Raw genomic sequence first — 72,089 nt, 5'->3', positions numbered from 1 at the left:
CTAATAAGAAAAACTTTAAGCGAAGCTGGAAGTTTAAGACTTTAGAAAGACTAAAGGGTCTCTATGTGAAGGAAGTAACCTCTTGCCTTGCTTCTTATATGGAAGGCAAGTTTGGTGGCATTTAATCCATACAGATTTCCAAGAAGAGCTGTAAATGAGATAATATCCACTCAACTCCCCAGCGCCGTATATAACCGTCGAATTTGAGTGGCCTCGTAAAGGGAATTTATTAAAGACGTGCCTCGAACACTGAAACGGCAAGAGCGCATCGTGAGTAAATCTAGAAGAATGTCTCGTAACCTGGTGCATTTCCTAGGCAGATGAAGAGACACTGACATTAATGAAGGGCAGACCTAAGCAGACTGTAATAAAGGCTTGGCATCACCAAAACCATCCTCTCCGACTAAGAGGTCGGACAGCAGGATTTTGAGGGGCTATTGTGGGGTCAGAGAATTTATGACCCCGGTCATTTTGTATTAAGGCCCAAGGCCTGGGCCGAGGAGAGATATTGCTGAGGACGCACCATGGAAGTCCAGAACGGCCTAAGGAAATGGCCGAGGACGACCTTGTGCTTGGCATCCCATAGTGCCCCTAAAAGGAAAGGCGAGCACAGTGCAGAAGCAGCCCAAGTAAAAGGCTGTCAGTACTGTAATAAAGCATTCTGCACCTGACAGGACCATGCTCTTCAGCTTTTGCAACCACCCCCACCACTCTAGGTATGAGCTGACAGGACAAGTCTTAAACCCTAGAAAATTAAGCTTACACGTGAACGCTGGAGAAAGAGTAAATGCCAGTATAAAAAGTAAAAAGAGGCAATACAGGAGGGGGGATAACCCGTCTCCCAAACCATGGAGTCTTAGAAAAAAGGAGGATAATAAGAGCACAAAGCTCCCCAAACTCCTCGGACGAGATTCACTGACCGGAGCCACTCAAACCACTGTCCGGTGACCAAAACCTAGCCTTTCAAACCCACGCTTTACAAATTATATTGTTTGGGCCCTTTACGTACGAGCCCAATATCATCTTGGGGTCGTTACGAATCGAGTCCCTACAAATATAAATATATATATATATATATATATTTTAATTTAGTTTTATCAATATAGTTGGCTATTGTAAATTGTAATTCTATCTCTAATTTTTTTTGTAGGGTCACAATTTGGGGCCCAAGTCCAAAATGTATGGACTCTTGGTCTAATGAGCCTAATACAATGAATTTGTAGAGAATGGGTCAAAGAACTAGGTCCTAATGAGTTGGGCAACGACTGGTATTGAATTGCATGACGATCAAACACAAATAAATGATGCTGATATCAATAAACTTTCAGTCTGAGGAGGTTAAATCTGTATATAATGATCACTCTTGGATATCAAAATGATTTAGATTGCTATACTATTTTTTCTCTCTATTTTTCGATCCCTTTCTCATGGAGGGTCTCTCACATTATATAGCTCTTTTTGGGTCATCTTGATCCTACACTTGTTGATCATCTGAGTCTCTACTTGAGTGCCCGTCCCATCAAATACCCCTTTCAGCCTTCTGTGAGTTGTGATAGCCAAAGCAGTACTATTCAAAGGTCTTCTCCATATAAATGCGGCCAGAAAAGGAGCTGCAATGCATTTAATGCGGTGGTAGCAACTTTTCCTTAGATATTTTGAATTTTCTTATTTCTCGTATGTTCATGAGGCACATTCCTATCGCTAGAGCCTTTTGGAGGGTCACTTTAACTGCTAGAGTACACACTTGAGTTACATTTGTCGTATCCGATGAGGTATTTCTCCTTAGATCATTTTCCATTCATTCCCTGCTTATGAGACTTTAACTGGGAATCCCTCAATAACTATTTACCCCTCCTCGAACTTGTAAATGTCCTAGATGAAGACCAAAGCCCAATATATGATCTTGGGCCCTTACCCTAACAGTTTTGTTTGTTGTTTCATTTTTCTTAATTAGCTTGTTATTTGAATAATATATATGAATATAAAAAATATTGTCGTGTGGAAGAGATAATTTTGTATTTGGTTTTTTGTTCATGTTTTAGTGGTACTATTGTAAAGATGAGAGAATTTTAAGATTTACTCTGTTGCAAAATTGGTTATATTTCTATTTGGTGAGTGAAATTAAATATGATCTATTGTATTCTTAAAGATATGTTCCCATTTTTCAACTCTTAAGAGCATTCCCATCAAGTGTGTGAAATGCCAAATATTTGGCATTTGACACACCAAACTCTAAAAAACCCTCTTTATCAAGTGTTTTAAATGCTATAATATTTGGCATTGATGAACAGTGCAATCACAAATTTGAGACCACACTGTTCACCAATGGTAAAACTTATATTATTTTTTTTATTCAAGTGGGGCCCGCTTTTTCTTTTCTTTTCTTTTCTTTCTTTCCTTTTCACCCTCTCTCTCTCTCGTGCTTTTCGTCCCATCTCTCTTTCACTCTCTCGCCTCCCCGTTTGCTTTTCTCTTTGCATCTCGAGTTCATGGGTCTTGGGTGTGGCCTAGTTGAGTCGGTATTCTTGAGGCAGACCCTAATGTCGGCATGGAAGAAGATTTACAGTGCCGGGTCTTGGGTGTGGTTGGGTCTTGATTTGATTTACAATGCGAAGGAGGACATCAAGCCCCACCGTGGAAGAAGATGACAATGGGGAGAAAGTGGTGTTTGTGTCCGTCAGATCGAGTCTAGATCGGCAATTGATGGTGCCGTCAAATCGGGTCTTCCATGGGAGGACCAAGGAGTTAGAATCTGATGGTTTGTATTTGTGTGTGTGGGTGTCTGCTACAAAGTTGAAGAAGGGATGAACTTTTTTTTTTTTTTTTTTATTTTGGTGGTAGGGGGTTGAGGTTGTTGTTGGTGGTGGTGTCTGTGACTGTGGCCGGTGGTGGCAGTGGGTGTTGGCAATGGCAGTGAGTTTGTTGGTAGTGAAAGAGATGAGGATGAGAATAAAAATTAATATTTGTGGCTATTGGTATTGGGGTGAGGCTGGGTTGCGATGGTGGCTGGCAGTGGCTAGCCTTGGGTGTGGGTTGTGCCGTGGGTTGAGAAAGATGGAGAGACAGTGGGAGAGAGAGACAAAGGGAGAGTGAGAAATAATTTTAAAAAATGAATAAAAATATTAAAGAAAGAATATTTAAATGAAGTTGTAAAAAAAAAAAAAAGAATGTTTGATGTCTGGTATATTGTAAAATGAGTGTTAAAATTGTAAAAGTAGTGTTTTGAGATTGTAAATGCTAAAATTTTTACAATTGTTGATGAGAATGCTCTAATATAACAAGTAGCCTTTTTATTTTTTATTTTTTTTAGGCATGTAAAGAATGTTTACAAAACTCTTTTTGCACCGCATCTTTAGTATCCTTTATTATTTTTTGCTTTTTGCAATTTTTACTTTGTTCAACTTTTCATCTTCTTCAACTATTATCTTCTTAATTCAAGCTTTCATCTACTCTGATCATTATTTTATTTTTTTTTTCATTTGATTCCCTCTATAGATTTTTAAATTTTCTCATTTATATCTTCTTAAATTCTACAATGTTTTCACTTTGTTCAACATTTCATCTACTCCACCATTCCTCTTCCATTTTAATTTTCAGATAAATTTCTTATTGTTTCATTTCCACCCTCCTCTATTCCTTCCAAGTTGTCCACAACAAAAGAGGTCAATACTCTCTCTCTCTCTCTCTCTCTCATTTTGTTTCTCTTTCGGTAGATTTTTTTATTATTTCAACCACTTATTTTTTCCGCTAATGGTTCTTTTTGTTATTGTTGATTTAATTGCCATATGACATTTGTTTCTCTTTTTGGTAAATTTATATAGACTTTTATGTATATGTAGGTATTTTGGTATTCTAATTCTAATTCTTGATCAAAGTTCTTTTTCTTTATCCCATTGGTTTGTTTTACAATGATGCATATATAGAAATTTAATTCTAAGATTTTGCTAATAATTGTTTATTTGATAATCTTTGTTGGTGGACAAATTTGTAATTTCTGCAAAGATAATAACCTCGATAGATTATCAACAACAAATTATTTTCCTAATTGGTCTAGTTAATCATTGTTAAGTTTTATTAATTTTTTAGATACGTTTTCTAGTGTTTTGGATTAAAGGGTAGAAAAAATAGGGTTTAAGAAAGTTCGTTTAAAACTAAAAGAATAATTTCCAAATTTTATATAGTACATTTTAAAGATAACAAAAAATTATAAATAAATTTTTTTTAGAAAGAAATAAATTTTATTACAAATGAATATTTTCACTAACTTGTCTTTTGAATTCCTACTCAAAATTGTATTGCTTTTCATTTTAGTATGACATAAATTATATGTATGATATATGATAGAGATATATATATTACATTTTTTATTGTTTCAAAATAAATGAAAATATGATTATGAAATACACTACTCTTTATTAAATTAGTCCAAATTGCAAAAAAATAAATTTAATAAGATCACCATTAAAAAAAAAAAAATTATCACGCGCAATGGGCGGGTTTGCGACTAACTACATCATAAAAATCCAAGTTTGTATCTATACATCAATCCATTCAAAACTAGGAAAAATAAATAAAACCAAACCAAAACAAAAACACTAGCAGTCAAGCTTTCATATTTGTGTGTTTGCTACTCGAGAGACAACCTCCTATCCTCCTGTTTGATGCAAAAAAAATTCAACCTACTGCTGATGCTTCTAATGAACAATAACAATAGAGTCCAACCAATAAATGTCAATACAGCTGTGCCATTTGCTCACTAGCACCCTCTCTGTATCACATTTGAAAAGGCCTCCTTAATGGAAAGCCTAATAGCAATAGTAATAAGCCAATGCTAACAACCAACAAGTACCTTGCACCAATCTCTAGATTTACAAATAAAACAAGCGTCATGCCACTTAGATTTTCTTTTTTTGGTGGAAAGGAAATTATCACTAACAACTAGGCAACCTCCAAAAGGATTAAACCTGATTGTCATACATAGTGCCAACAGAATCAAAACTAAGGAGCAGAGCAACATCCGATGGGGGCTCTACAAAAACAACAGAATCTTAAGATAGAAGGGCACAACTTTTAGCTAGTGCATCAGCACATCTGTTGGCTTCCTGATAGCAATGTTGAACACAAACTAGAGGAATTTCCTTCAATCCTTCTCTACAGTCAGCCACAAAAGCATCATTACTATTTGGGTTCCAAACTTCCTTTTTCAAGAGATCAACAACCAGCTTCGCATCCAGCTCAATTTCTGTTGCCGGCTGTGGGCACTACATTTTGTACCATTAATAAATTTTGGTCTCTCGCTCCAATGATGAGCTTGAAAAATGTCAACCAAGGGTAATTAAAGAGTTCACAATAGTTTAGAAGTAATCACGACTCAAAAGTTCTCAAATCGCTTTGAAATCAATACTGAAAAATGACTTTTGCTCACTGTTTTGACCATAACTTTTTATCTACAAAAAAATTTTGAGTAAAATTTATTTCATTGGAAAGTAGACATCATGGGCTTCAATTTGAACAAAAATTTTGCATAATTTGAACTTATATTGAGTAAGTTATGATCATTTGAAGCTAGAACAACTGAGTAGTCCAATTTTCTGGGTTTTAAAACTTCATTTTAAGAGTCCAAAACATCATACTTTGATGTGAGCCGGCCCCTAGACCCCTTAGGAACTTTCGAAGACCACCAAAAAGCCCCGAAAACCCTAATTTTAACTTATCAATACTCATCTTATGTCTTCAATCAAAACCCTAGCAAGAGAGTATTTTTTGGCCTCCATCTTCTCTAAAACCTTATTTTCTCTTTTCAAAACCCTAACACAACACCTAAACACCTTTTTTACAAAGAAAAAAGCTCTCTTTAGTTAGTTCTAAGGCAGAAAGTTTGTTTTCTAAATTGTTTTCTAAAACCTTTTCAAATTTTTTTGTTCTTAAGTTGTGATTACTAACTATTGTTGTATTTTTCAATTATTTATGTTCCCTCAATCTAATATTTGTGTTGTAAGCACCGAGGGGTCAGTTAAACTATCTCAAATCTATGATTCTAAAGCAAGGTGAGTCTCTTTTCCATGATTTCTCAATTTGCTACATAGGATTCACATGGTTCTTTGTTCGATGTTATCATAAGTGTTCTTATCATGTTGGATTGATGTTATGATCTTTTTGATATGTTCTAATCTAATTTTAGATTGTTTATAATCTATTCTTGTAGTTCTTGGTTTGTTATTTTAGTTTTATGTAAAGTTTAATGTGTTTATTTATTAAATGTAGTTTAGTTTAATTGTTTGACTTTGTTTCTTAATTATTTGTTTATGTTGATGTTTGTTTCATTTGCTTCATGTTAGTTTAGTGTTTAGAGTTCTAACATGCTTATTTGATCTCACATGTTATATCTTTGTTTGATTAATCTCTAAAAATGTAATTTTCGGATATGTTGTAATACCCCGCATACTTTTATTTGAGGTTATTATTAAGTTTTCTTTTAAATATAATTGGTGGGCCATAGGTATTCTTTTTATTAGTAACTGCGGCCCGCTACCCCACTAAGCCCACATCTTTAATACAAACTACAGGGTAGAAGAAGAGACAGTCAGGGTTTTCATAAAAAGGGTTTTATCAAAGAGGCTAAGAGGTTTTTCTTTGGAGTTTATAGCACATACAAGTGAAAGGGCAATCAGATTGTTAAAGGTATGATTTCTCACCGTTAGAAACAAGAATTAAGGAGTTAGAATTTTATTATAAAAGAAACTTTAGTGATGTGTAGATTATTAATTGGTAATTTCTTAGATTATGGTTTTACGTGGTTTCAATTATTCAGAAATCTTGATTGCCACTGTTCGGACCTTTGAGCAAAAGCCGAAATTGTTAAATCCATGTATAAGGCTAGCGTCACTTTTGTAGGGCCATATGAATTTTTGGGCTGCCGTAACTTTAATTCTAACTTGCTGGAAATTTGCACCCGACCCCACCCTTATGTCACTAGTTATCTCTCATTTTTGTCAGGGTCCTATTCTTCTTATTGTAGCTTTAATGGTCTATTGCCTAGGTGTTGACTAATTCCAATCAGAATGATACCTTAAGGTCCAGCACGTCTACTATTCTTTAAAAGGTTAATGACAGATTTGTTTCTTTTATCCGAATTGTAATTTCATCCCAAAATATTGGGGTATTAAATCCATTAGGGTCAATGAAATTAAGTCCTTGAGCAAAGTCATAATAGATTTGGCCCATAGTTTTCTTTGGGGTTATATATTTAAATCTTATAGTATTAGCTGCTACCTATGGGTTTTGATAAATTCAAGGAAACACATTTTTGGGTAGAGATGCTTGGCATTAGTGTTATCCTTTAGTTCAGCAAAGTATTTTACTCGTGAGTCAGTTTGTATAGGTTAGTAAGATTTATATTTTATGGAGGATATTAAGTAATTTCCATGATTGATTTTAGGTCTCATCTAAGAGTATTTTGAGACTATTTGGAGGGTGTTTTAGCTGGACTTTCAGAGTGACTCAAGTGCTGTAAGTAATTATGCATAATATGCACAAGTTTTGTCCATTAGGTTCTTAGAAGTTTTCAAAAGTTTTGTATTTCAAACATATATTTTCTAAAGTTTGTCAAAAGTATTTTTGTATCTTTGAAAGAGAAATTTCGACTGTTAAATAATGTTTTAAAGAGATACTTTGAATTTTAAATAAGTTTTGAATGTCCAAATCTCATTTAAAAGATGATTTCTAAACTAAACTATTTTTCCGTAAATAATCGAGTTTCAATGTAAGCTTTCTAAAAAGGTTCTTGTCCTTTAAATTTGTTTAAACCAAGTAATTTTAAAGTCATATTCCTATTCTCCAAATGATATTTGAAATGTTTCTTTTAGCAAATTGAATTTTCAGATTTACTCAAGAATTGTAATATATTTATATAAACTCTTTAGTTCTTATTCATTCCCTAAAAGGGTCAAGCATCCTTGATTTATGTTCTATTCGATATTGTGATCTTTGATATGCCTCTGTATTTGAAAAGAAATTGTTAATATCAAGTGAATTATTATATTTTGTATAAATTTTGCTTTGTGATATGTGACTCAAAATAAGTGTTTTTAGAATTGATCAGATATATCAGATATATGTGTAAATCCGCTCTCAGGATCGTATGTGAGAATATGTGTTGATCCCTCACCAGCAGGGGTTAGATGTTGGTATCCGCTCACAGGATTGTATGTGAGAATATGTGATGTGTATATGTGACACTGTGCTCTGATCAATTATATGTATGTGTTTTCTAATGATTTTAAGATGTGATTACCATTATATTAAGTGATTCATTATATGTTTTGGAATAATTATTTTTGATATCATTGAATGAGTTTGTGAAAAAAATCAAAATACTCGTGCTTGGCTTGACTCTATTCTGTTGTGTATTCTGTATAATTACTTACTAGATGTGTGGCTCACCCCATCAATTACTATTTTTCAGATTAAAGTATAGTTGGAAACATAGAACCGTTGGGTCGCTTTGTAAGGTGCAAGGTAGAGCATGGAAGTTGTAGGCGACTTCAGTATGCATTGAAGACTTATAGAATTTTAGCTACCTTATTTTGTAATTCATGTTTTTATGGAGATTATTTCCCATTTGTGGAGTTTAGACTTTTTTTGTAAGAGGTTTTTAAGAGTATTATTTCTTTGGAGTATTGATTTATTTTGGACTAATTATGTTTATGGAATTATATAAGTTTAGCAGGTTAGTCATGCATCTAAATTCATGTTCCATGGATTTGGGTCGTGACATCTGTGCTTAAAGATGTGTACGCATCCATCGAGTGTGCGTGCGCACCCTATATCCAGATTAGGGCAAAATTCTTATTTTTGTTTATTTAGTTATTTTTCACATGATATTTGATTCTGTTTTACTATGTTTAGGTTAATTAATTTTGTTTAATTACTTTCCATGTTTGTTTGAATCTTTTTGCAATGTTTGGTTTATTTTATAATCTTTCCTTATGTGTGTGATTCAATTGTTATCTTTTCTTTTTTAGTATATGTTTAATTGTGTTTTATTTGTTTCTTTTTATATTGTGATGTGATCTTTAATATGTTGTGTGTGTTATTTCCTTAAGTGCATGATGTATGTTTAGGTTAAGGATTATGACTCTCTTAATAAACTCTTTAATTAATTATGGCCTAGCAACACATAATGGAGGCCGGCCCACAAGCCGGGCGGTCTTAGGTGTCTAACACATTTCCAAGTCGTACCCAAACTTCGGACTCATAATCCGGTATGCTTACCCATGCATGTAAGTGACTGGCCCAAAAAGCCCAATATGGTTCCCATACCTAATCTAGGTGGTAACTCCATTTTTCTCCGCCACAGTCCACTCGGCCGAGGCATACTCCTATGTGCCCACACTGGCAATTTAAGGGAAATACATAAGTGAATCCCATCCCACATCGGAAGTTTTTTTTTTTTGCCCCTCCCCCCGCTCGGCCCCCCCTAAAATTCTATATGTATCTTTTTGTTCTTTTTTATTTTTATTCTTTACGTTGTTTCATTTGTTTTTATTTTATTTTATTAATTATTAATTATGTCTAAGTCAATATTGGAGGACTAAGATTCAAAAAAATATATATATATTGGAGGACTAAACAAACTAGCCTAAGAACCGGTGTGCAATGAGGCCCGTGTTAGGAAATACTAGAGCTTAATTAGTCCAATATTAACAGATTATGAAAAAAAAAAAAAAAGAATGAAATGATTTATTCAAATTTTTATATATATCTATACTATTATTTAAGGGAATTCTCCTGTTTGGATTCCTCATTTTTTGTCCCTACACTCTTATGTTTAAGTAGAGATAAAACTAAAGGCCAATTCGGTAAAAAAGCAACTCTAACTCCCACTAAAACACTGCCTAAAAAATAGGACCACTTTTCTGTTATTTTTCAAATTGATTTATTCACTCACTTATAAATTAGATTTTTATAATATAAATTATATTCTATACTATTATTTGAGGGGCTTCCCTTGTTTAGATTCCTCATTTTTTAGTTCAAAAATGCCCTTACACCCCTATGTTTAAGTAGAGATAAAACTAAAGGACAATTTGGTAAAAATGCAACTCTAACTCCCACTAAAACATTGTCTAAAAAATAGGACCACTTTTCTGTTATTTTTCAAATTGATTTATTCACTCACTTATAAATTAGATTTTTATAATATAAATTATATATATAGTAAAAAAAACACAATTTTTGTTTTACAAAATAGGACTACTAAAAAAAAAAAAAGCCTTATCGCACGTGTGAAGCGCGTGTGATGAGGCTAGTATATATATCTATACTACTATTTAAGGGGCTTCCCCCGTTTGGATTCCATATTTTTCATGCCTAAAATACCCTCATCATACCCCTTTACAAGTTTTCAATTATCAGGGATAGATATGTAAATTAAAACTCCTACATTTTAAAACCACAAACTCATGTACGCTTTGCAGTTTCTATCTCACTTTCTCTCTCTCATTTTTCTTCAGATTGCAGACATTTAGCTTAGCTCTACATCCTCCTTTCTTTTTCTTCAGATTAAAGACATTTACTATCAGAAGCTTCAACAAATTTTCAGGTTCTATTTTTTGCAAGTTCCTCTTTATTTTCTTTTCTTTTGTTTATGATTGACTTTCTTTGAGTTCTACTTTTTTTTTTCTTATATGTATCACATTAACTTTTTTTTTAAATGTAATTTTGAAATAAATGGTTTCTTCATATACTCTACCATTGTACTTCTTAATGATTGTCATTTCATGATGTAGGTATTGTGATCCAAAGACAGGGCTGCCTTATGCTACAAAAGAAGCATTCAAAATCTTTCGTAAACAGTTAAACAGTATGGCTTCCCTTACCTCCTTTAATAGCCTTTGTTTACATTTTATTTAAAAATTTTGAATTGAAATAAAAATAGTTTCATATAAATGATCAATTACTATTTCCTTCTCCTTCCTCACTTCACTTCCTTTTTTTTTTCCTTCTTCATATATATATATATATATATATTTACCATCATTGTATATGTTTTTGGCATTAAATTTCTTTATTTAGGTATGTAGCAACCTTGAGTTCTACTTTTTTTTTTTTTTTTAATATATATGTATCACGTTAACTCTTTTTTTTTTTTCTTCTTTTTTTAAATTTAATTTTGAAATGTTGGTGGTGACTGCAAACAAAAAAAGCCACGTTGTATCAAAAAAAATTATCTACCACGTTTCTATTTTGAAAAAAAAAAAAAAAAAACTACGTTTTGTAAAAAAAAAAAAACTCTGGCCGACCCTTTTTTTTTTCAAATTCAAAAATATAAAAAATAAAACCTTAACACGTTTGAATTCCACTCCCACATTTTACTCCTAACAAATTGTTTGAATTCCACTCTCCCATGTTTTACTCCTAAGAAACTACTTTACTGTCAAATTTAAAAATTTTAACTTCTCTTTAATAACATGCATGCTAATGTTGGTTTGTTAATTAAAGTTTTTTAAAAAAAAAAATAAAAATACTTGGTTCCCTAATTCTTTTATCTCTCTTAGGTTCATGTATGCACAAACTTTTTGGATTGCATTGAGGAGTCATTGGAATGGACATGTAAAATAGTAGGGTTAGACATGTAAAATCATCAATTTAAAGAGTCCTAAATTTTAGATAAATTTGACAAAACATTACCTACAAAATAAGAACACTTCTACTAACCCACTTATTCTAACACATGTTTCTAATATTATATTCTTAAAAAAAAACCTCACGTTGAGTAAAAAAAAAAAACACAACTAAATAGTAAAATTTCTAATATTTTATTCTTAGAAAAAACCTCATGTTCAGTAAAAAAAAAAAAAAAAAACCTAATGAAATACCCTTAATTTAATAAACTTATCTTTATCTCTAAATTATAAGAAATGGTTTAAAATCTTAAATTGAGAAAAATTGAAAACAAAAAACCTAATGAAAAATGCTACTTTGTATCAAAAAAATTATCTACCACGTTTCTATTTTGAAAAAAAAAAAAAACCTTAACACGTTTGAATTCCACTCCCACATTTTACTCCTAACAAATTGTTTGAATTCCACTCTCCCATGTTTTACTCCTAAGAAACTGCTTTACTATCAAATTTAAAAATTTTAACTTCTCTTTAATAACATGCACTAACGTTGGTTTGTTAATTAAGTTTTAAAAAAAAAAAAAAAAAATACTTGGTTCCCTAATTCTTTTATCTCTCTTAGGTTCATGTATGCACAAACTTTTTGGATTGCATTGAGGAGTCATTGGAATGGACATGTAAAATAGTAGGGTTAGATATGTAAAATTATCAATTTAAAGAGTCCTAAATTTTAGATAAATTTGACAAAACATTATCTACAAAATAAGAACACTTCTACTAACCCACTTATTCTAACACATGTTTCTAATATTATATTCTTAAAAAAAACCTCACGTTCAGTAAAAAAAAAAAATACAACTAAATAGTAAAATTTCTAATATTTTATTCTTAGAAAAAACCTCACGTTTAGTAAAAAAAAAAAAACACCTAATGAAATACCCTTAATTTAATAAACTTATCTTTATCTCTAAATCATAAGAAATGGTTTAAAATCTTAAATTGATAAAAATTGAAAACAAAAAACCTAATGAAAAAAGCCACGTTGTATAAAAAAAAAATATCTACCACGTTTCTATTTTGGAAAAAAAAAAAACCTTAACACGTTTGAATTCCACTCCCACATTTTACTCCTAACAAATTGTTTTAATTCCACTCTCCCATGTTTTACTCCTAAGAAACTGCTTTACTATCAAATTTAAAAATTTTAACTTCTCTTTAACTTCTTTTGCTTATCCAGTTTTTATTTTATTTTTTTAAGTTTCATGTTATATCCTCCTTCCTTTTCATCTTCTTCTTCTTCTGGATATATCAAAAAAAAAAAAAAAAAAAAACCGAATAGAATATTACTGCACTGGAATAACAAAAGACTTCATTACTTAAATTCCAAGATTATCCGGATATGTATATAAGAAAATATTCTTCTTTTACTTATCATGTTTTTTAGTTTTCTATTTCTTACATTCAATTGGTGCTTTAAAATATTGTATCTGTTTTTGCTCTCATTGTGTCTTCTCTTGAGTTCCATTCATTGTTATCCAATTTTTAATGCCTCGGGTTGCAACCATTGTCATACAGAATATATGGTGAGTAGGGTTTCTTTTTTATTTATGTTGTAATAAATTTATTTTAGAATTTTTTTGAACAAAAATTTAAATGGATTTAATCTCAATTGCAAGCTAGGCAAGACTACGTGTGGTGCTGTTAGCAAACTGTGGAACCCAATATGCAGAGCATTCCTCAAAATCCCATTAATTCTTTGATTTCATAAGAAAATCAATGGAACTCAATGGATGGTTGTGCCACTTGATCATTCCTTTGCTTGCACAATTTATTTGGTTTTATTTCGGATTGAACATTTGCATCTTTGGCCTCTATTCTACAACACCATTTTATGCTTTGTGTGGAGCCCAGGTCTTACCATTTTTTTTTTCTTGCAGATGTTATGTACATGTGCAAAGAACATGAGGATATTAGCAAGATGGGAGAACAATTGACTGCCTTGACTTTTGATCTAAGAGAGATGTATTTTTTTTTAAAGTAAATATTATGTATTGTAAGTAGCTGACTTTTTTTTACCATTTATTCATTTTATTGAGAAACTACCTTTTGATTGTGGACTTAGTAGAGGGCACAAACAAATTTTTGAAATCATTTTGTTTACATTTTACTAACTGAATGGCTTATACCATTTTGTTTGATTATTTTCTTTCTTTCATTTTAGAATTCTTTTCATTTTTTAGGTTGCATTATATTCTTCATTTTTTATTTTTTATATTAGTCCCTATTTATTTTTTTTTATTTTTTGTCATTTGATAGTGCAAGTTAGCTAAGAGTGATATAGATAATTCTGAGTATATTTTAGTAACCATCAAATTTGATTATCCAAACATTTTAGTAGGGAGATTGTGAAAAAGAAAAATATAAGGTGGATCAAAATTTTAGTAACAAATAAATTTTATGAAGCTTTTAAAAAAAAATTCCAAACAAAATGACTACAAACATATCAAAAGGAAAAACATTTTAGGTGGGTTTGTGGGAGACATGTAACAACAGTATAGGAAACGCACACATAATGTAGGAGAGAGGTTTCATGAGAATCTCTCATAAGATAATTTTCCTCTTTTCTTATTTAATCATTACATATAACCTTACAAAATTTATTAGCAAAAAACTAGCGCGCGTGCTCAGAGGCTCTTCTATTTTTTGGGTAAGGGTTAATTTAGAGCATTTATTATAATTTGGGATTATTACATTTTCCAATCACAAAAAATACCTAGGAGTGTGATGAGTGTCATGTGTGAAGAAATAATTTTCCAATCACAATAATTTTTCATCACAAAAAAATCTAAGGGTGTGATTGGAAAATTATTTCTTCACACATGACACTCATCACACCCCTAGGTTTTTTTTTGTGATTGGAAAATGTAATAATCCCAAATTAAAATAAATGTTCTAAATTAACCCTTACCCAAAAAATAGAAGAGCCTCTGAGCACGTGCGTGAGCGCGTGCTCAGAGGCTAGTATATATATATATATATATATATCTATATCTATACCATTATTTAAGGGGCTTCCCCTGTTTGGATTCCTCATTTTTTTAGTTCAAAAATGCCCCTACACCCCTATGTTTAAGTAGAGATAAAACTAAATGACAATTTGATAAAAATGCAACTCTCACTCCCACTAAAAAATTGCCTTAAAAATAGGACAACTTTTCTGTTATTTTTCAAATTGATCTATTCACTCACTTATAAATTAGATTTTTATAATATAAATTATATATATAATAAAAAAACACAATTTTTGTTTTACAAAATAGGACTACTAAAAAAAAAGCCTCATCGCACGTGCGAAGCGCGTGATGAGGCTAGTATATATATATATATATATCTATATCTATACTATTATTTAAGGGGCTTCCCTTGTTTGGATTATTTATTTTTTAGTTTAAAAATGCCTTTATATCCCTATTTTTAAGTAAAGACAAAACTAAAAGACAATCCGGTAAAAATGCAACTCTAACTCCTACTAAAACCTAGCCTAAAAAATAGGGCTACTCTCATTTTTATTTTTAAATTGATTTATACACTTATAAATTACATTTTCAAAATAAAAATTATATATAAAATAAAAAAACACAATTTTTTTTCTACAAAATAAGACCACTAACAAAAAAAAAAAAAAAGCTCATTTTTTTTTTTTGGTTAAACTAAGAGAATAAAACAGAAAAAGCTAGCCAACATCAAACAGATCAGCACCACGTCTGACCAAGTACATACCAGAACCATCAAAATCTATCCTACTTTTGATGTCCTCAGGCGGACAAGAAAAACAAGAAAAACTACTTTCCTGCTCAGCACCCAGCTTAGCAAGGCCATCTGCACAGCCATTAGCTTGGCGGTAAATATGGTGAACTTGAACCTGATCAAACCTGGTCATGAGAAGGCGACAGTCATCAAGAATGGGAGAGAGGATAGTATTCTTATAGTTAACCTTCTGAAGAATGTCAACAACCACTTTAGCATCTAATTCAACTATTAGAAAGGAGATATTTAAATTGCAGCACAACGAAAGTCCATCCCGCAGACCCCATAACTCTGCTTCAAAGCCGCTAGCTAGCCCGATCTTCCTTGCAAAACCAGCCACCCAATTACCTCTTTCATCCCGCACAATACCACCACAGCCTGCTACACCCGGATTGTCCATAGCAGCCCCATCCGTGTTCAGTTTAGTCCAGCCGCTTGATGGTTTCTCCCAACGAACCAGCATGCTTGTTCTGGCTTTAGAAGCTTTAGAAGGCAAATAGCAATATAGAAATTCCGTTGCTTGGTTAATTATCTCAGTAGCCAGCCCTGGATTTGCCAGTTTCCCATTGAAAATGTAATTGTTCCTGCTCTTCCATATATGCCAAACAGCAAAAGAAAAGAGCAGCTTCCAGGGAGGTTGCCCATCAGAGAAACTCCTACACAACTTCCCATTTAAATTCATCCAGTCCGTTAACTCTGACCTCCAAAAGCCATGGTTACTGTCCTGCACTCCTAGCTGTCTCCAAATACTCTGAACCCGAGGGCAGTTCCTTAATGCATGGAGAATGGATTCAGCACCCCCGTGACATATATCACACTGATTGTCGCTGCCCATCCCTCGCCCTACAAGGCAATCCTTCACACCAATACTGTTATGTGCACATTTCCAAAGAAAAAACTGAATACGAGGAAGCGTCTTTAGCTTCCAAATCCAATCTGCATTGAAGGCCATACTTGTATCATCTCCCATTGCTATCCCATACGCGATTTTCAAATCAAAAATACCCTTAGGATTATCCGCCCATGCTATGCTATCACAACCTCTTCCTAGATGGGAAATTGGTATAGCTTGGAGCATTAACTTGCAGTCCAAAGGAAAATCAAAAGGCAGCTTGCTCCAATTCCACCCCGAATCTTGGATCACATCCTTGATTTCAATCGCCGAAGCTTCTTGAGTTAAAGGACCTTGGATCAATTGTCGAATGGGACCTTTTTTTGTCCAATTTCCATTCCAAAAGCTAATCTTGCTATCCCTACCAACCGTCCATCTACTACCCTTCATAAAGACCTCCCTTCCCTTTTTAATGGCTGCCCAAATCGTTGAGCTAGGAAGACCATCAGCATTTCTCGAAATCTGCCTTCTCCTATTACAGTACTTCGCTTCAAGCACTTTTGCCCATAAAGCGTCTTTTTCATTATGCATTCTCCAATTCAATTTGGCAAGGAGGGCAGTGTTCTTCCCCCTAGCTGTTTGCAGCCCAAGACCCCCTCTATCCTTTGGTTTGGTCACTTTGTGCCACCCAACCCAATGGACCTTTCTAGTTGCCTCAGAAGTACCCCACAAAAAAATTCCTGCTCACTCTATCCAACCCATCCAGCACCTTTCCCGGAAGGTGGGCACACTGCATGACATAAGCTGGAATTGTTGCTGATGGTGTCTAAAAAAAGCCTAAAAAAGCTAACTCCTTACTCGTCCATAAACATCGTCCATGAGAAGGTTACACAAGCCACATTACTGTCGTCCAGAGAGACCTCTGGATGACATGTGCTAACTGGTGTACTATCTCTTGTCCAGGAAGCACTTAGGACGAGGGCAAGGCAGTTTTGACAAAGATAACCGCTATAACGGTTATCAAATTGTACGCTCCGGACTCCGTAAAATTGGGGGAGGTTATCCAACAGATAATCGCTCCCTAAACCTATAAAAAGAGATGAGTCTCCGACAAAGAAAGGCAGAGTATTTCTTCTTTACAAACAATATTTTTCCATTAAGAGGAGAGTTACTAACTTCATCATCGGAGGAGGTTTGACCGGCCAACCCCGGTCTCCTCTGACCTTCCATTTCTTATCTTTCAGGCCCTCAACATCATCGTGGTCCGTGCTGTTCAACAAACTGATTCCTTGATCGCTATCAGTTGCTAAAGAGGCTTGAATGAGGACATTTCGACCAGCCATAGAGAGCAAATTTGCCTTCCAGCCAGTTAACTTTTGCTTAACTCTATCAAGAACAAAGTTGTAGTCTTGAGAAGAAGATCCGAGATGCTTGATAGGAATACCCAGATATTTGCCTAGATTCGAGGTAGAGACAAACCCCAAAACATCACAAAGAGTCCCCTTGGTAACATCATCCACATTTGGAGAAAAGAACACTCTAGACTTAGCTTCACTTATAGTTTGCCCCGACACACTACAGAAGACATCAAGAACTTCTCTAATGGCTGCACCATTAGCATAGTCCACTTTAGCAAACAACACTAAGTCATCGGCAAAGAGTAAATGGGAAAAAGCTGGACCGCCTTGAGAGGCTCTAACTGGCTGCCACTCCTTCAAGCTACACTTTTCTTCAATTAATTGGCCAAGAAAATCCATACAGAGGATAAAAAGATACGGGGATAAGGGGTCCCCTTGCCTAATCCCTCTCGAAGGATAAATTGGGTCTAAAGCTTCTCCATTCACCATAATGGAAGTTGACACAGATGAGACATAGCTCATTATGATGCCAATGAGATCTTCCGGAATATTTGCTCTAGTTAACATTACTCTAATAAAGTTCCACTCGAGCTTGTCATACGCCTTCTCCAAGTCAATTTTTAGAGCCATGTACCCCACACTCCCTCTCTTTCTACCAATGGTGTGAATGACTTCCTGAGCTATAATTGCATTATCAATACCCTTCCTCCCCGGCACAAAAGCTGTTTGCAGAGGGGAAATCAGCTTCTCAAGATAAGGTCTTAGTCTAGTCACTATGATTTTTGTCACTAACTTGTACACTGAATTGCATAGGCTAATGGGTCTATAGTTTCCCAGAGTTTCTGGGCCTTGGATTTTAGGAATGAGAGCTATAAGAGTTTGATTCAAGTAACTTGGCATTCTTCTTTCTGTAAAAAATTTTTTAACCTCATCCGTCACTGATCTTCCCACTGTCAACCAAAATCTTTGATAAAAACCCGCATGAAGCCCATCCGGCCCAGGGGCTTTAAAGGCCTTTAAGGACCACAGAGCTGATTTAACCTCTGCATCCGATACCCCCCCACTAATACTGGCCTTTTCCTCCTCTATAAGACTAGCTTGCCATTGGGTGGAATAGGCCTCTGACCGAGAAACACTAGATAGAGAGGTTGTGTAAATATCATTGAATCCATTCCTAATAAAAGCCTTAACTTCTTCCTCCTCATAAATCCACTCCCCCATTGCATCTTTGATGGCCAAAATCTGATTTCGCTTCCTACGAATCAGCGTTGAGGCATGATAAAAACCTGTATTTCGCTCCCCTTGAATCATCCAGTTGACCCACGACTTCATCGCCCATAGCTCCTCCTCTTGCCTCAAAATCAAATCCAGCTCCTTTAGTAAATCTTTCTCGAGATTAAGAAGAAAAGATGACGGCTTATTTGACACAGCCCGTTGAATACCGTTCAATCTAGCCTTTATATTCTTCTTTTTAGCAAAAATGTTTCCAAAATGGACCTTATTCCAAAGGCCAGCATCTTTGGTGAACTTTTCTACAGCTTCAGCAAGGCTATGAGTTTGCTCCCAAGCCTGGGAGACGACCTTCGGAAAAGTGAGGTCTGTCAACCAGCAAGTTTGAAACTTAAAAAGCCTCTTCCTTGCTCCCCGGGATGCAGGGGTTAATTCAAGGAGAACCGGACAGTGGTCAGAATGACATCTTGTGAGGTGGACAACTTTAGCTTCAGGAAATAATAGACACCAACTCGGATTGACAAAGAACCTGTCTATCCTCTCTTGGATAAGGGCTTGCACTTCCCTTTTGTTAGTCCAAGTAAAACGAGGCCCAGAAAAGCCAATATCCATCATGTTACAGTTATCTAGACAATCTTTGAAATGAAGGGATCTATTAATACTAACAGCCCTACCCCCAAATTTGTCATCGTCTAACAAGGGTTCATTAAAATCACCCGCCAAAACCCAAGGCATATTATGCAATTCTGCTACTTTATTTAAATTATCCCACAATATGTGTCTTTTTGCCCTCAACAACTTCTCTTCCTTCACCACAATCCCATCTGAGTTTGGGCAGCTTGTGAGGTTGACCCATCTTAATCTCTCTCGTTCCTTCTTACATGGCCGAATCCCGTCCGAAATTTCATGGCTCTCCAATTTGGTTTCACTTGATCTCTCTTTCAATTATTTTTATTACTCTGATGCTGCTAATTATCATTATAAATATTTGAAGCTCAGAAGAATTGATCTTGAAGCACTTGTCCAGAACATGACATATTTGAGAGAACTTCATTTGGATGAAGTGAATATTTCATCGTCGCTACCTCAATCCTTAACAAATTTGTCTTCCTTGACATCTCTTTCTCTGCCTGACTGCAGATTGAAAGGTGAATTTCCCTCAAATATTTTCCTACTGCCCAACATACAAGTCATTGATGTGTCAGATAACGACAATCTCGCTGGTTTTCTTCCAGAATTTAATTCTGGCAATTCGTTAGAGCTATTGGATCTTTCCTAGACAAATTTTTCTGGGGAATTACCCGATTCAATCAACAACCTGAAATCCTTAAAATATTTGTATCTTCGCTCAACAAACTTTTTTGGGGAAATACCAAATTCAATCGGCAACCTTGAGTCTTTGATTTGGTTGGATCTTCCTACGACAAATTTTTCTGAGCAATTTCCCAATGCAATCAGCAACCTCAAGTCTTTGAATGGTTTGGTTCTATCCGGAAATTTGTCAATGGAAATTTTCCATTCTATCTTGAATCTATCTCAGCTTGTTCATCTTTCCATCTCATCCAACAATTTCCATGGTCAACTTCCATCTACGTTGGGAAACCTTACAAAGCTCATTTCTCTAGATTTTAGCAATAACCTTTTTCATGGTCAACTTCCATCTACATTGGGAAACCTTGCAAAGCTCATTTATCTAGATCTTAGCAATAACCTTTTTCATGGGGAAATACCATCTTTCCTAGGAAATCTTACTCAACTGGAATATTTATCCCTTCGAAATAACACTTTCGATGGCAGGTTCCCAATTTTACTAACAAATCTTACTAAACTCCAAAATATTGTTATCTCAAGAAATCAGTTGATAGGTCCAATTCCATGTGAAATAGGTAAACTTCCTCAATTATCTTACATCAACTTGGGTTATAGCTCACTCAGTGGAGCCATCCCGTCTTCTTTGTTTACAATGACTTCATTGTCTAGCCTATATCTATCCCAAAATCATTTGACCGGCCCTCTCAAAATCCAAAACATATCTTCATCCCCATTGCAGGCCTTGTTTTTGAGTGGAAACAAATTATATGAACCAATTCCAAGGTCAATCTCTAATTTCAGTCAACTTGAAATTCTAGGCCTTTCTTCAATCAACGTAAAAGGCATGATGGAGCTAAACATTTTCTTTGAGCTTAAACGAATTAAATATCTCGTTCTTTCAGGTAATAATTTGTTGATCTCAAAAGGAAAGGTCAATTCCTCCCTTCCAAAGTTTAAAGTGTTGTATTTGTCTTTTTGCAATTTACGTGAATTTCCAGATTTCTTAGAAACCCAAAATGAATTAGCCTCTTTAGACCTCTCCAGTAACAAAATTGAAAGCAAAGTTCCCAAATGGTTTTGGAATGTTGGAAAAGAGACATTGCAGAGATTGAATCTGTCTTTTAACCTTTTGAGCAGTTTTGAGCAACCCTTAAAAGTTCTTCCTTGGAAAAATATGGCATATTTAGACTTGCGTTCCAACATGTTGCAAGGATTGCTTCCAATTCCCCCACTGTCTACAAACTATTTTTTTGCCTCCAACAATACTCTGACCGGAAGAATCCCTCCAATGATTTGCCAGGTAAATTCTCTCCAAGTTCTTGATTTATCTAACAACCAGCTGACCGGTCAAATTCCACAATGTTTAGGTAAGTTTAGCACTTCTCTTGCAGTATTGAATATGAGAAGCAATCGCTTTCAAGGAAAATTGCCAAAAACATTCATAAAAGGGAGGAATTTGAGGACATTAGATGTGAGTCGCAACCAAATAAAAGGGAAGATTCCACGATCATTGGTAAAGTGTATAAAGTTGAAGGTTTTGAATCTTGGAAATAACAACATGAATGACATATTCCCCTTTTGGTTGGAGTCTTTGCCAGAGTTGCAAATTCTTATCTTGCGAGCAAATGGATTCTATGGTCCCATTCGGGGTCCTCATACCAATGTTAGCTTTTCGAAGTTGCATGTTATTGATCTCTCTCACAACAATTTCTCTAGCCGGCTACCATCAGAAATTTTCAAAACCTGGAATGCAATGTTAATGGTCCATGGAAAAATGAATTCAAAACCAGAGTACATGGGAGATGACTTAGGTTATTATGAAGACTCAATAACCGTGATGAATAAGGGAATAGAAATGAAGTTGGTAAAGATCTTGACCATCTTCATATCTATTGATCTCTCTAACAACAGATTTTATGGTGAAATTCCAAATACCATGGGGAATCTCAAGGAGTTAATTGTACTCAACTTATCAAGCAACAGTTTCACAGGTCCTATTCCATCATCCTTTGGGAACCTAACTGAGCTCCAGTTGTTGGATCTCTCTCAAAATAAGTTCCTAGGGGAAATCCCTCAGCAACTAACAAGTCTCACATTTCTTGCATATTTAAATCTCTCCCAAAACCAACTTATAGGTCCAATTCCCCAAGGTAGACAGTTTGGGACATTTCAAAATTCCTCATTTGAGGGAAACTTGAGATTGTGTGGGTTTCCGTTGTCCAAGAAATGTGAAAATATTGAGACACCAACTTTTTGGCCAAGCCAAGAATCATCTTTTGGAGAAGGATTCAATTGGAAAGTGGTAATGATTGGATATGCTAGTGGACTGCTAGTTGGATTGGTTATTGGACATGTCATCATCTCAAGGAGGCTAGATTGGTTTGCAAGAACTTTTGGAGTGAATCTACATATTCAATGATGAATGCAAGTAGACTAGTGTAAGTAGTTGTTTTGGATTTATAGTTGTTTTAATAAATGTATTGAAGTGTTCAATAAGATAAACTTGGCTTAGTCAAGAACTTTGTAGTATATTGTCATTGCTTAGTTCTCCATGGAGGAAAATTTGATTTGAATCTCCCTTCCCCACTTTTTTTTTTTTTTTTTTGAGAGATAATTACAATATGCTACTAACCCCGCAACTCAAACCCTTTCTCCCCTAGACCTCCTAGACCTCCAAGCACTTTGTGCATGGGAGAGGTGCCAATTCAGCTACAAAGAGCCTTTGGCTCCCTCCCCCAATTAAGTAACCCCCAAAAAAATATTGGATCAATATAACAAAATAATAAACTTTATAACAAGAGATATTTATTTCGAAAGGGCCAAACTCTATGCCAATGAGCTTTAATTGAAAAGAATTTGTTTCTCCTATAACAAGTTGACGGTAAAATTGTGCCTTCAAAATCCATTAGATACGTGCATAAATTAATAATAATAAAGAAGAAGTGAAACTCTTATGTGAACTTTTATAATGAGACACAGATTAAGATGAATATGAGTAGACTATGAAATACACTTGATAGTAATCTTACTTTTTGCACGTCTAAAAATCTACTGTTGGATGGAACTGGTTCCTTTTCTCCGTTCTAGTTTCTACTTTCTTTTAAGGAACTGCTTCAAACACCAGGGTCCTTGGTAGTAAAAATGAGAGAATGATACGTTAGAAAATTGAAAAGAACTAAAGAAGTGATGCAATATATATACAGTTTAAGGAGCAATTGGTTTAATTTTTGATGCTTGATTCCTCTTGTTATTTTTTTTTTTTTTTTTTTGACGTCAAAGATAGAAATATATTAAACAAAAGAAAAATAAGAGTATACAAATATAGACTTGGCTGATGAGCTGTAATACACAAAGCCATGCAAGCCATGCATCGTGGCCTACCCCTTCTACAAGCCCAATCAGTACAAGAGAAAGAATAAAATAACACCAGTCCTTATAAACTACCAAAGTCCTTGATAAAAAACTATAAGAGTCATCGTGCCTTCTGCCGTTGCACAAGATCTCGAACAAGTTTCTGGTAGTCCATCAGCAGGTCCGTTGCTTGCTTGAGGATCTCAGTTGGATGGGTCTGTGTGTTTTGGAAGTGTATACAGTTTCGTGCATTCCAGAGTGCCCATGCAATCATAGCCCATAGCTCAAATTCATTCCCTGATAGTCTCTCCATCATCTGTCTCGTAAGAAGGAAGAAGCTTGGCACCCAGGAGCTTGTCTTCTGAACCTTACCCCTAACCAGTTCCCACACGTTACGAGCTAGAGGGCATTCCCACAATATATGTCCCGTTGTTTCTTCATGCTGTCCACACACAAAACAAGTGGGGTCCACCTGCACCTTCTTTTGGAGTAGATTTGCTTTGGTAGGCAGGATATTAGAGCATGCACGCCAAATAAAAGTTCGTACCTTGGGAGGGACGTTTATAGGCCATATCTTTTTCCACATTTTCTGATCCAATCTAGCTTGGGAGTGCTCTCCTGATTGTGGGTGGTGGAGTCGAAGAGCCACCTGATAGGCCGTTTTCACCGAGAACTTTTTTGCCTTATTTTCCTTCCATATCAGTCTGTCCCTCAAGGTCATATTACCTAGCTTGAGCTGTAGGATATCCTCCCTTGTACCCGAGGCAAAAATGGCATGCACCTTAGCTCGATCCCACTGGTTTGTAGTTGCATCAATGAGGTCAGCCACTTTCAAGCGTTTATCTCGATCTCTTAGCTCGATCTCCATTGATGCAAACTCCATTATCTACTCCATTATTACACACACAAAACGCGTGTGGTGAGCCTCTCACTATAAATATAAAAACCTCAAAGCCAAACGTTAGCATTTCATTCCACAAGTCTAAAAACAAAAGCATCCGCTGTTTCCATTCGTTAAACACAAACGGCCAAAACAAAAACCCTTCCTTGCCGATCTTCTCTGCCACCAAGTCAGTTTAGAGACACAAGAGAATGATCGTTACATCGTTTGAAGATTCTTTTAATAACTGTTTGGAATAAGCCGATACAGAAGGAGAGAGGACGATAGAGAGACGGTAAGTCTGAATAACCATGAGAGACAGAAAGATAAATCTGAGGGCTGCCATACAAGTTCTGTCATCACCGTTAGGGCTGCCGCCCATAAGTTCTATTTTTAATTTTAGAAAGTGGGGTTTTTTTGGGGAGAATCATTTGGGCATTATTTATGATTCATGTATTTTGGTTTGATTGGTTATGATTTAGGTTTTTTGGTTAGGAGTAGTTTTGTTTAATTTATGTAAATACACGGGTTAGATTTGGTTTAATCTCTTACCCTATTGTCTTCTTAAGGTTTGCTGTCAATTTAGGGATTTGAAATCAGGGAAACAACCTAGAAGATCAAATTCTAAATGAATTGTTATTAGGATTTTTTAGTTTCTGGGTTTAGTATCAAATTCTAACTGAATTTTTATTAGGAATTTTCAATTTCTGGGTTTTGTTCCTTTGCTTTCATGAATTTCAGTTTCATATTTTGTTGGTTTTTTTTTTTTTTTTTGCCTATTTGGGTTGCATTCGTTTTGGGTATCTGTTTAAAATCAACATGCATGACTTTTTATTTATGTTTTTTTACAATTGGTATTTATTTCATTCTTCTTTCTATGTTTTTGTTTCTGATGTCCTTTTTGTTCGTTTTTGTCAAGTTATTTGAGTGCTTTTTATTAAAAAATTAAAATTTAATTTTTTTTCCCCTGCAGTTGCGATACATAGGCTGCGTTCACAAATCATAGTGATTGAGGCATTGCATTAGAACGAGTACCAAAAATTTTGAAAGGTAAGTTTTTACAATGTTAACTTTTAAAAACCCACACCGGTTTAGTATGTAACCACTCTATCTGCCTACCTATATACTGTTTCTTCTCTTCAATTTTTCCCTTTTTTGGTTATGCTCTTTTTCCTCTGCGGTAAGAAACCCAGTGACGCTTGAAAGAACAGGGGCCTGCCTTCACTAGCCTGCCACCACTGGTCAGCCAGCGAAACTACTACCGGTAAAACTGATTTCTTTCTTTTTTCCCTTTCAGTTGTACTGCTTTGGATTTTATTTCTTAATCTTCTTCTCCTTTACTATTATAGAGTGAATTGGGGAATTGGACCTTTACTTAGCAGTAGTTGGATTTGAAATAAACTCATTCTATTTTGTAGAATAGATTAGGTGATTACGTTGGTTGTCATTACTCATTAGGATGTTATTATCTCATTACCCAATTGTTTCGGTTATTTTAATTCTAATTAGTTTGCTATTTGAATTATTTTCAATTGGATGTAATCCATATCATGGCTGTATTTTATACGGAAAAGTGTAGAAATAAAGATCATTAGAAAAATTAAACCAACACTATCTCTTTTCTCTCATTAAGGAGATTAGACATCTCAAATTGACTAAAATTCTTTGTTCTTTTCAGTTGCTAAGGAAATTTTGCATGCAGGTTACTCATATACAGTCAACGGATAATTTTGATAGAGGAGGTACAATACTTTGTCCTAATTTACTGTTGGTAAATGTATTATATAACACATAAAGTTGTTAATCTAAGCATTTTTTATATACTCTTTTTTTGTGTCTTCATCATCATTGTTGCTGATGATGCTTATTACAAGGCCAGTACCCGTTTTCTTTCTGTTTTCATTGGTGGATAGGATTTTCTTTTTTGTGAATTTATGGTTTTCATTTGGTAAAAGTTTGGGTTTTAATTATTACCAAAATGAAAGGGTGAAAAACTATTCTCTTTCTTTGAATAGTGATCATCTCAATTTGCAAAAGAAACTCTAAATTCCACTATTGGCTACAACTTGCGAAATCTTTTAATTGTTGATGAATGCTACAAGATCTCATGTTACTTCATTGGTAGATAGGATTTTATTTTTGGCGAATTTATGTATTTCATTTGGTATAAGTTTGGGCTTTAAGTTTTCCAAAAATGAGTGGATTTAAAACTGTTCTCCTTCTTTGAATTTGTTTTCAATACCATCAGATTTTTTGATAATTGTATTGTCAAAGCTATTCATATGTTTTTGTATTTTAATCTGCAATTACCAGTATTGTTTAGTGCCTATGATTATGTTTGATGATAAGTTAGAATTAAAGCTTTTAATTTTGAATGAAAAAGTCTAACTTTATATAGGTTCTCAAAAAATATAATTGGGAAACTTTTTTACAACAATGGAGAGGGGAATTTGAACCGTGTTTATCCTATAAATTAAAGCAACTACCTTATGCAATAAACATATAAATATAATGCATTTTGGCTAAATTTTGATGCGTTTTGGGATGATACAATTATGTAATTTGATTTATGTTATCAAGATGTAATCTACAATTTTACATTGAAATTTTATTCATAATGTTCTACTCATACCAAAAGAATATGTTCTGCCGAGTGCAAAGGCAGATATTAATGTGGAGAAGGTTTTCTTTTCAAAAGCAAGGGATATTAAATGAAGGCTTGCTGATACTAATTCCAAGATTGAGGTATTGCGCATCAATATTGGATAGATTAAATCAATCATCATAGAGAGCAGATTGAATCAATATTAGATTTCTGATTCAATATTTTGGCTTCTCTGTTTGTGTTTGGCTTTTGGTGGGCATCCGGATTGGCATATACATTGAACTTATATGTATGACATTGAAATTTCTGATTCAATATTTTGGTTTCTCTGTTTTTGTTTGGCTTTTGGTGGGCATTCGGATTGGCATATACATTGAATTTATATGTATGACATTGAAATTTTCATTGTAATGTGGCAACTGTGAAATGATAAGGGAATGGGCATTAGTTATGAATCTTATGGTCATTGGAAAAGACAATTGTGAAGAAGGCTTTAGCACTTTAGATTTTATCTATTAACATTCTCTAAATTTTTTTCTTCCCTACTCTTTTTCCATGCTTCATCCGTTTTTTTCCCTCCAATACATGATACTTCTTTTTCTCCCAGTTTATCCATCATTGATTTTTCTATCTGTGAATAGAGCAGAAAGTTGGTAGGCAATCTGTCACTAACACAGGTTTTATTACTTTTTTAGGACTTCACCTTTCTTATATGAGACACTGTACTTTTTTGTATTTGTGTTTAGGACTTACTATTACTTCTGTTAAATACCTTTTCGCACTAATCTTATTTTAAAATATTTTTTTATGCCATTTTTTAGTGTATACTGCCACGCACATGATCATGAAGATTAGTTTTCTGGTGGTTATTAATTTATGTTATTGAATCACACTTAATACAGAATACCTCTTTGGCCTTCAAATAGTGACATGCATTGATCTCAAACGATATGGTTTATGTGTACTGTTTATCTTTCTTTTCTTTTTTTTGAGAAAGATTGTTTATCTTAATTGATTGTTAGATTACCAAAATCTTTAATTTTTTTTTCTCCTCTGATTTTTAATCCAGTTACTTCTTCATTCTGCAGCCTTTGAAATGATTTGGTTTTGCTTGGAATATTTGGATTCCTTTTTTTAGGGTACTCCAGACTTATAATTCAAAGGCTATGATATTTAGATTGTTTTAATAGTTGGGCTTCTAATTAATATACAATAGATTTATCTTAAGTGTGTTAACAGTGTTTGCATGACTGTTGACTGAGTTTTTTAGCATGATACGTGTTTGAAAACATGTCTTATAGACCTGCATTTTATTTCCTTAGTATTATATTGTTTAGAAAATATAATACCATTAAGATGATTACACTGTTGACTCATAAAATAGATGCCTACAAAAGAGAAAGCAAAGGGTAGCCCATAGCTGTATGATGCCAGTTACTATATCTTCGATCCATTTTTTTCCCCGGTAATATGTTTGAAATATGCCTAAAGGAATACCTCCAGACCACAGCCACCCCCTTATACTTTTAAGGGCTAGAATATGAATGAAAACAACATGGAAAGTGTACCAATAGTAGTTTTACATAAATATCTTTTTAGAGTAAACTTACTAGAATTAAGATACTTACTTCAATGCTTTTGACTGGCTTAGTATAGGGTGATTTCTTAGGTTTTGTATGTCTAAATATTGTAGTGCTCTTTACGCTTAAACTCACATGACTCAATTAAAATATATATATAAAGGATCCTATTGTGCATCTTTGATTCTTAAAGGGAATTTTCACGTCGATGATCATGATCATCTCTTTAGAAGTATTTGGATTCAATTAGTTTTTGTTTTGGACTGGACTGAACTGAACTATAAAACCATATTATGATTCAGTTAGGTTTTTCCCATCAATTTTCAGTAGCAAAATATATTGTTAGGATTCTCTTTTCTTTTGTTTTTCTGTTTTGGCTATGTTTTCTAACCAGTTTGCCTAATTTGTATTTCTGAGGTTTTTAATTCAGTCTACCTCAAAGATTACATTGTTGTAATTTTGAGGGAATTTGAATTTGAATTTATGATGATTCTGAAATTGTTCATTGCAATTTCAAGCTGAGTTTTTACATATGGTTTATGTTCTCCATCATTTTTCCCTACAGGTGTTTGTGGGTCTTGGTGTAATAATTGATGGTAGTGGAATACCTATAATGCCAAAGTATGTATCTTAATTCTTAAAATTATAGGTACTAATTCTAAAATAGTTGGTTTCCTGTCAAAATGATTGGATATGTAGTTTTATAACCACTATGTTCCTTTTTATTGATCACTTATATACAAAATGAAGTAGCAATGCTGAATTATGTTATTAAACTTGAGTTTGGTGTTACTCAACCTTCAAATGTTTTTATTTTTTATGGTTCATTTATTTAAACCTGCCAAATAGAAGAAGTCTTTTCCTACAATTAAGGCAGTGCTGGCATGTAGGAAAAAAGGTCATCTAACTTTCAGCCATGTTCCCAATTAAAAAACAAAACATTTTACTGTTTAGCAACGCTGTAACACAGTTTAATAGTCTCTTAGTATAAAAAAGAAAACTAACTGTGTAATCAAAAGGCTTGCTGTTATTAAAAAAAAAAAGAAAAAAAAAAAAGCTTGCTATTCGTAGAAAGAGAAAGAGACGGAAATTGCTGCTCCATTCGTTCTTTGCTCCATCCCTTCTTTGCTCTGTTCGTTTGCTGCCCCATCCTCTCTCTTCAATAGTGTGTTCGGAAGGTACGCATTGATTTTTCCCTGGAACTTCTTACTGATGCTTTTCTTTTTCGATTTTTCAAAAATAAGAAAAGCCGGCTGTTTATTCTCTTTATTTTTTTCTCTGAACTTTCTAGGGTTTTTCTTTCACCCTTATTGAAAAGTAGATGGGTTTATTGTTTTTGTTTTTTCCCTTCGGTTTTTTTGTCTTTTTTCCCATTCTATCCCAGCCAGAAACGGTGCTACTTGGTGGGTGTACTATTGTGGAATTGTATTGTGTTTTGGTTTAGGACTCTATCACCACAGGTCAAACTCAAAACCTAGACACACCGATTATGACTTTGTTGGGCAATCCAATGGATCTGGATCCGGATCCCTTTACCTTTTACTATTAAGGGATTTTTAGATATTATTCTATAAGGCCAACGGTAAAGTTTTTTTTTTTTTTTTTTTTTTTTTTTTTTTTTAAATTTCTTTTAAAAAATTTGTGGATTAGATATACTTTAGATTTGGTTCTTTTGGTTGGATTGTTTTTCATTTGGGTAAGTTTGGTTTTTATTAAGGACTCTAGATTAGAATGGTTTAGTTTTGGGTATTTGAGTATATTCACGCTGCTGTAAACAGAGGACACTGGATGATAATGGTTTTTATTTTTTTTTAATAATTTATAAATCTTTATTGAAACATTTTTTTTTTTTTTTTTTGTATGTTCTTTTTTTACCCGTTATTTTCAAGTTCTTTGAGTACCTTTTCCCCAATTTGTAACACACACAGTTCTATTTTCAAGTTCTTTTATCCGTTTTTTCCCCAATTTGTCACATAGTTTTTTTTTTACCAGTCCAATCTGAGACCCAATCTGTCTAGAATAACATCTTTTTTTTTTTTTTGGTCAATGTTGCATGCCATACATTTGATGAAATTGCTCATAGTCATGCAGTATTAAATGTCTCTTATATAAAATTTAAAGAGATGAAACTTAATAATGATTTTTAAAATAGAAGAATCTTGAAAGAATTAATGTTGTTATGATGGGGCATTAACAATAGTGAAAATATTTTAAACCTCCTTACAGGAAAGATTGGTGTGAGGGTAATGTAGCTCTCATGTGTTTTACTTTTATGTGTTGAGATTTCCATTTGAGGGTTTTGATTTTATATTTGGATTTCTATTGCTTTAGTTTCTATAGGTCACATTTGTATGAGCAATTTATCTCTTTAATAAAAGCTTATAGAAATTGCAATTGGTCAATCAATTTCGCAAACACGTTTACGTCTTTGATTAGTTTTGGTGATAATATGTTTTTTTTTTTCAAAGATTGCCCTTTAAAAATATTGTTTGCTAATTTGTGGGTTGACAAAATAGAACTTGAATTGTTTTTTTTTCTACAGAGTTGATCTAAAATTTCCCACGGCCAAGGTGGGATGCAAAATTGGGTGTGGATACATAGCTTGAGGTCATTCACAGCGAAAGCTCCTACCTATGCCTTGGAATTTTTTTAAGGGCATGCTCTGTAAGTACTTTTATTCTGTTTTGAGATGATTAAAGATTTATCATAATTATCTCATTGGAATTTTGGCATAGTTAAAAAAAGGGGCAGCAAGGTATATAAATGTGCACATGCATAAATATTTGTATCAGTCCTGCCAATTTGTAGTAAAGAATTATTATCTTCAACTATAAGATTTTAGAAAAATATATTGTTTCTTTAGCCAATCTGATTATTTTGGTTTTGATGTAATAATATTATTCTTCTTTTCTTTTTGGAAGGCATAACAAATTGAAGATATACTATATGATAGTAGGTCTAAAACAAAACTAAAAAATTAAACTAAAATCAAAGTAGAATTTTTATTCATATATATATATATATATATTGTTTTGCTTTTGAAGTTGGCTAAATTAATAATGTTTATCATGTGTTGGATGGAATTCATGATATATGTAATGGTTAGTGGAACTCATTTGCTGTTTCATATATCAATGTTTAGTATTTTTAAAATAGGCAAATACTTCCATTCTTCATATTTTTATAATAGGTCTTGATGCCTACAACCTCCCATTAAATATTATGCCATTTTTTTTAGTGTTTTGAAGTGCATTGTTTTCCCATAACGTTGTACTATAACAAGAATAACTCAAGATATTAGTTATTGTGTCTTTTATATCACAGAGGTGTAACAATGTATATTTTCTTTATTTGTAAGCAGTCAATTTACGTATTTGCAAGCAAATTTAGTAAGGACAAGTGAAATGATTTGTTGGGGGTAATGTAGTTGAGAAGATTTTGGATTCATAAATCAACCTTTTTTTTTTTTTTTTTTTTTTTTAATGTGAGCTAATGTAATTTTCTTTTATTCAAGGTTTTCTTATATATTGTTCAATATACATTTGGCAGTCAAACAGATTCATTTTGAATTGAATAGAGAACCAAAAGAAAACGGCATGGAAGACGAAATAATTTCCAAACTGTGTATTAGAAATGGTCCTACACTAGCTAGGAAAAAAAGGAGAATGGTCATGGGAACAATTGGAACCATCTTCTACTAGAGTTCCATCTATACTTAAGCTTGATTTAGTTGCTCCAAAGGAATGGCCAATATGCATATATTATGCTATTTCTTGAGGTGCCAGTTAATTAAAGCATCAATCATTGCTGGAAACAAAAAAGTCCATCATCATTTAGAAAATACAAATGACACAAACCTTTGAAAGTTGAAATATTTTAGAATTGTTATGATATAATGTTTATACAATTGAAGTCTGAAGTTGGTTGATTTCAACACTCAATTAAATTGTATTATGCTATTGCTAGAATTTCATTGTAGTTAGAATATATATCCTGAATATTAGTTTTAATTTTGATCCCTGATTATAACTAATTGTGCTCTAATGTGTTTCTTTATTACATTACAGGGAAAGTTTTTCTTAGACAATCTGACAACATTCTTAAATTTCCTGGATCAATGGTCTACATTTAGGCGAAACTGAATGAATTTTTTTATCCTGTATTTCTTTGTTTGTTGCTCTACATTTTCCTTTGGTGTAGAATTTTATGAGACTATTTATTACTGTAGTTTGATGCATTTCATGGGTTAATACTACAGGATTTGAGTATCATAATATCTTAATTATTAATTATTGTTTGTCGAAGTCACCTATATTTGCTTCTACAAAAAATAAAGACAACTATAATCTCTCTTGGACCGGCATAATTTTATTTTGATAATCTTTTGGACCTTTGGAACATGTTTTGAATAAAAAATTATTAGAGTAAAAAAAAAAGCACTTTCTTTTTGCTTGAGTGCATGGGTGGTAAAGGAATACAAATTTTGTAAATATATTTCTTGAGTTTCGAAAAAAGGGGACTCGCGTGTGGCAGTCATTGTCTCACGCCCCACGGTACAATTGGGTAAGTCCATGGGTATCACTAGCTCGAACTGGAGCTCAGAAACTCCGAACCCACACACACCCCAGGCTCTATTGGTTTCTAGGACTTCCAGAAATTGCAATTACAGTTCTCGTGAGAACTCGAATGTAAAATGTGGTGAAGCCTCAGTAGTTACCTACCGGTTGTACCACACTCGTTGGTGGTAACATGCAAACCATTGGGAATATATTTCTAAAAGGTCTATTTAAAATTTTGTTGACTGACCATGAAATTTCAAGATTAAATTTGAAAGTCTCTATGAAAGACTCTTTGGATTTATGTAATAAATGTGGATTAAATTTGATTTTATTTTTATTGGTATTATCTTAATGGAAAAATGTCTATATTTTCAATTATCATGTATTTTGTAATAAATAAAAGTATCCTGCACATTGTGCGGGTTATAAGCTATTATATATCTAAAAGCTAAAGCGTAACATTTATTGTTGTTACGCTCCTATTGAGCTATATCAACGGCCACATCATCTACCTATTTCTCATTTCTCTCCACTATTTCCAACCATAACTTTTCTTTTACCTTTTTATCTCTACACTACTCTCAATTTTAATGTCACTTTTTATCTATCTCTTCTTCTTCCTTTTATTTAAACTCTTCTTATTTCCGTTCTATTACTATAAATATGACATTCTCTATCCCATTTTATACATATTTTCTCACATGAAAAAGGTTATTACTCTCTCTCTTTCTCACTCATGTATTATTTTTGTGAATTTTTTATTTTTTGTATCTCTACTTTAGATTGATGTATTTATGTGTTCTTTAGAATTTTACTTTGAGTTGCAATTTGGTTTTGGGTTTTTAAGTTATTATCTTTTTTTCTTTTCTATAATTGTTAAATTTTATTTTATTGCATATAAATATAGTTTACAAGAATATAATGTTATTCTATTATATATTATGGTTTGGATAATTTACAGTTTGACTTATGACTATATTTTTTATTTGATACTTCTTCTTCTTATTTTATTTTCTATTTCTCTCCCGAAAAAGGTGATTACTCTCTCTCTCTCTCTCTCTCTCTCTCTATATATATATATATATATATCTAAAAGTTGTAGCATATATTATTGCTACGTTCCTGTTGAGCCACATCAGCGACCACATTATTTACCTATTTCTCATTTCTCTCTATTACTTCCAACCATAAATTTTCTTTTACCTTTTTATCTCTCCACTACCCTCAATTTTAATGTCACTCTTCATCTATTTCTTCTTCTTCATTTTATTTTGACTCTTTTTATCCCCGTTCTATTACTACAAATATAATATTTTCTATCTCATTCTATACATATTTTCTCACATGAAAAAGGTTATTACTCTCTCTCTCACTCATGTTTTATTTTTGTGTGAATTTTTTATTTTTTGTATCTCTACTTTAGATTGATGTATTTATGTGTTCTTTAGAATTTTACTTTGTGTTGCAATTTGGTTTTGGGTTTTTAAGTTTTTTTTTTTCTTTTCTATAATTGTTAAATGTTATTTTATTGCATATAAATATTGTTTACAAGAATATAATATTATTCTATTATATATTATGGTTTGGATAATATGGTGTTTGACTTATAACTATATTTTTTTTTATTTGATACTCCTTCTCATTTTATTTTCTATTTCTCCCCTGAAAAAGATGATTACTCTCTCTCTCTCTCTCTCTCTCTCTCTCTCTCTCTCTCTCTCTCTCTATATATATATATATCTAAAAGTTGAAGTGTAGTATTTATTATTGCTACACTCCTGCTGGGTCACATCAACGGCCACATCATCTACCTATTTCTCATTTCTCTCCACTACTTCCAACCATAACTTTTCTTTTACCTTTTCATCTCTCCACTACTCTCAATTTTAATATCATTCTTCATCTATCTCTTCTTCTTCCTTTTATTTTGACTCTTCTTATTCCCATTCTATTACTATAAATATAACATTTTCTATCCTATTATATACATATTTTCTCACATGAAAAAGGTTATTACGCTCTGTTTGTTTCGCTGGAAAACCTTTTGTAAAGATAGTTTTCCACATTTTACAGTGTTTGGTAGCACAAAAAAAAACTGGTCAATGGAAAACTATCTTTGGTCAACGGAAAACCCTAATAAAAATAAGGCTTATTTTCTATAGATTGTTTTCCAAAAAAAAATTTTGGAAAACAATCTCTCTCTTTCACACGTTGCATCTCCTATAAATATTATCTTTGTTTGTAGCCATGATAAACATAATTTTTTGGCGCCTTCCCTCTCTCATGGTAAGATTTCTCACTTTTTCTCTCTTCCCTTTACTTTTTCTCTCCTCATACCCTAATTGTCATTAACTCTGGTGTCTCCTCTTCCCATTGATCTTTCTCTCTTCTCTCTTTTCTCCATGTTTCTTTTCCCCTCTGTAACACAATTCTCTGATTAGATTTTTTTTTTCCTTCACTAATTGGTCAATAGCTTAGACTGCAAAGGAAAACAAATTTGCAGTGGTAATTATTTCATTCCTCTCTACCAAAATCCCAATTCTTTGCCTTGAACTTCAAGCTTGATTTTCTTTTTTCTCTAAGAAATTTTCCGTTTGATGAATTCCAGGCAGAAGTTACTTCTTTTTCGTACATAAAGTGCAAAAAAAAGAAAAAAAGAAGAAGAAGAAGAAGAAGAAGAAAGAATGAATAAAGTAAAAGATGAAAATTTTAAACATAGTACCTATATTGCTCTAAATTGCTTTTACATGAGACAATCTTTACCTTGGACTAATAATATTGTTATATAATGAATGATAATTGTTTAGGGGAATTGCATTTGTTGGCAAATACTTTTTTGTTGGAAGATACTTTGTAAATACTATGCAGTGATGATATATTATGCAGTACATTATGTAAATACATAATTTAGATTAATATTGAAGACTTGTGGTTGACCATAATAAACAATTAATATACCAACAAAAAGAGTAGACAATTAAAAGTTATTATTATTTAGACTTGTTGAAAATGTATTCCCCTGTCAAATATATATATAGACAAATGGTTAATGTATATGTGTGTGTACGTGCGTACGTACATTATTGTCCATATATATGAGCAAAATGAGTAGTAGAGATCATGAAAATTTGACAACTAATTAATTTTGATTGTATCTATTGTCAAAATTTTAGTATGAAAACCAAATTCATTCTTGGTTTTTTATTTATAATGATTACATTAGTTGGTTTATATAATATACATGTTTTAAATTATACAAGAAATATTTCTAAAAAATTGCATACCAAACACCAGAAAACATTCTCAAGCTCGTTTTCAAGATCGTTACCAAACACTGGAAAATGAGACAGTTTTCTAGAAAATGCTCTTTGGAAAATAAATCATTTTCTAGAAAACGTTAATGCTGAAACAAACAGAGCGTTACTCTCTCTCCCACTCATGTTTTATTTTTGTGTGAATTTTTTATTTTTTGTATCTCTACTTTAGATTGATGTATTTATGTGTTCTTTAGAATTTTAATTTAGGTTGCAATTTGGTTTTGTGTTTTTAAGTTATTATTTATTTTTTCTTTTCTATAATTGTTAAATGTTATTTTATTGCATATTGTGGGGACCGGCCCAGAATAACAAGTTGGCTGGGCCTTGGGCCCGTCCGAGGACCATTCTGTCCGAGGAGACGTCGCGGCCCATAATCCCTGCCCAAGCCAACTGGGGCGAAGAAAACACGTCCGAGGAGTAACTCCTCCTCGGACATTCCAAAGTCCAGGTCAATGATGCATCCCAGTTATTGTAGCCCTCACTCCAAACACGTAAAAAGAAAGAAGGCTCAAAATATCCCAGCAGAGGCTGTCACCACCACATTTAATGCACCACAACTACTCTCCTGGCCACATTAATGAAGAGAAGACCCCTGAACAGTGTTACCTTGGTGACTGCAACTCACAAAGAACTGGTAAGGGCGTCTGATGGGACAGGTGCTCAAGTGGGGGTTTGGATGATCAACAAGTGTAGGGCCCAGATGATAAAAGAGGGCCTATATAATATGTAAGAGTCCCTCAGAAGAGGGGACGGGAAAAAAGGGAGGGGAGAAGAGAGAAAAGCAAGGATTCATTGTATGAATGCATAGCCATGAATAAAACTTCCACTTTCACATCCATTTTCTTGATTCACGTTTCTATATCCACTAAGGACATGCAACGAACGTCTAAGCTAACTGGAACTAAGTTCTTCAGCCCATACTCTACAAGATTCATTGTGTGGGACCTTTTGGTCCAGGGCCTGACCGTCCAGGACTGGGTTAACTAAAATCGTGTCCCTACACATATAAATATAGTTTACAAGAATATAATGTTATTCTATTATATATTATGGTTTGGATAATTTGGTGTTTGACTTACGACTATATTTTTTATTTGATGCCTCTTCTTCTCATTTTATTTTATATTTCTATCCCGAAAAAGGTAATTTCTCTCTCTCTCTCTCTCTCTCTCTCTCTTTATATATATATATATATATATATATAAATATATATATTCCTTTTTACAACTTTACTTTAGGTTGATGAATCATTGTGTTTTTTTTATAATATACTATTTTGGATTAATACAATTTGGTAGTGTGTTTGATTTTTTAAATTTTCCGTCACAAGTCTTCTCTCTCTTTCTTTTAGGCTTTGTTTGATTTTTTTTTTTTTTTGACATTATACTTAGTTATTTTGGAAGTGAGATTATGAATTTATATCAAAATACAATGTTGGCTATGTATTTGAATGTGTCTATCAACTATTAAAATTAAACCGTCCAAGATGAATATTTATAGACAATATTTTTATTTTTATTTTTCATTGATTTATTATTTAGTTATAATATCAAAATTAAAGTAAATGAATTTGTAAAGTTAATATATTTATATATTTAATATTGTCAAAAAATAAAAAATAAGTACTAAAAAGAATAATGATGTGGCTAATGATGTGACGGATGAGAAAGCTCAATAGAAGCATAATAACAAAAATGCGATATGAAGATCCAATTAAAGGCAATTAAATCTTAATAAATAAAAGTGTATGTAGTCAAAAAAAAAAAAAAAAATTAGATCATGTTCTCTTTATGATATACAAATTATTTTCTTTCATTTTGATAGGTGAAGTGTTCAATTTCAGACATAAAGTCTACTTTTTTTCCTACATATTATTTTAAATATTAAATTTATAATATGGTATAATCCCTTAGGAATGTTTAAGAAATATGCAGTTCTAATTTCATATATCTATATTAGTAAACAAAACTCAATCAATAGTTCGAAGCTACTCATACGATAAGAAAAATTATAAATATAATAATTTCTTTTTAAGAGAATGAAAATTTTGAATAATATATTTGAAACTCAAATAGTTTAGTTGTACAGGAAAAACAAAAGAGGAAAATATAAAGTACGATAACATAATTTATCAAAATATGGACCACCTAAAAAATGAATAATATCAATCAAATAAATCCAAATAATAAAATGATGATATATTTTTTGAGATAAATAAATGAAAAATAATTTTAAAAATTGTTTAAGTTTTTGGGAGAACAAATTATTTTCCACAAAATTTAGAGAACAAATAATACATATAACTAGCTTTTGAGCACACGCTCATGCGCATGCTTAGAGGCTCTTCTATTTTTTTGCTCAGAGTCTCTGAGTGCGTGCTCAGAGGCTAGTTTTATTTAAGAAAGCCAATTAAAGCATTCAAAAATTATCAAAAAAAAAAAAAAAAAAATCACATACGTGAATAACATGAAACTAATAGAAAATACTCGATGTAGTGAGCATATTTTATAAAATCTTTTTAAAGATTCAATAACTTGGGCACCTAGCATGCAGACGAAGAATTTAAATAGAAATTTTGTGTTAATCTTGTGAGACACTTTGAAACAACATCATTCTAAACAAAAAGGAAACTAAAAAAAAAAATGAAATTTTTTTCTAGATAGCCATTAACAAAAGCCAAAATGAAGAAATATAAATAAAGGGAACCAAAAGAAAGATCTTATTTGTTATATTAGATGCAAAATTATTGAGTTCAAAAAAGAAAAAGAAAAAAAAAAGAACAGTTTGACATTAAAGAAGAGAAATAAATACCAAACAAATAGAAATTATCATGTGGCAAGAGACAACCAAATACATATTGTGAAGTCAGGATTTCACCAAATAGGTGTTAATTGGTTGTTGGTGAGATATTGACAAAGCAGGAGGAGCCAATGGCTTGAAACATAATTGCGGCTATGTTGTGCCCTTCTTGATTTGGTGGAAGCATGATATTAAGAGCATGGCTGTGACAGTAACATCTCATTATCACAAATACACGTTTGAGAGGCATTTAATATAAGAAAGCAAAACAAATTTTTAAAAACGGTAATTTAATACTATATGAAATAGGAAAACTTAAATATATTAAAAAAAGAAGAAGAAGAAGAAAATAATCGGATAAGTAAAAGAAAATTATTTGCTCATATATACATATCTGGTCAGGTAATCTAGTCTATTTCCAACAAAGCAATTTATACATATCAGGATTTGTTTAGTTTGATATTTCTAGAAGAAGAAGGAGGATATAGCTTCTAACTCAAAAAATAAAAACCGGAAATGTAAAAGAAATTAATAAAAGTTGTTCTCAGGAAGTTAATAGAGCATTTTAAAAACTAATGTGAGTGTATTGGGAGTGTGGTCCTATTTTGTAGATAGTATTTTACATGGTAGTTAAAGAAGGGTTTTTTTTTTTTTTTTTTCAATAACAACATTTTTTTTTAATCAGCAGATGTATTTTTACAAATAAACGTGTGTTTTTTTTTTTTTTTAAATAAATGGATAAAGTAATTTGAAAACTATTAGGAGAGTGGTTCTGTTTTGTAGGCAATGTTTTAGTGAGAGTTAAAAATATATTTTTAAAGATGTATTTTTACCATATTATTCTCAAGCTTTATATCTACTTAAATTTAGGTTGCAAGAGTATTTTTTGGAAAAAAAAAATCATGTCCAAACAGGGGAAGCCCCTTTAAATAGTAGTATAGATTATCTATTCCCACGCATTGCGTTGGTCTGTAACTAGTAAATGATAAAAGTTAAGGAAATACCATTAAAAAAAAAAACAAAAAAACAAAACAAAACAAAAGAAATATTCATTAGAACAAGGAAAAGAAATGATAAAAAGATATTACTTAATTTACTTTAGTTAAACTAAGCCATGCAAAATCAGCCCAATTTCAGGAACTTAAAAAGACTCGAATCAATGAAAACTTTGAAGTCTGCTACATGAATCATTTTCTCAAATTAATGGGGAGCCACTTCTGTCTAAAGATGATACTCTTTGTACATCTCAACTGTTTTACCAGGGGAGTAGCCAAGGAAATGATCTAACACATTTTTTAAATAAGTAATCAATGAATTTTGTTAAAGAGGAGCAGTGCTCAAAATCTAGAGCGTGCATAGTCTATAGAGACAGGTTTTATTGCAAAAATAATCACTTAAAATGGAATAATTTCCTTTGGATCATTATCACCCATATAATAAAATCAAATGGCACCGAAGTAGGGTAAGAATTCTGCTCAATGCAAGAAGAGCCAAAAAATGAAAGTAGATGAAAATGAAGTAATATTAAACCACATCTGCTCCAAATAGACTGCTAGGAATGTTTATAGAGATGTCAGAAGCCAATCATCATAGTTGATCACAACAAAGACAAAGTCAAAAAATTTTGATGTTATTGTAATGAAATAAAAGAAAACATAAATAAATTCAATGTTTCATATTCCACATAGGGCAAAACTTAGGTACAGTACCTTAGGTATAGTACATTAGGTTCCCTACTTAAAATTTTAACACCTGTCCAATTTAACAAACAAATTAAACGGCGTTAAAACTATTTTTTTTTTTTTCTTTTTCCTTCTTCCGTTTTTTCCTGTACTGCGCAAATCTCCAGTTGGCTCATTTTCTAGTGGGTTTCAAACTAGAAAAGACCCTTCTCCCTCATTTTCTCGGTAACCAAACAAGAAAGATCAAAAAATAAAAGCTAGATCTATTAGGTTTCAAACCAAAAAAGGGACCCTTTTCAGCTATACCCGAAACTTCCACACTTAACATCAACAAAGCTGAAACAGATACACATAAATACATACAGAAGACAGAAAGAATCATAGATCAGAAGACAGAATCATAGATTAGAAAAGAGGACAGAATCATAGATCAGAAAAGAAGAAAGAATCATAGATTAGAAAAGAAAGAATATCATAGATTAGAAAAGAAAGAATCATAGATCAGAAAAGAAGGAAATAGATACACATACATACACACACACACTGAGAGAGAGAGAGAGAGAAAGAAAGAATCATAGATAAGAAAAGAAAGAATCATGGATTAGAAAAGAAGAAAGGAAACAGACACACATACATACACCGAGAGAGAGAGGTATGAGATATTCTTTCTTTCTTTTTTTTCTTTTTTTTTTGGGTTTTGGGTTTGGAAGAGAAAGGTTTTGGGTTTGGAAGAGAAGCCATTTGCAGGTACTGGAAAAAGAAGGAAGAACGAAATATGGGTTTTTGGTTTGGAAGAGAAAGGTTTTGGGTTTGGAAGAGAAACCGTGTGCGGTACAGGAAAAAGAATGAAGAAGGAAAAAAAAAAAAAGTAATAAAGAAGATATTTTAGTTTTAACGCCGTTTAGTTTGTTTGTTAAATTGGACAGGTGTCAAAATTTTAAGCAGGGAACCTAATGTACTGTACCTAAGTTTTGCCATTCCACATATGTATTGCCAAGGCTACAAAGAAAACTATAGCAACTTACATTTGATTATCATTTTGCATAATCCAGAGAAAATCTGCTTGCCTAGTAAACATTTGGGACCGAAGGTCTTGGTTTCCCAAGGACTGAGGAGAAGTACAAACCAACTATCATAGTAGTCTGGCACAAGACGAGTCAAACAACTTGCTTTAGCCTTCCTTGAATATTAATCCAAACCATGGTGCATTATTCTGAGCCACATTTGGAGTAACAAGCCTGCACATATAACCTAATATTTAAAAATAATACATGCCTAAAAAAAATATTATATCTTCGGCAGAGGGAACCCCCAACCACATAGTCAAACATATAATAGCATTCATTGAAGTATAAGACATCTCAACAACCAACCCGGAACACAATCTGATGATTATGCTTCTTCCAGATAACCACAAGACAGCAAAATAGGTGAATCTACACATGGATCAACCTCTAACACTGTCGGTATCAACAGACCAACAATGCACCAAGCTGCATGAGGAATGCTGCAACCCATGAAGATCCTGCAGCCCATCCTTGGTTTTGAAACAAGCATGATGAGTAGCTCCATTAATCATCTTGAAAACGTGTCTCACATTAAAAATTCAACCTAATGTGTACTTGGGCAAACAAGTTTTTAGGAGTTAACTAGTACTGTCAAATTCCTTCATTTGACTTCATTTCTATCCAAAAAATCAATTTCCATCATTAAGAATTTGTAAATCACCAAAACCAGATTCTGTAATTCCTTCTTCCCTTTTAAACTTCAAGAAGAAAAAACATTAATTTTATGGCCAAAGGCATAGTAACAAAATCTGTAGTTTAAATTCATCCAAAATAAGATACAGAAAAAAGGTCCACATATGGCCAAAAATTGAAAGAACATAAAGAAAGGCCCATACTAAACATCTTGTTGACTAGTCCAGAACAGTGTCACCCCGGGACTAAACATCATAGGAAATAGCCATCAAAACTCAAAGATCCCTAGTTTCCCTAGCCCTAGCTTTATAAACAGAATTAGGCGATAACATTGCTGTTTTGATTGGTAAATACTAATCATTTGCACATTTCAGATTAAATCCATAACTTCAGCATTCATCCCTAGTCTATGAGAAGCAAAGGAGTAGCCCTTTGGTAAAAAAAACCAACTGCCATACAGACTATCAATCTTAACAGAGATATAAACAAGGAGTAGCCCAGGGAAGTGAACGATCAAACACTTCCTTTTTAAAGTATTAATGAATTATGTTAAAGAAGTGGAGTGCTCAAAATGCAGAGCCTCTTACAGAATTACAATCATAAACGTAAATATCCCAAAAACAATCATAGTACAACATCCAAATTGCAGATGCAGGAAAGTAAATTTGGTCTTTATAACTGATTTCTTCATGCCTTCAGAGGTTTAGTAACTCCAATTGTCCACATAAGACAATGAGGAACTGCCAACCGAATGATGATATTTATGTTATGACTATGACTACCATTCCAGCAAGAATAGGCATCTAACAACTTCTTGGCATCAACCGATGTACCCCAAAAGCAACAGAACAATGGACCACAAGTCATGACCTACTAAGAAACTAACCAAAGATGGTCTACTGATTTACAACTTCCCTTGCATATATACAGTGCCAGTCGACCAAGACCATTGATGTGCATCTTGACAATGAGGGTTCCATGAATGACAAACCCATTTCCTTTCTCATTGTAGATCTGAAAAGGCTCTGTGACATTGTGAGGGACGAGAACTCTGAGGCTTTGAGTCACTCTGGTGGAGTAAAAGCATTGGCTGTGATTCTTGAAACAGACATAAAGGGAGATATTAGTGATAATATGGCTGATCTTATTCGTAGAAAGAATGTTTTTGTTGCTAATAAGTAACAAAAGTCACCTGCAAAAAGCTCATCAGTTATGTATTTGAAGCGTTTGAGGACACCACTGGTATTTTACTTTCAACCTGTGCTATACTCTCTCTGCCTCGGCTGGAAAGATTGGTAGTATCATGGTGGGAGTATTATTGTTGCTGTCATTCTGGTTGTTGTTGTTTCTGCTGTCTGTAACTTCAAGTAATCCAGGCAATTTGAAAAGCTCTCTCAATGAGCATCAGGGTCGACTTAGTGAGGCACGGGAGGCACCAACATATTTCAATGCACTTTTTGGTATTGTTGCTGGCTGTTACTCTACTCTGGCTTATTCTATGAAGTGCATGATGGTTGATAATGCCTTGGCTAGTCACAATCTGGATCAGGCATAACAATCTGCACTGACAAAATGGGCACCTTTACATTAAATGAGATCAAGGTGACAGGATTTTGCCTTTAAATAAGCAATGAGGGAAGGTAATTCCACAGAATAGAATCATATATTCTTGATATAATGCAAGAAGGAGTTGGTTTAAGAAAAACCAAGTACAATTTAAAACATAGATTCTCAATTGGTTGTGACGATTTCTGGGAGCTCTACCAAGAAAGCAATACTTTCTTGTGCTGTTTTTGATACGAATATTAATGAAATCTATAATCCATGTCGGAGACTTTAAGTCAGGGAATTACTACAAGGGAGCTCCTGAGACTAAGGGATAAAATTCCAGAAATTGCTTTTAGCTAGCCTTTAATATGACATGAGAGCAGAAAGAAAAGCTATACCCTGCCCAGTATTTTAAATAAGACCAGCCCTATGACAAATTAAATACCTACTTCAAAGTAATTATTAGTTTTACCAAGTATCAAAAACTTGTACTAAAGTTTGAAGGTAAAGTCATTCTTCCTTGAACTTTCTTAGGCATACAGTGAGAAATAAAAGGCAAACACTATCAAATAATAAACATCATTAGTTTGAGAAGCTCATTACAAAACTCAAACATTAATAAATCAGACAACTTGCTCCAACTTAACTAACCAGAATATCATTTGATGTTACTTATATGTTATCATATTTAACAAATCAGCAACATAGAGAGCCTTAAATCACAATGAAGAATTTGCAAACCAAACTCAGCACAAAGTGACCTCATGTTTACTCCCATATTGAAACCAAATTGCAATACCAACAATTATCAAATTTTAGGGAAAACACACACACAAACAGTTACATGCACAAGTTACAAGAAATACATTATTTAACTGCATAGGAACTTGTCTGCCATCTTTTCATTAGTTGCATAATTGGTATAGAAAGATGATTGATTATCAATAAACCAGACTGTAAATTTAATTTGCTTCAACAAGAAGAAATTATCAGGGTACTTAGCTCCCAAGGTTTTACAACAATGTTTAGGTCATATTACAGCTAGGTAGATTAGTAGCTCTAGCAAGAGAACAACAATACCCCAAAAAGAAAATGAAGATTTATTTCTTCCTAAGTAGGATATTAAAAAAAATGAAATTACATGTGTCCCTTCCTGAACACCTCATCTGATGTGGCTGGGGCAGTAGAAGCTAACCAGATCATGTTTAAGTCAAACCAAAGGGTGGCCGTTGCCTCCCATGGGATTGAATTTTTAAAAATTTCTTATATGTATATAGATAATCCTTTTTGTTGTACACCCCAGTTCTTCTAATTTAATAAAATGGTCCCCTTAGGTTTTTGCAGATTTTACAAACCCTTAATCCAATTCAAAAGTCACAGGCTTTGATGGGATTGACATAACATCAATGCTCTAACATATAAATTGTTGGTCTTTATTAGAGAATTTTTACTTGCCTTACAAATTATATTTTTAGACATACCTTATTCAAAATATACATATATTTTCCTTCAAAAAAAAAAATTTTGTTCATTAGAGAGGCAGGCAATGTAAATAAAATTGGACTCAATAAGGCAGCTAACCAAGAAGAGAGAAATTGAAGAATGTATCATCAATCTTTTATAAACATATTCCGCTGTATATATAAAGAAGTTAATTAATTTGGTGACATTTATAAGCTAATGCCTTAAATTTTGGGTGTTGTGGCTTCCATGAAGATATACATGCCCTGGCCCAGGCACTAACCATCTCATGACCAGGTGGCAAGCTGCATATAATTCCATCCAGGCCACTTACAAGCCAACTTGTGGACAAGTCACCTTTGACAGGGCTTATATAAGGTAACTGTTTAAAGCTCAAAATAAGTTTTAGTTCAAATTGCAAGAAAGCGAATTATAATTGTAGAGTTTTCATATGTTTAATTCAAGAATATCCCAAGCGGAGTAACATACAATACTCATGAACATACCTCAATGGCCTAAGCCAATACTGAGAGATTGGAGTGAGGGTAATCAGGTAGTTGAATTGAAATTGCAGCTTTGTCTTTGCCTTTTCACTCACTTGTTAAGAGCATTCATCTTTTCTGCAAACAAGTTTGCATGTCTCTTAAGCATAAAGCTTCTTCACACATATAAAAACATCAGGATATAAAGTTAACAGTTTACCTTATCAGCCTTTGTCCTTGTTAATATTTTCTTTAAAGTTCTATAACTTTCAATTCTTCAAAGCATTGAATCAGATTATCGAAACCCAAATCTTAGTTTCTTGAAATACACTTCTTCTATTTGGTCATTTAATATATTTCACAATACATTAGCATTTTCTACATGATTGTGTTTATTAGATAACGTGGTTAAGATATCACTAAGTGATTCATCCAAATCTACAAGCACCCACCAATAGCCATATGGAACATGTAAACAAAGTCCATTTCTGCTGTTAGCACTATATGGTTAAATGATAAAATTTACCATGTTCTAATAGTTTAAACTTTTAGAAGAATCAGTAAATTTAGCATGGTATGAGAGTAGGAGGTCCTAAATTCAATCCCTATCTCCTCCACTAAATGACAACGAATTGGCTCAACTACATAGGCTGAATGTAGGGACTTAGAACCTTTCTAGAGACACTAAAAGCCAATCCTCCAATGGTTCTACACAAAAGGCAAAGTTAAAGAATAATCGCTGCAGATGTTGTAACAGAAGAGGAAAAAACAGAATAAAAGAAATCAATATCTAACTCGATCCATAATTTATGAATACTAAATTTCACATATGTATGCAATTACGATGAATAAGAATTGAAAATTGAAACATCATCAGGAGAATTATAAATATGACCAATCACATCCCCTCTATTACCAACAAGGTGCTGACTCTTACTTTGTGAGTAACAGGACAAGACAAGCAGCTTGATCATACCTAAGCATGACTTAAAGCAACAATATCATGTTTAGGCTAACCACTATCCATTGATGTTGGTTGAAATCATAGACATTATGTCCACAGAAATGAACAAAAAATTAAACTAAAAAAACCACAGCATGCAATTTTTAATAGATGAAATGAGAGCACATTTGTTTCTTTGATACTCTAAATCTTCTTACTCATAGACATATTTTAAACTCAAGTATTAGAGATGAAGTGCAGGATGGATGATCATGCATGTCACTGTAGCAGTCACAATTGGTAGTGGCAATTCCAGAAGGTCAGCCTCTGGCAGTTATTCTGAAATATGGCATATTCTACAAAGTGCATGATGGCTGATCACACCCTGGTTCAGGAACCTTCTGCTCATGACACAATGGACTGAGCCACAACAAATCTGCAGTCACAAAACAGGCATCTGATGGCGCATGAGATGAAGCTAACAGAATTTGGCTTGGTAAAGAAGCAATGAGAGAATGTACTTCCTAAGAAAAAGCACCAAATGTTCTTGATCTAACCAGATTTCCAAATGAAGAAGAAGCCAAAGCAGAATTTGGCTTGCAAGCTGGTTTTACAATGAAGTTTGCTGCAATTCAAACAGAACAATCCAAAAGATAAATACTCAACAATAAGCTATAAAAATAATGACTATCTCTAGAGCAGATTCATCCGACTACAAAAAAGAAAGAGAAATAGCAATCCAATTGTTTAATCTTTACCGTATTTTACCATTTCATATATATACTGAAACTCCTCTCTATAAAAGAAAGAGAGTGAGTTCATTCATTCAGCCCATAGAAACATTTTATCAAATACCTGGAATGCTTACCTTTGTACCCTCTACCACAATTTGCGATTCTCTTTGGCCATTGGCATTCCCATCTTGCCGTTGATGTTTATGCCACGTCTGATAGCTCTTCCATTCCCATCGTGATCTTTGAGAACCACAGCCAAGCCTACATTGTTTTGATCACATGATGCATCAAAATTAAGCTTTACCAATTGATCAAGTGGTTTGGTCCAAGCACTTCCCCTGTTTTGCTCTTTGGTGAGTGATCTCAAGTAAAACTCATACTGTTTGTTCAGACGATGGGCTAACTGGTTTATGTTGGCTTTAGAGTTTGAAAACAGAGCTTCCTCTCGAGCCATCCAAAGGATTTTCATTGCCACTACTGCAAACAGTGTGAACTCATCTTGGGTAATTCTTTCTGCAAGTAACTCACTTGGGGGGTCAATTATATGTTCAACAAATTCCATAACAGACTGAGCTTGGATCTTTTCGACTCGAAAACCCCATCTACCACCATACCATACTCCTTTGGCGTAGGGACAGGTTTGAAATAGATGTAAAAGAGAATCTTCTGCTATCTCACAGAGAGGACAATGGGCAACTTGGGTTTTTAAGCATCCGACGAGCTTTTTCTCAAAGGGGAGGACTTCGGCAGCCACTCTGCATAAAAACATTTTTAATCTTTCATCAAAGGGAAGTTTGAGTCTTTCTTGAATTCTTATTTGGGCCACCTTATTTGCTGCGGAGTTGCAAGGAGGACAAATGCATTGTACATGGACTCCGCACCTTTCTATTGTAATGTTTGCAATTTTAGGATCAAACTCTGTACATTCACATAGAATCTTAATTTCATTCCAATCCTCCAGAATTATGTCTTCCAAAGAGCTATCTCGTATATAGGAGAACCACATAAAAGATAGTGAATCTATTGAAAACTTAGTAGACACGAGCAATCTTTCAAAACCATTGATGTACATGTAGATAGAACAATTAAACAGATACAATCTATATGTCACATCCTTCAGTTCCACTTTTAGTGCCACATAGATAGCAAATGATGGAAGTTTTCGACCGACCGAGAATGATACAAAACTTCCAACACTTTGATGGTTGAACCACCCCTTTGGAATCTTACTTCCTGGAAGTCCAAGTGAATAATCATCATAAAGTTCCCATGTCGAGTCCGTTTCAAATTCTGGTACAGATTCGTTGTCCGCTTCAGGATTAGAGTTCATTTCAAATGCAGAGCCCGTTTCAGATTTAGCTTCATCGAAATCAAATTCTGATTCTGATTCAAAGTTTGTTTCAGAATCAGAATCCTGATGCCGTATTCCCCTTGCACATACGATATTTTGTTGAAGCCCTATAAATTCTCCAAACTGCTTGCCATTTGCAAAATTAAGAAACTTCAGTTTAGCAAATTTAGTAATAATCTTCAATTAACAAAAAAAATGCTATAACTTTGAGAGAAAGAAAGAGAGACCTGATTCAATAATCTTCTTCTTGATTGTGAATTCAACGAATTACACCCTATTGCATATACCTCTTGTATACAATGTGGAAGTCTTGGAATTTTCGGAAGGTTCCAGCAAAAGTAAAGCCTTAGAATCTTTAATTGGAGAAATATGATAGCAATTTCAGGAAGGGTAGTAAAGTTGCTGTAAGAGATATGTAGACGTTCTAAATTGGGGAAGAAACCAGGGGTATCCATGGCTTTTGGAAATTCATCACAATCATACATAAAGAGGCACCTAAGATTTTGTAAATCAGAGATGTTACTTGGAACATCTTTCACGTTTTTTAAACTTATTGATAACTCACGAAGGCCAGTGAGATATCCTATTGATGAAAACAATGCTAATCTTTCCGTTCCTTGCTCAAGACTTTCAGAGCCAAAGAGATAAAATCTTTTAAGAGATTTCAACTGGAGCTTTGTTGGTAAAATTCTAAGATTTCGACATTCATTAAGATTCCAGTATTCAAGCTTTTCAAGAAGTCCAACGGACTGATGAACCTCAACTAAATTTATGCATTTAAAATGCTCCAACTTCTTTATGTTCGGGGCAATCACTGATAAGTCAGGTATTTTTGTAATATTTTCACAAAATGCGAAATCCATATATTTTAATGTTTTGAATCGGCACCTCTGCAAAAGAAGAAATTTTTTTTTTAATTTATTAGTAAAAAGAAAACAAAATAAGGCTACAAGCTCATTTCAAAAAAAAAAAAAAAGCTAAGAGCATATATTAAGAAATAATAACCGTTCAATTATGAATTATAATACACACTTCTAAAATAAAAATGCTAAAGGTATTACAATTTTATAAACAAAAAGCATACAAATTAATGTGGCAATAAATGTGATTGGTAGGCTTCAATCACTTCATAAATAAATATTTGAATTGTTTTTTTTTTATAATTTGTGATACATCAATTTGTATGTTCAATATAGTAAAACTTGTAATATCTGTAGCACTATTCTTTTTTTTTTTTTAAATAAAAAAAAAAACATTTGTCAATAGTTCATTGATTTGCACCATAAATTCTTTTATGGTTATGTGTACATTTTAAAATATTTGTGCACAATTTGATTTTATTTATTAAAAAAATTTATAGAAATTTTATTTTATATAGTAATAAATGCATGGTTTTGTTTTAGCAACCAAAAAAAAAAAAAACCTTAACTTATTCTCTAATGTACTCATTAACCAAAAAAAAAAAAAAAAAAAACCTAATAAGAATTTATAAATGCAATGATTATACCTCGAAATGCTCGTCCAATTCAATGTGGCTCTGTCGCATGTTAAGTGCAACGAGTTTTATAGGTTCAAAGGTGGACGGCAATGACGATAAAGGAAATTCATTCCAATCAAGTAACCTTAACCCATTGGGAAGAGATTTAATGTCTTCACAAATTACATTGTGAATGGTTAAATATTTGAGACTTTTCATCTTTCCAAGATCCAATTGCATCTTTCTTGGTTGTGGCAAGGACAATGTTATGCCTCGAATTTCATCTAATCCCTAATTGGACAAAGAATCACATGAATCACGTTAGACAACAGAACATATGATTATTATATTTAAAACAAAATTATCTTCAACATTAAAATGATAAATCAAACACAATGAGAAAAAATTAATTAAATTTGCATTGTGAGAAAAGGGAAAAGGTAAATCAAAAGGACTTATACCGTATCTCTATTTAGTACTTCAGGAGCATCCTCATAACACAATAGCCTTCTATGTTTTTTTGACACTTCTGATTCTTGTCGAGCTATTTCCAAACCCATTTGTTGTATCAAGTCATGCATCAATAATTTGTCATCTTTTGCAACAACTATGAGAGATTTATCGATAAGTTTTTCAATATCATAGTATGGGTCATGAGAATTGCAACTTTGTAATATATCTACAGCCAAATTCTTGTGGTATCCTTTAAGAAAACATGCAATATCAAGGAAAATATCCCGTTGAATTTGGTCCAATCCATCGTAGCTTATTTTAAGTACTTCTTGAATATCTGAATTAGGAATTCTTTTGTACTTATCTAATGCACTTTTCCAACACTGTACATTTTTGTCATATAAATCAGCACCTATTATTTTTAGAACTAATGGAAGTCCTTTGGCATAACCTATAAATTGGTGTACAAGCTTCAAATAATCTTCTGTAGGCTTGTTTCTTTTGAATGCATGTTGACAAAAGAGTTCACGAGATTCATGATCATCTAATTCCTTAACTTTATAGTAAATTAAATGACAATCTTCTCGTAGAGTACATAGCAACTTTTTCTCTCTTGTTGTGATAATAATTCTACTTCCAGAAGCAAACCAATTGCATTTTCCAAGCAAATTTTCTACTTGGACTAATTTGTCCACATCATCTAGAATTAAAAGAATTTTTTTGTGCTGAAGCTTTTCCATTATCTCATTGATTCTTTTAGATACACCATGCATTTTCAAATTTCTACCCCCTAAGATCTCAAAATAAAGTGCCTTTTGTAGTTGGAGTACACCATCATTTGTTTTTGAACTTTCTCTAACATCCTCTAGAAAGCTACTTCCTTCAAAACGATATGCAATTAAGTTAAAAATAGCTTTTGCAATTGTTGTCTTACCTATTCCTGGAAGACCATGGATCACTAACATGCGAACATCGTTTGACTCAATATCTAAGCAACAACTTATTTCATCTACGCGAGAGTCTATTCCAACTGGGTAGTTAACAACAAATACTTTCGAACACTTTAATTTTGCACTTGAGATCCCTTCAAAAATCTTTTGGATAAACGTAAATTGAGGGAGGCTGCCAATCACAAAGCATTAAAAAAAAGTTAGAAATAGAAATATGATCCTAAATTGAATTCAAAATTGTTAATTTTGTTTAGCTTCTAAACTACAACTGAAATTTTGTTAATTAAATTAAATGGCACATAATTCATAGATCTAAACTGTCAATACAAAAACTTTTTTTTTTTTTCAATGTTCAGCTAGGATATCAATATTAGTCTTTTTGCACAAAGATGCAAGGAAAATATTCTTTGGAAAATAAGATTTTCTAAAGATTATGTGAGAGAAGCTTCTAATTAATTGATAAGTATCAATCATATATTCTTCTCTTGCTGTCATTAACCGTTGTAGTTTAACTAGTTCCGTAATGAAAGATATGATCAATATATAATAGTTTCATAAAATAAAAAAAATTTAAAAACAAACAAACAAACAATATAGCTTCTGGGAGTTATTTTTTAATAGTAAAATTTTGTGGTGATAATAGAGTAGTGATTAAATACATACTCATTTTTGTAATGCCAACCGGATAAATTCCCGGCTTCATTTAGAGCGGCCCTCCATCTTTGCACCTTGTTCGTGTCATACTTGAAATTTTCTTCATGTTTTGCCAAAGCTTCTCCGAACTTCCCCTTTTGGCTACGTACTTCTGATGGATCCACCTTGTAAAAAACCGGAAACACCACTTGGCCATTCTTTTTACACTCAAGAATTTTGATAAGTTCATCCAAACACCAAGTGGAAGTTGCATAGTTTTTAGAGAATACAATTATAGAAATTTTTGAACTTTCTATAGCTTCAAAAAGTTCAATGGAAATTTTCTCTCCTCTTTGGAGCTCATCATCCACGAAGGTGTTAATACCTTTATGACGCAAAATACCATTCAAATTGCTAATAAAACCATTGCGAGTATCTTCTCCTCTGAAACTCAAGAACACATCATATTTACATCGTTGGGTGAAAGACGAAGAGAAGGCTCGTTTATTAGTTCGAGCAGCCATTGTGATTTGGATATATAGACGGTTGAGAAGATCTAAAGGAAAGAGGAGAAAGAAAGAGGTGATGAAATTGAAAATGTTTTAAGAGTTTAAGAAAGCAAAGAGAGTGAAAATTATGAAGAAGAGATTTCTCAATGGGTTTGAGAGAGAATGGGAATGGCAGATTGAAGGAAATGAATGTTAGATTTAGATATTTGTTGTAAGGCAAAGAAGACCAAGAGAGTCAAATGTGAAATTACATTAGTAGCGTAGTTGGTGGCCCAAACGCGTAATAGGAAATTGGCCGTACAAAGTGAAATTCACTTTCAAAATTTCATACCCACCCACCAAGAAAAGATGAAGAAATTTTTTTGGCTACGTGTTTTTCGCTTAATTTTGGAGTGTAGCGAAGGCATTCTGATTCCTTTTCAAGGAAAGGAAGATGCAATTTCTTTTCTTTACACTCTTTTTGTACAGCCTACTCTTTCTTTTTTCCTCTTTTCTTACTCTTTTTGTACAGCCTCCTCTTTCTTCTTTCCTCTTTTCTTTCTCATGAATCTCCTTCTCTTCTTTTATTCTATGACTACAGCATTTTTTATACCATTTTTTTACAAGTATTTTATATGATAGAATATAAATAATTGTTTGTTACTTTCGCATGAATTTATTATTTTTTTTCACTACTCATAGTGTGCATTTGGCTCTAAATTTTTTTTTTTTAAAAAGTTTATTTTACTATTCAACTTATTTTTGCTACTATTCATAGGACCTACTGCAATTTTTGGTACTATTTATAAAACTCACTATATTATTTTAACTAACTTTTACCTTTATCTACATTATTTTCAGTAAAAAAATTTCAATTCTAGCAAAATTAGCGGATCCCAAACGGACCCATTATTACTTAGTCAGTGACATAAATAATGGTGTAAAATAAAGTTTGCGGTAATAGAATAAACACAAAGACAAGTCCTCCACAATGCTACAACAATAACAACTGTACTAGTGTCTTCGTGGTGGGTACCCACCTCGCTCACACGCACACCTTCTCAAGTTTCAAGTCTCAAACGTTCAGTCAATGTCTACACCTACTCTTCTTTTCACCACCACTTTCACCAGCAACAAACCTTCTCACCTTGCCTCTGCCAGCCTACAAACACCATTAACGACATTCCACTCTCTAAGCCTTTTTTGTTTTCTTGGGTTTTTCTGTGATGAAAATTGTTTATTTAACACAAATAGAGAAACTTTGATGAACTTATTAAAAAAAAGGATTTGATGGATTGCTTTAGGTTTTGTTTGATTTTTCTATTTTAATTTTGGCTATAAAGAGAGTTCAAGCAAACAAACAAATACATAACAAATTGTGATTAATAGAACACAAAAATTGGGACAAAGGAATATTCATTTATTTAATGGGTAAGAATTGACATTCCTATGCAATAAATTTCATTTCTATCGCAAAAACTTCACCTTTCTACAATTTTTTAACTTTTTTTTTTTATTTTATTTAAGGGTTTTAACTCAATCATTTAAAAATATTACACCAAGAGTGCGTTTGGCCCCTATTTATTTATTTATTTTTGTCTCAACTATTTTACAAATAATCTAACTTTAGTATTTTTTTTTTTTAAAGTTAGGTTTTAGTTTTTAGTTTTTTTGACACACATTTAACATAAAAGTTAGCAAAAATTATATTTTTGATAAATGATCCAGTTAACGGGTGCCCTTAGAGCACTTGTTAATTAACTATTTTTAAAAAGTTTTAATACCACTTTTATGGAAAATATAAAAAGTTGTCAAAAAACTATGTCATTTTTTTCTTTTTCCATAAAAAATTTTAAAATTTTTTTTTAAACCTATGCTCTTAGGGCATCCATTAATTTTTCCCTTTGATAAATACTATAAAAATATGCTATTGAAAATAAACTATTCCCAGACACACTTGAGATCTTAAATACTAACATAAACAAACTTTTTTGATAAAGTACACCCTTACACTTCAGATTAAGACCTGTAATGGATTAGCCACCAAAAAAAAAAGAGAGGCCATGTAGTGTGTTTGGGAACAACTTATTTACATATTATTTGTTCATTTATTATATGGCCGGTAATGGTATGGTATCATTCCAGCCACTGAACTAATACAAAGACCCATAAAACGTACGAAATACGATATCATACAAAATCCATATCATTAGCACTAGAGATTTTTCAAGTGTTTCAGTCAATATAAAAAAAAAAAAAAAAAAAAAATCATTAAAATATGTTACAAAAAAATCGATTATAAAACATGTTACTTGAGCTAATACATTATGCTAATGTACTTATGCTGATATATGGATTTACACAATATGTAGTTTTAAATTCTATGTTTATAAATATGTAAATATGTATATACACACACAAGGCCAATACTGACTACTTTTGTTTAAAGAATAAAGTGATGATTTCTCTCCCTCTATAATGAGAAGGTATTTGATGTATCAAATATATATAATGCCCCTCTCACATACAAGTGGGTCTCACACTTGTGGGGTCCATCCCATGTGAAAGGGGCCATACGAATGGCCCTTACATATGATACTTTTTCCATAATCACAAGAATCATGGTAAAAAAGTATTTCTTATAATAATATATCAAATTATCCATATATCTTCTCAATAAATTAAAGTGAATATCATGTGATTAGATTTTATGCTTGTGAAGACTTAAATTAATATCAAATTAGTTCAATGTGTATTGTATGAGTATATGTTAAGTTTCACATTGGGCATATTTTGGATTAATCTAAACTTTATAAACAACTACAAGAAAATTCAATTGTGACTGAACTAGTTCTTTTAGAGTATAATGTAAATATTGATAGCACATTTCCTGAGCGTAGTTTTTTTTTTTTTAGAGAGAGTATACAAAAAAGAGAGGAAGTATTATTATTATTATTATCCCTTTGAACCTATTATGGAACATAAATGGGGATTTCCACTCGCTAGTCACATAATTAAACATTTTTTAGCTATTTTCTTTTTGTTTATAATAATGATAATAATAATAATAATCTTTTGCATGATTTTTTGTGTGAGAATCAGACCAAACAAACACAAACCCTGAAAATACCCATAAAATGTTGCAAACATACGATCAGTATTTTTTTCATTTTCTATTTTTCTAAATCTTTATCTATATCTTATTATTTATTTTTAATCTTATTTACTTTGTTTCATTTCATTTTTCAGTTATAAACATCTAAACTGAAGTAAAGGAACATGTAAAGGAAAAACTATATGTAAAGTTAAAACTATCCAAAATGAATATATAGAGACAATATTTTGTTTCAATTTTTCATTGATTTATTATTTATTATAGTATCAAAATTAAAGTAGATAAATATGTAAATTTAAACCGTCTAAGATGAATTTGTAAAGCAAATGTATTTATATATTTGATATTGTCAAAAAAATTAAAGGTAAAAAATAAATAAGAAAAAGAATAGGGAAATTTTTTGCTGCATACTTGTATAAAGCAATTGCCGCATACAGGGTTATGTGGTAGCAAAAAGAAAGGGGCAAGTCCAAAGGTCATGTGCAATCGTTAGACACACGTTGCTTTCTTTTTGCCACCACATAACCCTATATGTAGTAATTGCACAATACAACTATGTAGGAAAACCTTTCCTAAAAGAATAATGATGTGACCAATGACATGGCGTATAAGGTGTCTCAATAGGAGCGTAGCAACAATAAATATTGCGCTTTAGTTTTTAGATATATATATATATAGATGAATAAAAAAATCAATGAAGAAAATAAAATTTTCCATAAAAAGGTATTCACAAGTCTTGCTTAATTAATCTTTAATGCTAAAAAAAGATACAACTTGACAACTGCCCCATAGTAGGAGTCCCGAGTCCAAATCTTTAATTACTAGTGGTTTGTACCTCCATTATCCTATTATTGACTAATTTATAAGTGTTCCTTGATGCAAATATTTTTTTTCATTTTATTTACAATACTAAATGCTTTTAATGAATGGTGTTTGTTGTTGACTCGATTTGAAGGAAAATTATATTATAATATGTCATATTTTGTGTTGTTGTCTGGTTTTGGTTTATTTGGAAAAAAAAGAAGAAAAAAAAAAGATAGTCTGCATACAATATGACGAAGAACAATTTGTGTAGTTGAAGAAGATGGTCTTTGTGCAGTTTCCTTTAACTATTTGTAATATTTTGTTTAACTAATTAGCAACAAATTATTATATCTTTATTATATGATATTCCTACATACTTGAGTAATTGTTTTAAGTGTTTACGAATATTTTATATTGCTCTTCATTTTCTTTATCTCGTTAGTGTATTTTTTGAGTTTTTTAAGAAAACAAATTCAATTTTGTGTTTAAAATTATTTATTTATCTATTAATTAATCAAATGTTGGATTAGATTATGTCATTATTTATACAATACTTCTTCTTTTTACACACACACAAAAAAAAAAAAAAAAAAAAAAATCTTCTACTTTTTTCCCCTTTGGAATTGTATTCTTGGGTTTTTTTTTTATTTTATTTGATTTTTTTTTTTTTTTTATAAAAATTATTAAGGAAAGAGAGTTACAATCATGTATAAATCTATAACCGACACTTTTGCTTAGGATCAGCCTCCTATTTCCATTACGCGACATCAAAGCCTTTTTAAAAAATTTTAATTTGATTATGCATTGGATATTTGACTTTATCTCATTGTTGAGGGCCATTTGTGAGAATCCAGGTGGAAAGAAAGAAAGCCCAATAACAAGGGCAACAAAAAATTGACAAAGCAGACAGCAAAATCATTAGGCTCAAGCGGCAGGAATAATGGATCACAGGCCCAAGAAATAAACAAATGGGTCTTGAAGAGGCAAGTGGGCTCAAAGAAGCCCAAAAAGAGAGAAGTAGCATCCCATGGGCAGTGTATGAGATAGAAAAGTGAGAAAGGGCCGCCGCGGGTCCAAAGTAATGCAAACTAAGAAAGTAAGGGGTTTATGGTAGGCCCATAAACCCCAAGGATGAGAATAAGATTATTGGGCCAGGGAAGCCCAATGAAGTTAGTAAAAAGCCCATGGGAATGTAGAATTAGCAAAAAAGGGCCGAGGAAGCCCAAAGAAAGCAAACGGGCTGAGGATGCCCAAGGGAAAGCCAAAAGGGACTTGGGAGCCCATAAATAAAAGCAAATCAGTGGCCATGACAAGTCACTGAGAGAAGGAATAAACGGCTGGCCTAAAAGAGGCCCAGCAGGATTAAGTTATTACAGCAGGAATAACAGAACGACATTGCAAGAAATAAGGGAAACTAAAGAATGAGTCAAAGAAATGTAAGACCCATCACCAAATAAAGCCCAGCTCCTGTGAGGAGCGGGAAAACAAAGAACAGCCCACATAAGAAGTCAAAAAACACGGACGGCGAGCCTCCAGACCACGGCAGACGAATGGGCAACAAGCAAGTTTTGGACACATATGAAAGCACGCACAAGGCCCAGATACCACCAGCCTGTACCCAGCCAATACAAAGCATGGTGAGGTCGGGGGGTTAGAGGATCAGAGGGCATGGTTTGGTGGTGGGGAGAGGGGAAAAATCTATTTTTATGATTCCGGCTCAGGCTCTTTCAGGAAGGTATCCTGCTGGGATGGCTTACTACCCAAAAGAAGCAAGCTGAGTTGGAACCATTAGGTGCATGCCATGAGGGATAGGGAGAGAGAAATGACCCAGACCGCGGCAGGAAAGGCTGCCATGGTAGACTAGCAAACAAAATACTCTTCCTTGTCTGGCGATGGGAGGGCGTCACACAGAACGGAACAGTGATGGTCGGCCAGTACACCCAGACCAGATAAAGGAAGTTAAGGGCTAAAACAGTAAAATCGGGTCACGGCAGGCACTATAAAAGGAAGGGTCTTGTCGTGAACAAAAAGGGGGAAAAAAGGGAGGAGGAAAAAAGGGGGGGAGAACAACGGAACTTGGAGAAGGAAAGAGAAAACTTAAAAGGAATAGCAAAAGAAAACCAAGTGAGAAGAAAGAAAGAAATAGTGAGAATTAGAAAGGTGGGCATGCACCCATAGATTAATCCCTTCTCTCCCTCATGAAATCCGGCCCTCTGTAAGAAAAAAACTTGAAAGCACCTACGCAGAAAACCACTCAGGCCCGTTTCCCTCAGGGCTGTTAACCTCTACGGCAGGATTCTTTCCTGAGAGATTGACTGCTTTGAGAAGGGACGTTCTCCCCTTTGTGGTTCTACTCCTGCGGATTGAATTCCATGTCGATTTCCTCTAGTATTCCGATTAACCCATGATTATAAACATTTGAAGTTCTCTATTATTCTCTTTTTTCTTTCTCTTCCGTAAAAAGAAAAACAAATAGTATTGTTATTATAATTGATGTTAAGGGCTATTTGGTCAATTCCCCATTAAAGTGGCTAGATATTTTTCTTTTTATTTTATTATTATTATGTCTACCTGCTACAATTTGTCTAAAACAGTTTCGCCTGCCGTGAACACGTCCCTGGCAGATTTGGCCTAGTTTGCGCACAAGCCGGACCAACTTAAGCTGAAACTGGGCCGGTCCCGACTCTCTTATCTAGAAAACTTGGGCTTAGTGCAGCAGGAGGCAGTCCAACACCACTAGCACAGCCCACCCCCTTACACTCATCATATTTGATATGTTTTACATATTCGGGGGAATGAATTTAACTTTAATGTGAGTTTTATTTTTCCTTTCTTTTTTTATTTTGAAATGTAGTTTTGTTGAGTTTTATTAATTTTTTAGATAAGCTTTCCAGTGTTTTGGATTGTAGGATAGAAAAAATTGGATTTGAGAATGTTTGTTTAAAATTAAAAGAATACTTTCCAAATTCTATATACGTTTTAGTGATATACAAAATGTTATAAATATAATTTTATTAAAAAAATGAAAATTTTCACTAACTTAGTCTTTGAATTCCTAAGAAAAACTGTACTATTTTCATTTTGGTTTGACTAAAATTATACTACATTTGTGATTGTTCCTATAATAAATGAAAATATGATTATGAAATACATTATTTTTATTTACCAAAAAAAAAAGGAAATATATTATTTTTTATTAAATTAGTTCAAATGAAAAATAAATAAATTTAATGAGATTACTTCAAAAAAAATTATCACGCACAACTAGTTATTACTTAATTTTGAGTAAATATTGGAGGACTAAACAATCCGGTGTAACAATAGGCATAAAATAAGGGTTGTGCTAGGACATACTGGACTTGATTGGTCCAATATTGTTTAGCCATGTGGGCCTCAGAAACTTGGAGACAATACCGTGGTTGTGTTCATAACTGGATCCAAAGTCCAACCCAAAAGGATCCATTTATAGTAGATTTCAAATTTGAATGCCCAACAAACTGGGGCGAAATTAATCTAAGACCAAGGGGCCATGGACTCCCATAAAATTTTCAAAACATAATCCTCCTCAGTTCGAAAACTATGCTTCAATTTCAAAATTGACCTAAAGAACCAAATAAATAAATAAAATCATTAGTTAGCCATCTAACCATAATTGTGTTGGGATAACGCTTTGATTGTTTGTTGTTTGTGACAAAGTTAAAAGTTCAGGATTTAGGAGCTATTGTGATGTTTGACTTCACCCAAAGATTCCTTAATCGCATTTTCTTCTTCTTCTTTTTTCCTGTTTTATTGTTTGGGTAATTTTTTTAGTTAAAAGAATATTTAACATGTAATAAGATAATAAATATGAATTTCAACCTTTATAATTCACAATATTTCCTTTCTTGGTTGAATATTTGCCCAATAAAAATACAAATTTTTACCTAGCATGCTTTTCTTTAATAAGCCATATGGGATTTGTAGGCATAATAATTCATTCAAAGTTAACGCATTTAAGAATCGAAACGAAGTCATGGATGAAAGAAGAAAGAAATTTTTTTTTCTTATTTATAGAGAGAATTATTTCAACTCTCTTCATAAGGTTACTTTGAGATCATGTTTGACATACAGCTTGTTTCACCCACCCACCAAAGAGCTTATCAAAAATTTATAGATGATTGAAAGTGGTACTATTGTTACTATAATAATACCATTTTGTAAGGCGCACAACATAGATGTTAAGAGATGACGTTAAGCTTGACGTCAATAAGATGACTTTATAATTGTGCATCATTATTAAGTATATATTTTATGTTGCAATGAATTCTCATTTACATGCCCTAAATCGTAAGTTTAGTTAATTAATGTATAGTGGAGTCGTTTATTCTTATCTTAGTTTTGGATCATTGAGAGGTACATGAATCTTTTAGAATTGTTGATATATTTGTTTGTTTGTTTGTTCGTTGCGTGACTTTACAAATCATGAAAAATCTACCATTAAGAATGAGACTTTATTGTTATAAGTATAAATTGTTAAGATTTTAGGTGTTGGCTAAATTCTATGAAAAAAGTTTCTTTGTAAGGAAAAAGTTTCATTGTAATTATTTTTCAAGATCATTGTATTCATTTGTTGTAAGTAAGGTTGAAGTTGTTCATGGTGCATGTTTACGAATTTTGGCCTAGCAATGAAGATAAGTTGAACAAAATCAAGTGTATTCAAAAAGTTGTTGGCTGAATGTTTTGCCTAACGTTCCCCCAAGACTTGATCGAGCAAACTTGATAAGGAAAACCATTGACTTGGGCTTTCGTGTTCCTTTCTAGCTTCTCAATCCTTAAACCCTACACCACACTACATGAACAAATAATAATCCTACTATTAAAAGAGAAAGAAGAATAAAGAATTCCTTGAGAAAACCTTGCCAAAACCACAAAGTCTTTCAACTTTTCTAATTGCTATATTCTTAAAAGGAATTAATTTTACCACTCAAATACAAGGATCACTTACCATGAGTTGGAGTGATGATTTGAAACCCATAGAGACAAGCAAAATATTGCAAGAATTAACTTGCAACATTGGATAATTGTGAAGATTTAAGGCTGGAGCCAGCAGTTGCAAGCAAGAGCAGGTAATTTGGTTATGGTGTCTCTTTAGATGTACGAGAAGCCTTGAAAATGAATCTATATTATAACAATCTTCATAGTGGATTTGATGTGGTCTTGGACCCAAAGTGTTTTTCCCAATTAGGTTTTCACTTCGTGATCAATTCCTTGTCTTAGTGTGTGTGAGTTGCTTTGTGATTTTTATTTATTTCCTTTATTTATGTTGTACTAGAAATTGGTTAATTAACTGCCTAGACATATTAATTATAAAATTGATAAATTGGTAGTAAGCCAACCCTAAGCCAACTTAGGGATCTACTAAACAATGTTTTTCATAAATATTATGGTGGGCCTTTTTTGTGGTTTGGGCTTGATTTCCTCTGCTGTAACGCGGCTCGTGATTCTGAGATAAGAGAGTTGGGACTGGCCTAATTGAAACATACCTTAGGCCAACTTATGCACAAGTTGGGCCATCCCCATACAGACACGCCCTAGCAGAAACTTTGAACGTACTGCATGCTTACGGCAGGAAAGACTGTTACAGATATTACAGCAGGAAGTATGATGCAGCAAGATAACTAAAACATTTCTACTAATAACAATAATACATGAATAACACCACATAGGAGGATATAGCAATATGGTTACGAATGACAAGGTCACAACAAAAAATTTAACAGTATGATAACAAGTTAGTCATTGAGCAATCGAAGCAAAGAAAGAGGATTCGTCCGCCAAAGGAATGGACTTAGCTCTTCAGCAAGCACGAGCCCAAAAAGGGAATCGATCTCCAATGTGGGTAACCTCAAAGGGAACTCTTGCCGTAGAAGTTACACACTTTGGAAAAAGGACCTAAATGGCTGAAACTTGAGCTCTTAGCTTATCAAAGAGTGGATCTATTGAAAGGGAGAGAAATGGGTAGCCTATTGATGCATAACTCTATTCCTAGCACTCATGTTTCTTCATTTCTTTGGGATTTCTGTATCTTTTCTTTTCTTTTTTATTTCTTTGTTTACTCTGCTTCCTTTTCTTTCTATCTTTCTTTCTTTTTGTTTGCCGTTTTTCCTCCTCCCGTTCTTATTGTGCACGCCTATGGCCTTTTATACTGCTTGCCGTGATAGGATTTACTATTTTTACCCCTTAACTGCTTTTGGCTCGTTGTGGGTGTCCTTCCAAAACTGCCCACTGGTCTGTCGGCTGCTCAGCCACTACCATTACACTACGGAGGTTGCACCACGTCTCATTCCCAAACAAAAAGGTTTTGGCTTTATCTCTTACCTTTCTTAATACTCTCATCTGAATAAGGGTTAAACCTATCCCTTACCAATCTCTATGGCATGCATCTAGTGATTCCAGCTCATATTTACTTCTTTTGGGTGAAATGTCATCCCAAAAGGATATTTCTCCCCAAAAGAGCTTGAGTGGGAACCCCAAAATAGGCTCCCCCCTTCTCCCCACCGCCAGACCACACCCTCTTATACCTCTGACTCGTGGCCCACCTTTCTTGTATTGGCTAGGTACAAGTAGGTGGTGCCTAAGCCCTATGTGCATGCTCCACTTCTGTTTGAACCCATTACTTTTCTGGCCTTCACACATTTGCCATTATCTCTGCGTTTATCTGATTCTGCTGCACATTCTGGTGTTTGTTTAACTCTTGCAACGTGAATGATACATGGGCCTTTGGGCTTTTGTTCTCTGCATTCCATCTCCTCTTTGGACTGGGCATTGTATGGATGTGGGGCCTTTCCCTCCTACCTAGTCCATGTCCCCTTTTGTCCCGTGTTCGTAAGCTGGCTAGTGCTTCTGCCATGTCACTGTACTGTTCCTGCTATGATATCACTTATCCTTTTACCTTATTGTTACCTCTAGGCTTACAGGCTACATTGTTATTGATTCCGTTCCATTCCAGCCAGAATGGCCGGAAATATTTCGTACTGGCATGCAAACCGGTACCATAATACCTCCCGTTCCAACTCGAGTCAAATTTCAACCTATTTCGGGGTATTTCGGCCATTCTGGCCAATTTCGGTTGAGATACAAATTTCGATCAGTACCAGATTTTGGCTTTTAAAAAAAAAAAAAAATCAATTCATTCGGCCAGCATGCACTTTTTTTTTTTTTGAATTTTTTTTCTTATTTCAAACATAAACTTGACATTACCAAATGATATGTTAGGGGAAAAAAAAAAAAAAAAACCAGAGAAGTAGACATCAGAATCTCAGATCAATACCAAATGATTTGTTAGGGAAAAAGAAGAAGAAAAAAGCATAAATCCAAGCTTTGGCAGTATGGTGGACGAAGTGGAAGTTAATTTGCTAACCATTTGAAATCTCTTCTTCAAGGCTTATCTGAGTTGTCTGTACTCTCTAGAACTTCCAAAGTGAGAGAGTTTCATTTATAAGACTTGAAAATGACAAATAGAGCTTTGAAAAGTAATATTAACTATTAAGGGAAAATGGCTCAATGCACGTGGGAGTAGGTGGGAGTGGAGCTTCCTAGAAGCTTCATGAATCATGATTATAATTATCCCAAATTTCCAAAATATTCATTTATTTACAAAATTTTGCTTTAAAAAAATTCATTTATTTACATAATAACTCCAATATGAATTTTAATAAAATAAACAATCTAAACCCCTTTATTAAGATTTTCTTTTTAAATCACATATATTAATAGCAATCAGTGAACGTATTATTTTATTTAATTTTTTATGGGATTATTTTATTAATTACTATTGTGTAAGTAATGACTTGTTATAAATCTTGGATGTGATATTGATGTTAAGGCTTAATATTAAATGATTTGTAATATTTGATATTTAGTAACACTTTTTTGAATTGATAATTTTATGTTGTATAAGAATATATATATATATATATATATATATATATATTTTTAAAGAACCCCGAAACACTCTGCAACGGTACACTGAAATAGACCAGTACCGAAATATTCCATTCCATTAGACAAATTGAAATGGGTTCCGAAACGGTATTCATAACATTGGACTGAAGCTCTTGCCAATCCATTTCTTACATTCTTTCTTCTTTTGGGCTTTATTGGCCAGCATTCCTGCTAGGCCATCTCTTTCTATGCCTTGGGCTTCCTCAGCCCATTTCATTCCTCAAGTTTCCCCGGTCCATTTTCTTCTTCCTTACCTCTTTCACTCCCATGGATTTTTGCTAAATCCTTTGGGCTTCCCGGCCTAATTACCACATCCTTACCTTTTGGGTTTATTGGCCTTTATGCTAACCTTATGAATTTACTAGTTCCTTTCATTGGCTTCCTCCACCCATTTTACTTTTTCTCCATCTCTTATAATTCTCATGGATTTACTACTTCATTCCTTAAGCTTCCTCGGACCATTTGCTTTCTTTCTGGCCACTTTTTATTTTTGTGGGCCTGTTAACCTTTATTCCTGCCATTCTGGCCTGATTATCTTTGCTTTACTATTTTCTCTCCTCATCTTTTTCATTTTATTGGGTTTCTTCTGCCATTGGGCCCTTTTGTCAAAACTGGACATTAACATACATAATGTAGTTTGCATTTGAGATTTAAAAAAATTATCAAATATTTTTAATTATATCAATTTCTAGTTAAGGAATAGAAAGTCAATAGTCTATCAACTTATCAATTTATTTATAGAGTGGTTATACTTGTTGTCACTCCTTTAGTTGCTATTTGCAATTACAGATATAGCATTTTCAACCATAATTATTGAAAAAACTAGGTTTTGCAGCAAAATTGAAGATGATTTTTAAAGGATTTTTTAATTTTTCATATTGAAAAAGAAATTATTGCAGAATTTAGTATAAAATCAATTATATATATATGGTTCTCAAGATTTTTTTAAAAAACCCCAAGTTTCATTTATAGATATCATACAAAAAAATTTGGTTGAAATATATATTAAAAAAAAAATTGTTGTTTTGTATCTATTCTTTTGTTTATATTATAATAAAACAAATCAATAGCCTTCTAGAAATGATTTTCTGGGAGAGTTTAAAGGACAAAAAAGTGAAAAATGTTAATTCTAATTTTGATTAGCATTAGAAATTTATTTCTAATCTTATACTGCATGAGAAATGAAAGAAATGCACATGTTAAGGAGAGCTTGGAACAACTCGTCATTGGAAAGAAATTAAAATAATAATAATAATAATAATAATTATTTAACTTAAAACAGGTGCTATTTAATAGAGCTATGAAGTTTTTTTTTTTTTTTTTTTTTAATGAGCTATGAATTTTGTGTTGAAAATTTTAGAACTGAACTATTACTACTAAAAGCATATGCACCAAAAATTTTAGAACTGTGAAATTAATACAAGAAATTGATAATACCATTTGATAACAATAAATGTCGAAATATGAAACTCCACATATAATCATATATCATAATTTTTTTTCCCCAAAATGGTCGTTCTTAACACAAACAATGAGCATTTTAGAGTTGTATTACTTGAAGGTTACTAGTATATTGGTGGTGGTGACAATCATGATAACAACAACAATGCTAAGTGGGATTGAGGTGTACAGTGATGGTAATGCATTAGTGCCCACAATAACAGTATAAGTTTGTAACAATTGTGATGGTGTTGTCGACAAGTTGGTGGTGCTTTGCAGTAACAATTGTCACGACGACAATAACAGTAGTATGATACACATGATGATCACGATGGTTGTAGCTAGTGATATTGAGTCATTGATCATTACGGTGGTGGAAATAGTAATCACGGTTGGTAATTGATGGTAATGATAAAATGATATCGATATTGCTCATGTTGTTTGTGATTGAAAAAAGAAGAAGAAAATATTAAAACAATCCAGAGGGTTGTGAGATTAATCACTGGGGGATATAAACACCCACTAAATTAGCATTTCCATAGAGTTAGGTTGCAAGTGGTTGGTGATTGAATAAATTAACTGTTAAGCATTGTCTAACATGTTAAAGTATTAAAATTAATTTTAAGACTTTAGTTGTCATTCGTTTTCATACTCCACAAATATGCTTCCTGTATATATTGATACCTTGTGGATGTATAGACTAAAATACAATGCTTTAAGAAAACAAAAAGAATCAAGTAAGTGTAAAGATAGTAGATTTCAAGGAATTTAGTTTCCTTTGTTTCAAAATATGTAATCATTTTATGATCATGACATTATCCCTTAATCATATCCATGGCCTCAGTAGTAATCTTATGAAAGAGAGTTTTGGGGTTATACTTTGCATGAGGCAAAATTGATGAGACTGGAACTAGCTAGCATATTAAGATCTTATAGAAACTACCCCAGAAGAAAAGAAGCCTAAATGTTCCTATGTCCTTAAGAACTTGAAGCTGCCTAAAAATAAATTAAACCTAAAACTTTGGAATTAAGATTTGGTTACACCAATCAATCAGTCCATGTACTATGCTTAGAAGACGAAAAAAGTCAGCATTGGCTGAATCAATCTCTTGAGAATAATTTTTAAAATGCCTCCTGAATGTTTTTCATTTAAGATCATTGTTCTCCCAAAATCATAACAATGACCTTGCCGTCTTGTTTCCAAACTATGTACTAGAGTACAAAGTGTCATAACTTGGACACATTTTAGGTTAGACACCGCCTAAGACTAACGTATATAACGCCAACACATTGTAATGGTTTTTACTTTATAGAATTGCTTCACTTCAATGGAAACTCCCATTAATGGCATGTAACAAACTCCAGCAAGCAACCCACCAACCACTGTTCCCCTTTGGAAGATTAAGACAAATGAAGAAGAGATATTGTGAGAAATGGTGACGTTTCAGCTACATGGCTAACAGTGAGAATCCATAAAGATCTTATGGAGTTTAGCTAAATGGAGCTTCCAAACAAAAGCTGGTTTGACAATCTCCAACAACCATACAAATTAGAAACATCAAACGTTATGTTGCTTTTCTTTCCAGTCCAATCCACAAACCTTATCTAATAAAGGCTTACACTTACACCACCCACACAAGCACACAAACACAAGCATGTCTATGTATACATAGTTATATACATACATACATGTGTATTTATACATATAAGAGAGAGAGAGAGAGAGAGAGAGAGAATCAAGGTCTTTGAAGAAGGTAGAAGAAATTAGGCAGTGACATTACATTCAAGGAAGAAAGTAAAAGAAATAAGGCAGTGGCATAGCATTCATGGCGTAGAAAAGTTGTGCTTACTTAGGAATTTATACCTACTCTAGCCAATAATTACTTAGGAGATTATACATCATTACATAATTGATGTTTTCTTCCTAATAGAACTTCACAAACACATGCGAAGAAAATTGACTGTGATTACTTATGAAGATATACTTGTCTTAGTCAATGATTACTTAGACCATATAAGACTAAAGATCATTACAAATCTGATATTTTCTTCCAAATAGAACTTCACATTGCATTTGCCAAGAAAATAAATGAACCTAGGACCACAAAGAGAGAGAGAGAGGGTATCAAGGATAAAACCTTGTCATCTACTTTGACCTAGAAAAAATAAAAGTTGGTCCCAATGATAATGTTTAAAATTATAAATTCACATCAAATGTTGAAATGTTGAGCCATTTGATCTACCTATATGAGAGAGAATAAATACATATATAGTGTTTTGCCGGCTATTATTCAAGAAACCAGAAAAGTTGTCGAGGGCCTGTATGTTGTGGTTCCTAATGTTCAAAGTAAAACTGTAAAAGGCGTAATAATAATAGAACCTCAACCTATTTCTCAAAATGATAATTCCTTCAATTTCCTTGTACATGGAGAAATTTACAATTGAGTTCCTCAAACTGTGATGCAAATGAAAACACAGAAGGGCCTCTTAATCTCCAAAGATTCCATGTCTTCATTGATATATAATGCTAAAGCCTTAAGTCATTTCTGACTTTCTATACAATATATAATTAATTTGTTCCCCCAGGCATTTGCTTAATCTTTACAAAGCATACCAGTTCCTGGGGCCTATCTCATATATAAGCTCTTAAATTTTTAACAATAAAGAATGCTAAAAAAAAGGAAAAAAAGTTACAGATACAAATCCCAAAAAAGAAAAATATATAACTGATTCAAATTGCACAAAGTTTTTTTTCATATTTTAAATTCATGAGAGATATATGCAAGTGAGGATTCAATCCCAATTCATGACAAAAGAAAATATATAATTATGAATAGATGAGAAATAATATGAGTGTAAAAAAATGTCTATACAATATAATTTGGAAAAATCACATTAAAATACCCAAAAACTGTTACTCAAAATCCTAACATCTCTCACCATCTTATGAGATCTCCCAAATTATAGATACAAAAGAAGAACACAAATTTCATAATATATATCAAAAAATACTACAAAAGAAGTTTGCAAACATATTGGCATAGAGAGTAAATCGTGGAATAATTATACCCAGATGAGTGAAAATCAAATGAAAGAAAATAAGATACCTTTCTAGTGTTTCTAGATGAAAGAAACCCTAATGGGTATCTTGAAAGTGAACCAGAAGACAGAATTAGGGTCTCTGGTGATTAGGGTTTTCTCATGCTTCCAGCAACAGGTGAAACTGCCACATGATCTATTCTTTCCGAGATATATAAATATATATAGGGTTTCTGAGGAAAGCTCAGATCATGCTGGCAGCTTCAACTGCTAGTGGTGCACGACAGCACCACTGTTATATGCACCATCACTGTGCTGTAGCGTATAGTCTCATAGATCCTCTTTTTCTTTATCAATTTTCTGCTCCAATTGCTTCTTCTTCTTGTGGTGGAAGACTTGATAGATAAGAAAGGATGAGAGGATATAAATAGATAGAGGAATTATAAAGGAGTTGCAGTTCTACTATCTTCAGGTATACTCTTGCTAGTTCCAAACTCATTATATATTTTTGTCTCATGTGAAAATGATTCAACAAAATATATAAGGTAATAGTTGGTCTAACTGTCTGAGTTGTCTGACATTTCTGTCAATAATATATATATATATATATATATATATATAATAACAACAACAACAAGGGCATATTACATATTGTTTGCCAGTGAATGTGATAGAGGCATGTGGTTTCAAATATATTAATTTGAGATGTTAAATTTGCTCATTTGAGTTCGTTTTTTAAAATTATACCATTAAAATACAATAGTGCATTTAACAATTGCAAAAATTTGCAGATAGGTAAAATTAATATTATTTTCCTAATTTTTTTTTGGAATCTTATTTTCCATAATCATAGATAAGTAAAATGTCATTTTTCTAAATCACAACTGGTAACGAGCCATTTTTTTGTTTTCTTCAATTCTTTTTTTGAGACATGATTTTTATGTGCAAGTTTTGACAGATTATGATGGATGCTAACAGAATAAACCTCAGATGCCACTTTTTATGCCTTTGCAAATAGAATTCAGGTGGGCAAAATACTGATGGTTAACCCTAATGATAATCATAGAAGTGGCAGCAATAGTAGTAACATTGAATAAAATAGAGTTTTGCAATTCCAATTTTGATTCACAAGATATCTTAGGTATATATCCTAAATCTCAACTGTTAAGTAGCAATATTAATTGGGATTCTTCTCCAACCCAATGGGCTTGCACACTAACATCGATAAATTGATAGTTAAAATAGCGGGAGAGGGAGAAACAAATCATGGTTCTTCTAATAAAGAAAAATAAAGTATTATATCTCCCAGTTAAAAGTGCCCTGATAGACTAATTGGGAAATACTAGTTTAAAACTCTATCTTTACCCATGCTTTTCTTTTTAGAAGACTCTTCTCCCATCCATTGGGTTCATTCATTAAAAAAAATGATAATATATATATATATATATATAAAATTATATAAAAGCTAAATATTAAAAAAAGAAAATGTTAATTTATTAGAGAGAATATTGGATTTAGTGCACTAGACCTAAGCCAACTCAACTTATAGGCTATCACATACATAACAAGAAATTTATATATTTGAATTATAGTTTAGTGATCATTCCATTATCCTACTAGATTTTTACTTTGTCTACATTAATTACTATAGAAAGAGTATGATTTTAGTCTCATTAATTACTAAATTTGTCAAAAAAGAAAATTATATTATTAATTTGTTAAAACTAAAAGGACAAAATTGTAAAAGCAAAAATAAAAATAAAAATAAAAATCCTTATATTTAGGAAAATGAGAGAGTAGAGAGAGAGAAAAAAAGTGGCAAGGCGGCTATTTCTTAAAATGTAACTAGATGTAATATGTAATGTGAAAAGCATTATTAGAGATGACATAGTATAAAACAGGCAAAAAGATGGATGCGTGTGGTCCCTAAGGAAGCGTATTGAATATTGTCACGCCTGCGCCACCACATGCAGACAGCTTAGTGAGAGTTTCTATATTTCCTGAGAGCCTTTTATAACTTTATAAGTTGGATAGATGACCCTATCAAAAAAAAAAAAAAAAAGTTGTATGGATGACCCTTTCTTTCATATATATGCCATCTCTCTCTCTCTCTCTCTCTCTCTCTCATTGGGTGCTTTGTAAGGTAAGCATCAACCATGAACCAAAAAGAGTATAAAACACAAAAGTGTATAAAGGGGACCATTTTGCATGGTTCCACAGGTGTTGCATAATTAAGCTTCACACAAAGGAAAGAAAAAGCATTTCATTACCAATTCACCCATTGAAATGAACCTTAATTTCCCCCAACTCTCTCTTTCTCTTGCTATTAATTAGGCACACAAAACAATAATCTATCAGAGCATTTAACCAAAGAAGCCATTAATTAGTATATAAACATGTTTACAACTATAGGCATTTGATTGGCACCAGACATACACAGAAAAGCAATTATATATCATAGACCAATTGTCACATGATTAGGTACAGCATTTGGAGTATTAGTCTGTAATCCATCTGACTTTCCCAATTATAAGAAAATCATGCATATATTTT

At 32.9% G+C, this 72,089-nt stretch overlaps 2 protein-coding genes and 1 long non-coding RNA gene across 22 annotated transcripts; 2 read left to right on the top strand and 1 right to left on the bottom strand.

The window, feature by feature from the left end:
• The first annotated feature begins 20,355 nt into the window (after positions 1-20,355).
• LOC126719357 (receptor-like protein 32) lies at positions 20,356-22,581 on the top strand. The gene has a single exon (XM_050421925.1). It carries the CDS (start codon positions 20,356-20,358, stop codon positions 22,579-22,581), a length of 2,226 nt encoding a protein of 741 aa, XP_050277882.1.
• A 1,774-nt stretch (positions 22,582-24,355) lies between these two features.
• Positions 24,356-32,882, top strand: LOC126717394 (uncharacterized). Of its 9 annotated transcripts, none has more exons than XR_007652548.1 (7): positions 24,356-24,688; positions 25,367-25,443; positions 25,579-25,657; positions 26,072-26,135; positions 29,144-29,199; positions 31,121-31,242; positions 32,646-32,882. It is a non-coding gene; the product is annotated as an uncharacterized LOC126717394 (long non-coding RNA). The 9 variants fall into 9 exon arrangements; XR_007652545.1 differs by having other exon boundaries at positions 24,358-24,688; positions 25,605-25,657; XR_007652546.1 differs by having other exon boundaries at positions 24,358-24,688; positions 26,096-26,135.
• Positions 32,883-43,117: 10,235 nt separating this feature from the next.
• LOC126717392 (TMV resistance protein N-like) lies at positions 43,118-53,401 on the bottom strand. 12 transcript variants are annotated; one of them, XM_050419077.1, is made up of 10 exons: positions 52,698-53,400; positions 51,093-52,206; positions 50,662-50,922; positions 49,382-50,044; positions 47,938-49,280; positions 47,627-47,694; positions 46,347-47,505; positions 46,151-46,264; positions 43,828-44,194; positions 43,118-43,733 (listed from the first exon to the last, which is right to left on the bottom strand). In XM_050419077.1, the coding sequence occupies exons 1-5, from the start codon at positions 53,189-53,191 to the stop codon at positions 47,949-47,951; spliced, it is 3,864 nt and encodes a 1,287-aa protein (XP_050275034.1). In that variant the 5' UTR covers positions 53,192-53,400; the 3' UTR covers positions 43,118-43,733; positions 43,828-44,194; positions 46,151-46,264; positions 46,347-47,505; positions 47,627-47,694; positions 47,938-47,948. The 12 variants fall into 12 exon arrangements, with proteins under 12 accessions (XP_050275034.1, XP_050275039.1, XP_050275033.1 ...); XM_050419082.1 differs by having other exon boundaries at positions 43,828-44,199; positions 47,288-47,505; XM_050419076.1 differs by having other exon boundaries at positions 47,288-47,505.
• Positions 53,402-72,089: the final 18,688 nt, after the last annotated feature.

The sequence above is a fragment of the Quercus robur genome, chromosome 3 (genome assembly GCF_932294415.1).
Source record: "Quercus robur chromosome 3, dhQueRobu3.1, whole genome shotgun sequence".
NCBI classification, from domain to species: domain Eukaryota; kingdom Viridiplantae; phylum Streptophyta; class Magnoliopsida; order Fagales; family Fagaceae; genus Quercus; species Quercus robur.
The sequence above is the reverse complement of the archived record's forward strand: the minus strand, read 5'-3'. Positions and strand labels throughout refer to the sequence as shown.

Excerpts from the sequence above, each read along its gene's own strand:
- LOC126719357 (XM_050421925.1), top strand. The coding sequence starts at position 20,356 with ATGGAAATTTTCCATTCTATCTTGAATCTATCTCAGCTTGTTCATCTT.
- LOC126717392 (XM_050419079.1), bottom strand. The coding sequence starts at position 53,191 with ATGGCTGCTCGAACTAATAAACGAGCCTTCTCTTCGTCTTTCACCCAA. Across the intron at positions 52,207-52,697 it reads GGTTGGCATTACAAAAATGA|CCTCCCTCAATTTACGTTTA; the intron begins GTATGTATTTAA and ends TGTGATTGGCAG. Across the intron at positions 49,281-49,381 it reads GAAGAAGATTATTGAATCAG|CAGTTTGGAGAATTTATAGG; the intron begins GTCTCTCTTTCT and ends GCAAATGGCAAG.